Genomic DNA, 72089 nt, shown 5'->3' with positions numbered 1-72089 from the left:
CTTAATAAAATAATAACTTTGAAATATTGTCTGGGCTTATTATTTTATTACAAACACACTAATGCATTGAATCACATTTAATCATTTTTCATAATTCTTGGATGGTTACTTATTTCGACAACCATTTTTCATAATTTTAACCCACATTTTTGCCCTTCCCTCGTTTCTAAATAATAAGGCTGATTATTTCCTTACAAACAAACCAATCAATTAACTAATATTTCATCATTTTTTCGTAATTCTTGGATATGTTACTAATTTCGACAATAATTTTTCATAATTTAACCCCTCCTTATCTTCTTCCCCATTACTTATACAATAACTTTGATATATTGTCTAGGCTGATTATTTTATTATAAACACACCAATCAATTAAATCACATTTCGTCATTTTTCGTAATTCTTGGATAGGTTACTAACTTCGACAATATTTTTTATAATTTAAACCACCCTCGTCGCCCTCTCTTACTAAAAAAATACTTTGATATATTTTCTGGGCTGATTATTTCATAAAAAACATAACTATCAATTAACTCACACTTCATCATTTTTCTTAATTCTTTGATATGTTACACATTTCGACAATAATTTTTAATATTTTAACCCACATTATCAACCACCCACTACAAACATAATAACTTTGATATATTATCTGGGATTATTATTTCATTTCAAACACACCAATCAATTAACTCACAATTCGTCATTTTCCATAATTCTTGGATATGTTACTTATGTCGACAATCATTTTTCATCATTTTACCCCACATCATCGCCCCACTTACTAAAATAATAACTTTGATATATTGTCTGGTTTTATTATTTCATTGCAAACACACTAATGCATTAAATAACATATTATCATTTTTCGTAATTCTTGGATATGTTACTAATTTTGACAATTATTTTTCATAATTTAAACCATCCTTACGCCCTCTCTTACTTGCATAATTACTTTGATATATTTCCTGGGCTGATTATTTTATTATAAACAAACATTCGATTAACTCACATTTAATCTTTGTTCATAATTTTGGATATGTTACTAATTTCGACAATAATTTTTATGATTAAAAACCCACATTATGCCCCTCACTCCTACTTATATAATATATTTGATAGATTGTCTGGACTTATTATATCATTACAAACACACCAATCAAGTAACTCACATTTCATCATTTTTCATAATTCTTGGATATGTTACTAATTTCGACAATAATTTTCATAATTTTAACCCACTATGTCGCTCCCCCCTTACTTAAATAATAGCTTCAATATATTGCCTGGGCTGATTATTTCATTACAAACAAATAAATAAATTCTGGGTATTCTCATAGTATATGTTTCACCTATCTTATCCAATCCCGGGTGACGCCGCATGTTCTGCTAATATATCGTTCACCTATCTCATTCGATCCCGGGCGACGCTGGGTGTTTTGCTACTATATGTTTTCCACCCATCTCATTCAATACTGGGCGATGCTTTCTGATAGTATATATTTGCACATCTCATTCAATCCCTGGACTAACTTCATGTCCGTCATCCCACTGTTGAAAATATACATTAAATAAAGCAATGTTTTAATCGTAAACTATTTCAGCCATTTCCGGGACTGACTTTATATCCCCAACCCACTGATAAAAATATACATGAAATAATGTAATGTGTTAATAGTAAACTGTTTCAGCCATTCCCGGGACCGACTTTATATCCCAAACCCACTGCTAAAAATATACATGAAATAATGTAATGTCTAAATAGTAAAGTGTTTCAGCCATTTCCGGAGCCGACATTATATCCCCAATCCACTGCTAAAAATATACATGAAATAATGTAATGTCCAAATAGTAAACTGTTTCAGTCATTTCCGGGACCGACTTTATATCCCCAACCCACTGTTGAAAATATACATTAAATAAAGTAATGTCCAAGACGTAAATGGTTGCAGCCATTTCCGGAACCAACTTCATATTTCCCACCCCAATGTTAAAAATATACATTAAATAAAGCAATGTGTAATGCGTAAACGGGTTCACCCATTTTCAGGACTGATTTAATATCCCCACCCCACTGCTTAAAATATACTTGTAATAAAGTAATGTTCAAATCATAAACTGTTTCAACAGCTTTTCGAAAGTAATACATAAAAACATTAACACATTTAGGGGTTAGGCAACCATTGCTTCAACATGAATGTCTGAGTGTACTATAAGTTTCAGCATTCCAGTGACTTAAATCCCCCCATTTGGTCTTGGTTAATGGAGGAGAAATCCTTCATTACTGATACAATTTTTATTTTTGTTATTGACCAGAGTGCCCCTTTTGGGGAGCTGGTTTCCCCCTAAATTTATAACCGACCTCATGTCCAATTCCGCCCTTGTGGGGAGGCAAGTAACCCCCCCCCAAAAAAAAAAATCAGAATGGACATTTTCCAGGGCATTTTATAATTAATCAGGAGTAACAATTCCAGAGCATTTTGTAATTAAATCAGAAATAACTTTTTCCAGTTACTTTTTTAATATTAAAACTTTGTTACATTAAACATAGTACCTATTCACAATGCCTCCCCACGGGACAGATTTAGACATCAGGGTCGTTTTTTTAATGTGGAGAAAAATTTTCTGAGTCGTAAAGGATTTCTCTTCCACTGAGCGAGAAGAAATGTAAATGTAGCACCTGAAGAACAAATACTACACTTTGATCTTAGCCAAGCCAAGAAAGACAAATCATTTTTATTAGCTTTGCCTCAACAGCGACACCAATTTTTTTTTTGTAATATTCAATTTCCTTTTCAAGGATGACAATGTCTATTTGGAATATTCCACTTTCCTTTTTTAGGAATGCACAGCATGATAACAGACGGAGCAGCAGTAGCAGCAGCAATATAATATAATATAATAATAATAATAATAATAATAACAATAATAACAATAATAATAATATAATAATATTATTATAATAATAATATAATAATAATAATAATATAATAATAATATAATAATAATATTATAATAATAATAATATAATAATAATATAATAATAATAATATTATTATAATAATATAATAATGATATTATAATAATAATATAATAATAATATAATAATAATATTATTATTATAATATTATTATATAATATAATAATAATATAATAATATAATGATAATAATAATAATATTATAATAATAGTAATAATAATATTATAATAATAATATTATAATAATATAATATTATTATTATTATAATATTATTATAATAATAACAATAATAATATTATAATGATAATAATAATATTATTATAATAATATGATAATAATAATGATATGATAATAATATAATAATAATAATAATAATAATAATGATAATAATAATAATAATAATAATAATAATAATAATAATAATAATAATAATAATAATAATAATAGCAGCAATGTGTATATTAAGATCTTAAGTTACCATCAGCCAATCCCCCCAAATAATAAGATTTTACATTATAGGCGATTTCGATTAAATTATTTTAAAGTGATTACTTTGAAAACTTTAAACAAAATACTTCGACTTATTTTGTTTTTTCGCAAATTTGCAATTATAACATTTTGTTGTGAAAGAAATAAAGTTATCATTAGAATTCTGCAATCTATTAGTAGTAATAGTATATTATTATTATATTATTATTATTATTATAATATTATTATTATTATAATATTATTATAATAATAATAATATTATATTACTATTATATTATTATTATCATTATTATTATTATTACATTATTATCATATCATTATTACCATATCATATATTATTCCACCAGAAAATAAAAATGTGATCCTTCATTTTTCAGGCGATTATGTCTGAAAAAAAAATCAGTTTTGCATATAAAGTTAACGGGAAATGATTGCTGTTTCAGACTAGACAGAGTGGTCAATTTTGTTTGTTCCCGATCCAAATTTAGTATCAAATATGTTATTGCGAATAGTCATACAAAATACGTTTTTTTTTGTAGTACTAACGCTAAGTTTGGGCGGTAAATGGAAAACTAAAACGATTACAAGTGATTTTATGACATAGTCGGCCAGACTTAAGGTAAACATTTTGGTTAACTGCCCTAAAAGTTAGAATAGCCCAGAAAAGAGGGGGAGGGTCATTTTTCGTTAAATTTATACGTGCAACTCAACACACTCTACACAGTAATTATTTGTTTTCTTTTTCAGTGTGTTTACACATAATCGCTTAAAAAAGTAGAATCTCTTCAGGGGATGATTAAAAGAATTTAGGAAAATTCGTTCCCGGAAAACTCGTCTCCGGAAAACTCGTACCCGGAAAACTCGTACCCGGAAAACTCGTACTCGGAAAACTTGTCCCCTTTTGCTAGGTAGGAAAACTGGTCCCTTATTGAATAAATATCGATTGAAAACATTTTATGACAGTTCTTGAAGAAGATATTGTCTTTAAAAGAGAATACACATCCCATAATATTTTTGTAAAAATATTTTTACTTGTTTACTGTTGTTTTAAAAAAAAATTAAATTAATTTTTCTAAGTCTTCGTTTTCTTCCTAGCTTTGAAAGTTTTTGGTCTTTCAACTAATTTTAAAGAGTTTATTTAGTTAAAAAAAGAAAACGTAATGTCTAGTATTACTTATGAACAAAAAATGCCCGACATAAAAGGATCACGTCTTAGGAGGATAATTGCTCAAAAATAGAAAATTAAAGAAAATATTAAGGTAGATATAGTTTTAAAGCGAGCCCCCCACCCCAAAAGAAAATAAATTTGTATATTTTAAGGTAATAATGCACATCCAATAATATTTTAAAAAAATATTTTTACATGTTTATTGCTTAAAAAAGTTTAAATTGATTTTTCTAAGTTTTCGTTTTCTACCTAGCTTTGAAAGTTTTTGGTCTTTCAACTTATTTTAAAGAGTTTATTTAGTTAAAAAAAATAACAAGTAATGTCGAGTGCGATATAATTTTGAACAAAAAATGTCCGAAAATTAAAGAAAATATTGAGGTAGATATAGTTTAAAAACGAGCCTCCCCCATCTCCAAAAGAAAATAAATTTGTATATTTCAAGTACTGCACAAGTGCCCCCGAAATGACTTTTAAACGATAACCTCCCCTCCCCATGTTAAGCATGGCTTTCGAAATAATACCTTTATTATTTCAGCGCGGTACTAAAATTACATAAGACCGTGTTTTCTTTTTTGTTGTTTTGTAATAACACAAGAATTATTTAAACTAAATTAATTCTCCTAAATAAAATAATTGATTTCTTTGATAATACGTGTTTTCTTTCTTTATTTTTGTTTCGCAATGACATAAAAAGTGTTAAAACCAACGTATTTTTTAAATAAATATTTGGTTTCATTTTTCGTATCTTAACTCCGTGATCAAGTTTATTTTTTTTAAGCAAGAGTTAAAAATAATTTCTAAAAATATTATGGGGATGCATCTCCTTCAAGAACGGTAATAAAATGTGTTCTAATCGATATTTATTCAATAAGGGACCAGTTGTCCTACCTAGCCAAAAGAGGAGGGATTTACCGGGTCGAAGGTTGCCGGGTAGGAGTTTTCCGGGTACGGATTTTCCGGAGACGGGTTTTCCCGGGACGAGTTTTCCAGGCACCGATTAATGTACATATTGCTTTAATTTGATAATTTTTAAGGTTCATACTTTTACGTATTTTATACCAACTTTTGATTTACGCATGAAATTTTTATGTGATTTTTACTTGTTTCAAAATAAATAAATGCAATAAAACATAGGATTATTAGAAAGCTGCCCACTCCAGGCAACACGAGGTCAGGTCGGCGCCCCCCAAAATTAAAAATAAAACTTGTAAGGAGCGGCTTATCTCTTTTAATTTAACTGTGAACTCGGAGGGGTAACGTTTTGACTTTTATCAGCTAGGTGCTAAAATAAGTGCGAACATTTCAAAAGGTTTCCTAAGAAAATAAAAGTGAACTCTTGATTATTTACTTTGTTTGCCATAATTTACTAATAAAATAATTAAATTGGATCCAGAAATCCTGGTTCCGTTCCACTCGTGTTATAAAGAAATATTCTGCTGATAAATAAAAAAACATCTGTTTAGTTCTTTATAATTTCTAGGAAAAAAAAACAAACAAACAAAAGTATCGATTTGAAATCAAAAATGAGGTCAAATTTTCCCGATTCCGATGCCCCAAAGAGTTCCGATTTTTCCTATTCCCTGTTCCTGATTAATCGTCCCAACACTAGAAAATACCAGTATGAGATGCGTGCGGTTAGAAACCCCCTAAAAAAACTGGCAAGGAAAATACAAAATAAAAGGTGACAGTTTTAAATAATGTAAGCATAAAATATGACATTTTTAAATAATCTAGATATTAAGTGAAAGTTTCTGGTTCGTAAAAATGTTATTTTAAAAGCAGTTTATTCATCGTAATTTATGTACCCTATTTGACTAGTGAAAGGGATTTTTATGTAACCTTATATGTTTACTTTATATAATACTAGCGGGGGGGGGGTACCCGGCGTTGCCCGAGTGTTTGTAGGTGTGTGTGGTTGTTAATGAAAACCTTAAGCGAAGTAAAAAAAGAAAACATAAAAATGAACGTTAAAACTTAAGCGGGGGGTACCCGGGGGGGGGGGGGTAATCAAAACATCGAAAAAAGAAACACAAAAAAAAACTAACGTAAGGCAAACGAACGATGTTAAATGTAAAAATCGAAAAAACAAAAAAGAAAACAAAAACAAACGTTAAAACTACCCCCCCATAATTAAAAATGACAACTGAAAACGGCTTGAATAAGCCTGTTTAGATATTAAAATTTAAAAAATCGGTGGGTATCCGGGTGTTTTTGGGTGTGTGTGGTCGGTCGGAAGTGGGGGTGTTAATGAAAACCTAAGAATAAGCGAAGTAAAAAAAAAAAACAGAAAAACGAACGTTACCTGAAAAATGACTTAAATAACACTGCTTCAATATTAAAATTTAAAAAATCGAAAAACATTCACACTACGATTCGAACCCAAAACGTTTAGATAATGACCCAACGCTCTAACCAACTTTACTAACACGACGTGCATGAAATTTAGTCAGTTCTTCAACTATTTAAACAAAATCAGGCCATGGCGTCATCTGACGCATGCGTAGAACCGATCTCGTCATGAGAGGACGGTTTTTGTTGACCCCCCCCCGTAGAAAATTGTTGATTTCAGGGTGAAAAAAATTAACGTTTTCGGCCAATTTTTCGATATTTTTCGGGCGAAGGACGGAACTTCAATATGATACCAAGTTTGTCAATTTTTGTTCTGTCTGTTGAAAGTTTTTAGCGGACACAAACACACATACATATATACAAACACACACACATACATAATTACATACATACATACATACACACATTTTCGCTTTTATATATATAGATGACAAGTTATAATGAAAACTAATATTTCCCGAATAGCGCTAAGTTTCATGGTCCATCTGATCATCAGAAGTGTATTAGTAGAAGGCCTAACGCCTGCACGCATCTAAAACAATTTCAATCAAACTTAAAAAGCTGGGTTTTCATACAGAAACATTTAACAATTTATTCGAATACTCAAACTTTATTATTTTTATTTTTTTTCTGTCTTCTTTGTATTATCCTCAAATCTATCTCACATATATCAGCCCCAGCCACAAGATGATATCATCCTCATCTTAAAAGGATTCTATCAATCATCCAATTATCAAATGTTCAGATTTTGTTATTGTTTAATTTGAAGAATTGGATATATGATGCCCGTTCGCAATACCCTTCGAAAAAAAAATTAATGACTTTTTTGAAAAAAAAATGAGAACGAACAAGCCACTATTATTGCTCGAGATGTTGTCCACCTCGTTGACGAAACAAACAAAAAAAATCAATAAGCGATCACCTTTGCGCATAGTTTTGGTTTTACTTGCGCACGCAATACTTGTAATTGTGATGTTCACAATGCCGCATTGAATTCGTCCATCTTGGTTTCGTTGAATTCACGGAGGAAATCAAAACATGTCACTTAAACGCTTGATTGGAACAATTTTCCAAGCCATTTTTATATTTTCTTCATTTCCGGATATCAAATTTTAAATAACAAAAAAGAATGTATTTCGGGTTGAAATTCAGATTCTTCAGTGGATGTAAATCATCATAATGGCGAGTATTTAATAAGCATTTCCATTTTCTATTTAATTTTAATACGCACGAAACAATACAACATCCACGACAGAATTAAAAGATTTCAAATGAAATTCAATATGAGTTTAAATGATTAATGTGCAGAGGTAATTTACGAATTATCGTTTCAGGAATATATTTTATCCTAAAATGAAATTCCTTATGAATATCATGCCCAACGACAATAAATATTTTATTTCACTTCATAACAATGATGTTATTTAATTGATCTTCTTTGGAGATTGACACATTAGATTCTCGCATGAAATAGCTGAAGCTTATCTTAATGAAGCTGAGTTTATGAAACATTGTGGCACTACTAACATCATATACACAGCGTGGTTACACGAATTGAATTCTTTCTAATCGCGTGTGCCTTGCACTACCATGGATTTCTAGAAGAGTCTGTTAACAGGATAAAGTTGATGCATGGAAAACCCAAGCGTTGCTGAAATTTCATTCGATTAAGATTAAACTTTGCCACTTCTATTATTTATTTTGGTTATAGAATGTAATAACTTTAGATCTGAAACAAGAACCAGGTTGACGACCTGTAAAAGACGTTATACAGATAATAAAGATCTCCAATATCAGATACAGATGTGTAGTGATCGCTTTACACAATTTGATATCAACATCAACAAGTCCATTACTGTAAAGGTTCTCCGAAGAAATGTCTTTAAGTATTCTGGTTAAAGAATTGCTACTGATGGAAGTCTGAAGTCATAGCAGGCATGAATGCAGTATGACTGAAGTAGAGAAACAAGTCGAGTGATGTACGATAAGATCAGTTATCGCCGGAAATTTAAAACCCATGGCTTAGTCATCCGGTTAATTGCAATTTTTATGCAAAATTTTATTTCATAACAATAACCATTATATAAAATTTAATTTGATAACAATAACCATTATATAAAATTTTATTTCATAACAATAACAATAACGTAAAATTTCATTTGATTACGATAAACATAAGTAAAATGTTATATGATAACACCAACCATTATGTAACATTTTATATGAAAACAACAACCGTTATGTAAAATTTTATTTAATAACAATAACCATTGTGTAAACTTTTATTTGATAACAACAACCTTTAGGCAACATTTTTTTACCATTATGTAAAATGTTACATGATAACAACAACCATTATGTAAAATTTTATTTGAAAAAAATAACCATTATGTAAAATTTAATATCATAACAACAACCATTATGTAAAATTTTATTTGATAACAACAACCCTTAGGCAACATTTTTTTAACATTATGTAAAATTTATTTGACAACAAAAACTATTATATAAAGTTTTATTTGATAACAACAACCATTATGTAAAATGTTATTTGACAACAACTCCCATTATGTAAAATTTTATTTGATATCAATAACAATTATAAAATATTTTCTTTGATAGCAACAACAATTATGTAAAAAAAAATTTGCTAACAATTACAATTATGCATGGTTTCATTTGATGACATCAACCATTATATAATATTTATTTGATAACAATAACCATGAAGTCAAATTTTATTTTATAACAACAACTATTATGAAAATTTTTATTAAACAACAAAAAGCGTTAGGTATTTTATTTGACAAAAACTACCATTATATAAAGCTTTATTTGATGACAACTATCATTTTGTAAAATTTTATTTGATAACAATAACCATTATGTAAAATTTTATTTGATAACAACAACCATTATGTAAAATTTTATATGATAAGAACAACCATTATTAAAACCATTATGTCAAATTTTATATGATAACAATAACCATTATGTAACATTTTATTTGATAACAATAACTATTATTTAAAATTTTTATTTGATAACAATAACAATTATGCAAAATTTTATTTGGTAACACAACCATTATGAAAAATATTATTTGATAAAAATACAAATTATGCAAAATTTTATTTGATAACAATAACAATTATGCAATGTTTTATTTGATAATAATAAACATTATATAAAATTTTATTTCATAACAATGACCTTTATACAAATTTAATTTAATAACAATAATCATTATGCAAAATTTCATTTGTAGAACAATAAACATTATGCAAAATTTTATTTGATGACAACAACCATTATGTAAAATTTTACAACAACCCTGAGGAAACATTTTTTATACCATTATGTAAAATTTATTTGACAACAAAAACTATTATATAAAGTTTTATTTGATAACAACAACCATTAAGTAAAATTTTATTTGACAACAACTCCCATTATGTAAAATTTTATTTAATAATAATAACGATCATAAAACATTTTCTTTGATAGCAACAACAATTATGTAAAATTTTATTTTATAACAATGACAATTATGCATGATTTTATTTAATGACATCTACAATTACGTAATATTTATTTGATAACAATATCCATTATGTAAAATTTTATTTGATAACAATAACCATTATGTAAAATTTTATTAAACAACAAGAAGCGTTATGTAAAACTTTATTTGACAACAACTACCATTATGTAAAATTTTATGTGATAATGATAACCATTATGTAAAATTTTATTGGATAAGAACAACGATTATGTAACATTTCATATGATAAGAACAACCATTATGAAAAAATTTTATTTGTAGAACAATAAACCTTATGCAAAATTTTATTTGATAACAACCATTATGTAACATTGCATTTGATGACAACAACTATTATGTAAAATTTTATGTGCAAACAACAAGCATTGTATAAATAAAATTTTATTTGACAACAACTATCATGATGTAAAATTTTATTTGACAAAAACTACCATTATGCAAAATGTTATTTGAAAAACATTAACCATTATGTAAAATTAATTTGATAACAAACACCATTATGTAAAATTGTATTTGACAAATTCCTACACTCATGTAACATTTTATTTGATAACAATAACCATTATGCAAAATTTTATTTCATAACAATAACCATTAGTTAAAATTTTATTTTATAACAATAACCATTATATAAAATTTTATTTGATAGCAATAACAATAAGGTAAAATTTTATTTGATGACAATAAATATAAGTTTAATTTTATATGATAACAACAACCATTGTATAAAATTTTATATGAAAATAAAAATCATTATGTAAAATTTTAAATGATAACAATAACCATTATGCAAAATTTTATTTGGGAAACAATAATCATAAGGTAACGTTTTATTTGACAACAACAACCATTATCTGAAATTTTATTTGATAACTATAAGCATTATTTAAAATTTTATATGATAACAATAACCATTATGTAAAATTCTATATGAAAAAAACAACCATTATGTAACATTTTATTTGATAACAACAACCATTATGTAATATTTTATTCGATAACAATAACCATTATGTACAATTTTATTTGATAACAATAACCATTATGTAAAATATTATATGGTAACAATAACCATTATGTAAAATTTTACATGATAACAATAACCGTTACTTAAAATTTTATATGATAACAACAACTATTATGTAAAGTTTTATATGATAACAATAACCATTGTGTAAAAATTTATTTAATGACAATAACCACTATGTGACATTTTATTTGATAACAATAACCATTATTTAACATTTAATTTCCAACAACAACCATTATGTAAAATTTAATTTGATAAGAAAAACTATTATGTAAAGTTTTATTTGATAACAATAACCATTACGTAAAATTTTACTTAGTGACAACAGAAACATTTTATTTGATAACAATAACTATTATGTAAAATTTTTATTGATAACAATAACAATTATGCAAAATTTTATTTGGTAACAGCAACCATTATGTAACATTTCATTTGATAAAAATACAAATTATGTAAAATTTTATTTGATAACAAAAACCATTATGTAATTTTTTTGATAACAACAACTATTATGTAAAATTTTATTTGAGAACAACAAGTATTATGTAAAATTTTATTTGACAAAATTACCATTATGTAAAAATTTATTTGACAACTACCATTATGTAAAATTTTATTTGATAACAACAGCCTTTATGTAAAATTTTATTTCACAACAACTACCCTCATGTAAAATTTTATTTGATAACAATTACCATTATAGAAAATTTTATTTGAAAACAACAACCGCTATGAAAAAATTTTCTTGGCTACCAATAACCATTATGCAAAATTTTCTTGGATAACAATAACAATTTTATAAAATGTTATATGATAAAAACCATTATGTAAAATTTTATTGGATAACAATAACAATTATGTAACATTTTATTTGGTAACAATAACCATTATGACAAAATTTTATTTGATAACAATAAACATTATATAAATTTTTATTGGATAACAATAACCATTATGTAAAATTTTATATGGTAACAATAACCATCATGCAAAATTTTGTTTGATAACAATAAACATTATATAAACCTGTATTTGATAACAACAACCAATTTGTAAAAGTTTATTGGATAACAATAACCATTATGCAAAATTTTATTTGATAACAATAACCATTATGCAAAATTGTATTTGATAACAATAACCATTCAGCAAAGATTAATTTGATAACAATAAACATGCAAATATTTATTTGATAACAATAACTATTATGTAAAATTTTCTTCGATAAGAACAACCATTATTTGAAATTTTACATGATGGCAACAACCATTATATAAAATTTTATTTTATAACAACAACAACAACAATTATGCAACATTTATTTGAAAACAACAACCATTATGTAACATTTTATTTGGTAACAATAACAATTATGTAAAATGTTAGTTTATAACAATAACCATTATGTAAAATTGTTTTTGATATATTCACCAGTATGGAAAATTTTATTTGACAACAACCATTATGTAAAAGTTTATCTGATAACAAAAATAATTATGTACAATTTTATTTGATAACAATCACTATTATGTAAAATTGTATTTGAGAACAACAAGCATCATGTAAAATTTTATTTCACAACAATTACCATTATGTAAAATTTTATTTGACAGCTACTATTATGTAAAATTTTATTTGACAGCTACTATTATGTAAAATTTTATTTGACAGCTACTATTATGTAAAATTTTATTTGACAGCTACTATTATGTAAAATTTTATTTGATAACAACAACCCTTATGTAAATTTTTTTGACAACAACGGTCCTCATGTAAAATTTTATTTGACAACAATGACAATTATGTAAAATTTTATTTAATAATTATAATCATAATGGTAAAATATATTTGATAACGACGACCATTATGAACAAAATTCATTTGATAACAATAACAATTATGCTAAATTTTCTTGGGCAACAATAACCATTATATAAAATATTATATGATAAAAATAACCATTATGTAACATTTTATTTTAGAACTATTACAAATACGTAAAATTTTATCTGATAACAATAACTATTATGAAAACATTTTATTTGATAAAATAATTATTATGTAAAATTTTATATGATAACAATAACCATTATGTAAAATTTTATTTGATAACAACAACCATTATGTAAAATTTTATATGATAACGATAACCATTATGTAAAATTTAATTTGATAACAATAACTATTATGTAAAATTTTTATTGATAACAATAACAATTATGCAAAATTTTATTTGGTAAAAACAACCATTATGAAAAATTTCATTTGATAAAAATACAAATTATGTAAAATTTTATTTGATAACAATAACCATTATGCACAATTTTATTTGATAACAATAAATATTATATCAAATTGGATTTGATAACAACTTCCATTATGTAAAATTTTATTTGATAACAATAACCATCATGCAAAATTTTATATTGTAACTATAACCATTACGTAGAATCTCATTTGATGAAAATAACCATTATGAAAAAAAATTATTTGATAACAATAACCATTATGTAAAATTTTGTATGACAACAATAACAATTATGCAAACTTTTATTCGGAAACAACAACCATTATGTAAAATTTTATATGATAACAATAACCATTATGTAAAATTTTATATGATAACAATAACCATTATGTAAAATTTTATTTTATTACAACAACAATTATGCAAAATGTTATTTGATTACAACAACCATTATGCAAAATTTTATTTGATAAAAATAACCAATATGCTAAATTTTATTTGATAAAAATAACCAATATGCTAAATTTTATTTGATAAAAATAACCATTATGCAAAATTGTATGTGATAACATCATACAATTTGTAAAATTCTATTTGATAACAATAACCATTGTGCAAAATTTTATTTGATAACAATAACCATTATGCAAAATTTTATTTGATAAAAATAACTATTATGTAAAATTTTCTTCGATGAGAACAACCATTATTTGAAATTTTACATTATGACAACAACCATTATTTGAAATTTTACATTATGACAAAAATCATTATATAATATATTATATGATAAAAATAACCATTATGTAAAGTTTTATTTGATAACAATAGACAGTATGTAACATTTTATTCTATAACTATTAACAATACGTAAAATTTTATCTGATAACAATAACCATTATGAAAAAATTTTATTTGATAAAATAATTATTATGTAAAATTTTATATGATAACAATAATCATTATGTAAAATTTTATTTGATAAAAACAACCATTATGTAAAATTTTATATGATAACAATAACCATTTTGTAACATTTTATTTGATAACAATAACTATTATGTAAAATTACTATTGATAACAATAACAATTATGCAAAATTTTATTTGGTAACAACAAACATTATGAAAAATTTCATTTGATAAAAATACGAATTATGTAAAATTTTATTTGATAACAATACCATTATGCACAGTTTTATTTGATAACAATAAACATTATATCAAATTTGATTTGATAGCAACTACTATTATGTAAAATTTAATTTAATAACAATAACCATCATGCAAAATTTTATTTGATTACAATAAACATTATATAAATAATGTTTGATAACAACTACCAATCTGTAAAATATTATTTGATAACAATAACAAATTATGCAAAATTTTATTTGAGAACAATGACTGTTATGCAAACTTTTATTTGATAACAATAACCATTATGCACATTTTTATATGATAACAATAAACATTATATAAAATTTTATTTGATAACTACAATCATTATGTAAAATTTTATTTGATAACAATAACAATTATGTAAAATTTAATTTGATGACAACAACCTTTATCTGAAATTTAATATGATGACAACAACCATTATGTAAAATTTAATTTTACAACAACAACAATTATGCAATATTTTATTTTACAAAAACAACTGTTATGCAAAATTAATTTGCTAACAATAACCATTATGTAAAATTTTATTTGATAATAATACCATTATGTAAAATTTTATTTGATAATAATACCATTATGTAAAATTTTATTTGTTAACAAAAACTTTTATGTAAAATTTTATTTTATAACAATAACCATGCTGTAAAATTTCATTTGATAACAATAACAATTATGTAACATTTAATTTGACAACAATTATGCAAAAATTTATTTTATATTAATCAACAATATATAACATTTATTTGATGACAACAACAATTATGCAACATTTAATTTGACAATAAAAATTATGCAAAATTTTGTTTGATAGAAATAACCGTTATGTAAAAGTTTATTTGATAAATAAATCCACTAAGTAAAATTTTATTTGATAACAATAACCATAATGCAATTATTTTATTTAATTACAATAACTATTATGCAAAATTTGATTTGATAAAATAAGTGTAATGTAAAATTTTATTTGATAACAATAACCGTTATGCAATTATTTTATTAAATTACAATAACCATTATGCAAAATTTTATTTGATAAAAATAAGTGTCATGTAATATCTTATTTGATAACAATAACCATTATGTAAAATTTTATATAATAACAACGACCATTACTTTAAATTCTATTAGATAACAACAACTATTATGTAAAATTTTATTTGACAACAATAAGCATTATGTAAATTTTTATTTGATAACCATAACTATTAAGCAAAATTCTTTTTGATACCAATAAACACTATATGAAATTTTATTTCATAACTACCACCATTCTGTAACATGGTATTTGACAACAGCAACCATTATGTAAAATTTTATTAGATAAGAATGACAATTATGAAAAATTTTATTTGATGACAATAAGCATTATGAAACATTTTATTTGATAACAACAACCATTATGAAAAAGTTTATTTGATAACAACAACCATTATTCAAAATTTGCTTGGAGAACAATAACCATTATATAAAATGTTATATGATAAAAATAACCATTATGTAAAATTTTATATGATAACAATAACTATTATGTAACATTTTATTTTATAACTATAACCATTACGTAGAATCTCATTTGATGAAAATAACCATTATGAAAAAAATTTATTTGCTAACAATAACCATTATGTAAAATTTTATAGGATAACAATAACCATTATGTAAAATTTTATTTAATAACAGCAACAATTATGCAAAATGTTATTTGGTAACAACAACCATTATGCAAAATTTTATTCAATAAAAATAACCAATAGGCTAAATTTTATTTGATAAAAATAACCATTATGCAAAATTTTATTTGATAACAATAAACGTTGTATAAAATTTTATTTGATAACATCAACCTATTTGTAAAATTCTATTTGATAACAATAACCATCATGCAAAATTTTATTTGATAACAATAAATATTATGCAAATTTTTATTTGATAACAATAAACATTATATAAAATTTTATTTGATAAGTACATTTTATTTGACAACAACAACCATTATGTGAAATTTTATTTGATAACAATAACCATTATGTAAAATTTTATTTGATAACAATACGATTATGTAAAATTTTATTTGTTAACAAAAACTTTTATGTAAAATTTTATTTTATTACAATAACAATTATGTAACATTTAATTTGACAACAATTATGCAAAATTTTATTTAATATTAATCAACAATATATAACATTTATTCGATGTCGGGGGTGAAGTCCCACAACTTTCAGGAATAAAATGAAACATATAATCTATACAAATTGCAGTCATCCAAGTCCAGAACCTCGGCAACCTCGTTTAAACACAACTAGTTAAATATAAAAAAAATATAGAAAAATAAAAACGAGATCAGAACCATAGGAGACAAAGAAACATTTTTATTAAAAAAATGAAAATCGATAAATTAACGAAGCGAAAAAGGGTCGGGAAATTTCAAGGAGATTATTTTAGAAACAAAAAAAAAAATTTAAGTCCATTTTGACATTTTCTTGCAGTTCAAGGGTTATTGATTAGGTGATTACTACTCGATTGATTGTATTACAGAGATTTAGAGCGGGGGCAAGAGAGCGAAAAAATGTGGGGGATACAGTGAAAGCGACAGGGATAGACAGGGGGTGGGATAGAGGAGGGGGATGGGATAAAGAAGAGGGATGGGATAGAGAAGAGGGGTGAGATACAGAAGAGGGGTGGGATAGTGAAGAGGAATAGGGAGAGAAGAGAAGGCAACAATGGATAGAATATTCCGCAGAAAAGCGATTGAATTGCAGATATAAAATCGAATAATTGATTGTTGGTTCAGAAAGAGAAAACACTGATATACCAAAAATATTTCCCATATTAGATATTTTTTTGATGGAATGAAAGGAGTTGAAAATTACTAAGATAAATTACAAGTAGTAAATATGAGTGATTTTTTTTATTCCACAACAGAATATTATTACAGCGATTGTTTATTATGTTTTATTAACTTGCAATATATACTTACAAATTCTTTGATCGCGGTATATTTGGAAAAGTCTTCTAATTATATGTAATTTGCAACAGAACACATAATTCTCATTAAGTTTTCTATTGATTTACACCATCTTCTGCAATGATGTTAAATCTTGCCTATTAGCACAGCAGAAAAAACTAATTCGTTCAGTGTAACTTAACTGCTATTTAATTTGCACATCAATTAGACAGCAAAATAATTGTTCACTTCTATATTTTTAATAATAATATAAAAATAGAGATTAATCACCGTAGTATCACACTTTATGAATGATATAAACTATATATATATTCATAATTTATGAATTATATATAATAATATACAATCACAATTTATGAATTATATATAATATATGCATTAACAATTTATGAATTATATATAATATACACATTAACAATCTAGGAATTATATATAATATATATATTAACCATTAATAAATTATATATATAATATATACATTCACAATTTATAAATCATATATAATATATGTTCACCATTTATGAATTATATATGATATATACATTCACACTTTATGAATTATATATAATATATACATTTACAATTTATGAATTATATATAATATATACATTCACAGTTTATGAATTATGTATAACATATACATTCACCATGTATGAATTATATATAATATATATATTCACCATTTATGAATTATATATAATATATACATTCACCATTTATGAATTATATAAAATACATATATTCACAATTTATGAATTATATATAATAATATACAATCACAATTTATGAATTATATATAATATATACATTCACAATTTATGATATATATATACATTGACAATTCATGAAGTATATCTAATATTAATGTCCGGGGTCTCTATTTCATTACAAATACACAAATTAAATTACAAACATTTCATAATTTTTCATAATTCTTGGATATATTACTAATTTCGATTATCGTTCATAGTGATTTAACCGACACAAATCTCTTTCCTCTTGCTAAAATCATAACTTTGAGAGTTTGTCTGTGGTGGTTATTACATTACAAACACACCAATCAAATAACTCACATTTCATCATTTTTCATAATTCTTGGATATGTTACTAATTTCGACAATCCTGTTTCATGAGTTAACCTACATAATCCCCTTCCTCTTACTAAAGTAATACATTTGAGACATTGTCTGGCCTGGTAATTTCACTACAAACACACTAATCACATAACACACATTTCATCCTTTTTCACTTTTCTTGGATATGTTACTAATTTCAACAATCATTTTTAATGATTTAACTCACATAATCGACCCCCTCTTATTAAAATATTAACTTTAAGACTATATCTGGTCTGTTCATTTCATTATAAACACACAAATCCAATAACTTATATTTAATCACTTTTCATAATTTTTGGATATGTTACTAATTTCGGCAATTGTTTTTATAATTTAGCCCACACAATATCACTTACTTTTGCTAAAATAATTACTTTGTGAGATTGTGTGACTGGTTATTTCATTACAAACACACTAATCAAATATCTCATATATAATCATATTTCATAATTCTTGGATATGTTACTAATTTCGACAATCATTTTTCACGATTTAACCCAAATAATCCCTTTTCCTCTTACTAAAATAATAACTTGGAGATATTATCTGGCTAGTTATTTTATTACAAATACACCAATCAAATAACTCACATTTCATCATTATTCATAATTCTTGGATATGTTACTAATTTCGACAGTAATTTTTCGTGATTAAACCCACATAATTGACCCCGTAATACTAAAGAAATAAATCTGAGACTTTTATCTGGGCTGTTTATTTCATTAAAAATGCACAAATAAAATAACTAACATTTACTAACATTTCATAATTCTTGGATATGTTACTTATTTTGACAATCAGGTTTTATGAGTTATCCAGCATTATCGCCACCTCTTACTAAAATAATACATTTGAGACATTGTTTGGGCTGTCTATTTGATTACAAACACACTAATCAAATAACTCACATGTCATAATTTTTCATAATTCTTTGATATTTTACTAATTTCGATAATCATTTTTCTTGATTTAACACTAATTATAGCCCCGTTCTTACTGAAATAATAACTGTGATACATCATTTTGGCATTCTCTTTCATTAAGAACACACCAAAAAAATAACTCAAATATACTAATTTTTCATAATTCTTGGATATGTTTATCATGTTATCATGTAACCCACATAATTGACCCCTCTTACTAAAGTAATCTCTTTCAGACTATATATGGGCTGTTTATTTAATTATAAAAACATATAACTTATATTGAATCACTTATCATATTTCTTGGATATGTTGCTAATTTCGACAATCGTTTTTTCATGATTTAACCCATATAGTCCCCTTTCTCTTACTAAAATAATAACTTTGAGACATTGTCTGGCTGGGTTTTTTTTTCATTACAAACACGCCAATCAAATAACTCACATTTTATCATTTGTAATAATTTTTGGATATGATACTAATTTCGACAATCATTTTTAATTATTTAACCCTAATAATCGCTTTCCTATTACAAAAAATACATTTGAGACATTGTGAGGCTACTTATTTCATTAAAAACACACCAATCAAATAACTCATATTTCATCATTTTTCATAAATCTTTGATGTTATTTATTTGTACAATATTTTTTCATGATTTTTAACGACCAATCACCCCATCTTCCTTTACAGGGTATTCTGTTATCACCAATATCAACCTATCTTACCCGATCCCAGGTATTCTCCTAGGAAACATCCCGCCTATCTCATCCAATGCCAGGCAACGTCGGGTATTTTGCTAGTACAATATATCCACCTTTCTTATACAATCACCGGCAGCGCTGGGTATTCTGCTAGTACAAATATCCAGCTATGAAGCCCCATCAAAGAGAGTTCACTGGCATTTCATATTAATCTAATGGTATTCGACAATAAAGCTACATCCAAGGGAGATCACTTGCATATTATGACAATGATTGTATATTAATCTAATGGTATTCGACAATGAGGCTACATCGAAGGGAATTCACTTATATATTATAACAATGATTTTATATTAATCTAATGGTATTCGACAATGAATCTATATCCAATGGAGGTCACTTACATATAATGAAAATTATTGTATATTAATCACGTGGTATTCGACAAGGAAGCTACACCCAAGGGAGGTTACTTGCATATTATAACAATTATTTTATATTATTCTGATGGTATTCGACAATGAAGCTACATCCGAGGGAGGTCACTCGCATATTATGACAATTATTGTATATTAATCTAATAGTATTTGACAACGAAGCTACACTCAAGGGAGGTCACTCGCATATTACAACAGTAATTATATACTTTTCTAATGGTATTCGAAAATGAAGCTACACTCATATGATGAAAGTAATTGAGGTGTTCGACAGTGAAGCTACATACAAAGGAGGTCACTTGCATATTATAACAATGATTCTATATTAATCTAATGGTATTCGACAATGAAGCTACATTCAAGGGAGGCCACTTACATATTATAACAATGACTGTATGTATTCTAATGGTATTCAACAACAAAGCTACAACATAGGGAGGTCACTTCCATATTATAACATTGATTGTATAACAATCTAATGGTATTTGACAATGAAGCTACATCCAAGGGAGATCACTTACATATCATAACAATGATTGTATATTATTCTAATAGTGTTCGACAACAAACCTACATCCAAGGGAGGTCACTTGCATATGATCACAATGATTGTATATTATTCTAATGGTATTCGACAACGAATCTACATCCAAGGGAGGTCACTTACATATTATAACAATCTAGTGATTAGTGATCTGCATAAATCATTTGGTAATCCCAATTAGTCACCCATCTTAGAATGACCAACCTCATTTTTGCTTAACTTTGGTGATCTATATAAAGCATTTTGTATTCCCAAGTAGTCACCCATCTGATAATGAGCAGACATCGTATTGCTTAACTTTAGTGATCTGCATGAATCATTTGGTAATAACAAATAGTCACCCATCTTAGAATGACCAACCTCATTTTTACTTAACTTTGGTGAGCTACATAAAGCATTTTGTATTCCAAAATGGTAACCAATCTGGTTATAGCCAGACTTCATGTTTCTTAACTTTAGTGATCTGCATAAATCATTTTGTAATCACAAGTAGTCACCCATCCTAGAACGCCCAGGCTACATATTGCTTAACTTATGTGATCTACATAAGTCATTTGGTAATCCCAAATAGTCACCCATCTTAGAATGACTAGACTACATATTGCTTAACTTTAGTGGGCTGCGTAAGTCATTTTGTAATCCTAAGTAGTCACCTATATTAGAATGACCAGACTACATCTTGCTTAACTTTCGTGATCTGAATAAATCATTTTGTACTCCCAAGTAGTAATCATATTAGAAGGACAAGACTACATAGTGCTTATCTTTAGGGGTCTGCATAAGTCATTTGGTAATCCCAAGTAGTCACCCATCTAAGAATGACCAGAGTACATATTACTTAACTTTATTGATCTGCATAAGTCATTTGGTAATTCCAAGTAGTCACCCATCCTAGAATGACCAAACTACATGTTTCTTATCTTTAGTGATCTCCATAAGCTATTTAGTAATCACAAGTAGTCACCTATCTTAGAATAACCAAACTACATATTGCTTAACTTTAGTGATCTGTATAAGTGGGTTGGTAATCCCAAGTAGTCACCATCTTAGAATGAACACACTACATATTGTTTAACTTTAGTGATCTGCATGAATCATTTTGTAATCCCAAGTAGTCACCCATCGTAGAATGACCAGACAACATATTGCTTATCTTTATTTATCTGCAGAAGTCCCAAGTAGTCACCCATCTTAGAATGACCACACTACATGTTGCTTAGCTTTAGTGATCTGCATAAAGCATTTGGTAATCCCAAGTAGTCACCCATCTTAGAATGACAAGACTACATATTGCTTATCTTTAGTGGTCTGCATAAGTCATTTGATAATCCCAAGTAGTCAACCATCCTAGAATGACCAGACTACATGTTGTTTAACTTTAGGGATCCGTATAAGTCATTTGGTAATCCCAAGTGGCCACCTATCTTAGAATGACCAGACTATATATTGCTTACCTTTCGTGATCTGCATAAATCATTTGGTAGTCACAAGTAGTCACCCATCTTAGAATGACCAGACTACATATTGCTTAACTTTTGTGATCTGCAAACATTATTTGATAATCCCAAGTAGTGACCTATCATAGAATGATCAGATGTCATATTGCTTAACTTTAGTGATCTGTATGAATCATTTGGTAATCCCAAGTAGTCAGACATCTTAGAATGACCAGACTACATGTTGCTTAACCTTAGTGATCTGCATAAATCATTTGAGAATTACAAATAGTCACCAATCTTAGTATGACAAGACTACATATAGCTTAACCTTAGTGATCTGCATAAGTCATTTGGTAATCCCATGTAGTCACCCGTCTTACAATGACCAGACTACATATTGCTTAACTTTAGTGACCTGCATAATTCATTTGGTAATCACAAGTAGTCACCGATCTTAGAATGACCAGACTACATATTGCTTAACTTTAGTGATCTGCATGAATCATTTTGTAATCCCAAATAGTCACCCATCCTAGAAGGACCCGACTATATATGGCTTAACTTTATTGTTTAGCTTAACTCATTTGGTAATCCCAAGTAGTCACCCATCCTAGAATGATCAGACTACATATTGCTTAACTTTAGTGTACTGTATAAATCATTTGGTAATCCCAAATAGTCACCCATCTTAGAATGACCAGACTACGTATTACTTAACTTTCATGATCTGCATAAACCATTTGGTAATTCCAAGTAGTCACCCATCCTAGAATGACTAGTCTACATATTGCTTAACTTTAGTGATGTGCATAAATCATTTGGTAATCTCAAGTCGTCACCCATCCTAGAATGACAAGACTACATATTGCTTAACTTTAGTGATCGGCATAAGTCATTTGCTAATCCCAAGTAGTCACCACTTTTAGAATGACCAGACTACATATTGCTTAACTTTAGTGATCTGCATAATCATTTTGTAATCCCAAGAAGTCACCGATCTTAGAATGAACAGATTACATATAGCTTAACTTTAGTGATCTGCATAACCCATTTGGTAATCACAAATAGTCACTCATCTTAGAATCACCAGACTACATATTGCTTAAATTTAGTGATCTGCATTTATCATTTGGTAATACCAAGTAGTCACCTATCTTACAATGACCAGACTACATATTTCTTAACTTTAGTGATCTGCATAAATCATTTTTTATCCCAAATTGTCACCCATCTTAGAATGACCAGATTGCATATTGCTTAACTTTAGTGATCTGCATAAATCATTTGGTAATCACAAGTAGTCACCCATCCTAGAATGACCAGACTACATATGGCTTAACTTTAGTGATCTGCCTAAATCATTTTGTAATCCCAAATAGTCACCCATCCTAAAATGACCCGACTATATATGGCTTAATTTTATTTATCTGCATAAATCATTTGGTAATCCCAAGTAGTCACCTATCTTAAAATGACCAGACTACATATTGCTTAACTTTAGTGAACTTTATAAGTGGTTTGGTAATCCCAAGTAGTCACTCATTTTAGAATGACCACATTACATATTGCTTAACTTTTCACGTATTGTTTGTTTTTGTTTAAACTAATTCACATGTATGTTAAATTGTAAAATCAAGTAGGTACTGAAAAGATATGTGTCATAAAAAACAAACAAATAAAAATGATTATAAAAAGTTGTATTTAATTTCACCTCGCCGGAAAATGTCAAAACAGAGTAAAATAATTCTCGTTTCGTTTCAACACCCTCCCCCCTCTCTCTCTCTCTCTCTCACACACTCTCTCTCGCTCTTTCGCTCTCTCTGTCTCTCTCTCTTTCTCTCTCTCTCCCCCTCTCTCTCTCTCTCTCTCGATGTCTCATAAACAAAGGTGAAAGAAACTGGAAAGAAAATCGCCGTATGTAAAAAACAAATAAAAATCGTCTCAAACCTAATTATTTTTAAGCGAATTTTTTTTTCTGGACTGTTTTGCTCGTAATGTTTAGTTTAACTATCGTATCTAACTATTTTTAACCTTCTAATAACTTTGGTAAATTTTCACAACGTGTAATTTAATATTTTTGTTTGTATAGTACCTTGCATTTTTTTTGCCGATGAGAATCTCTTAATAAATACATTGAATCCAGACATCGCCATTACTTAGTAGTGACGTCACGTCACGTGACATGGCTAAGTATTTTTTTTTATTACGTATAAATATCGTTAAAATGTCACTTTTTGGGACCTCGCTGTAGAAAAATGATCAGCTGACTAACTTAGAGTTGACTTTTGGGGCCAAAAATTCGATATTTGTCGTCGGGAGGGTTGAGCTTTCATATGAGACCAAATTTGTAGCTGACATACAAACACACATACATACATATATACATACATACATTTTCGCTTTTACATATATATAGACTGGCGGGGCTACTCAGCGTTGCTCGGGACCGTATAAACAATGAAAAAATTGAATTTGGTTTTGTAATATATTTGTTATTCTTATGAGAGAGGAATTTTGTATGCTTATGTATCATTTGCTATTTCGAGCAAAAGAATATTTTCACTACATAAGACGCGTATTACACATATAAAATAATTGTATCTTACCAAGGGTAGGTAATTTACAGCATGTATATGCAAGGACAGACAATATGCAACACATTTATCTCATCAAATCCCAAGCGATGCCAGGTATTTTGCTAATATATATTCTCACCTATTTCATTCAATCCCGGGCAACGCTGGGTGTTTTGCTAGTATATATCTCAATCAATCTCATTAAATCCTGTGCGACGCAAGATATTCTGTTAGTATATTTCAATAAATCTAATTCAATCCAAGCCAACGTCAAGTATTCTGCTAGTATATATTTGCATCTATCTCATTACATCCCAGGTGACCATGTATTCTGCTTGCATACATTTGCATGTATCTCATTGAATCCAGGGTGACTCCGGGTAATCTGTAAGTATATATGTGTACCTATCTCGTTGAATCCCATAATTCTTGGATTGTTACACGTTTCGACAATTTAACCCACATTATCGCTCACCTATCTAAAATAATAACTTTAAGACATAGTCTTGGCTTGTTTTTCATCACAAACACATCATCCAAATAACTCACATTTAATCATTTTTCATAATTTTTGGATATGTTACTAATTTCAACAACCATGTCACATGATTTAACTTACATTATCGCCCCCACTCTTATTAAAATAAAAACTTTGATACATAGACTATGGTATGTTACTAATTTCGATTATCATTTTTCATGAGTAAATCCACATTATCGCCCCTTCTATCACTAAAATAATAACTTTTAGACATTGTATGGCTGGTTATTTCATTACAAATACACCAACAAAGTAACTCACATTATATCATTTTTCATAATTCTTGGATATGTTACTAATTTCGACGATTATTTTTAATGAAGTAACCCAAATAATCGCCACTTCTTGCTAAAATAATAACTTTCATAAATTGTCTGGTATGTCTACTTCACTATGAATATACCAATCAAATAACTCACATTTCATCATTTTTCATCATTTTTGGATATGTTGCTAATTTCAACCGTCATTTTTTCTAAGTTCAATCCCACAATCCCTCTCCTCTTACTAAAATAATACCGTTGAGACATTTCTGGGCTGTTTATTTCATTACAAACACATCAATAAAATACCTCACATTTCATCATTTTTCATAATTCTTGGATATGTTATGAAGTTCGACAATCAAATTTAATGAGTGCGCACATATAATCACCCAATTCTTATTAAAATCATAAATTTGCTACATTGACTGGGCTGTTTATTTCATTATAAACACACCAATAAAATAACTAAAACTTCATTTTTCATAATTCTTGGATATGTTACTAATTTCGACAATAATTTTTCAAGAGTTAATCCACACTATCGCCACCTCCTATTACTAAAATAATAACTTTCAGACATTGTATTGCTGTTTTTTTCATTACAAACACACCTATCAAGTTACTCACATTTGACTATTTTTCATAATTCTTGGATATGTTACTAATTTCGAGAATTATTTTTAATAAAGTAACCAAAATAATCGCCCCCTCATTAACCGACATGATCCCCTTCCTCTTACAAAAATAACAACTTTGATATATCTTCTAGCCTGTCTATTTCATTATGAACACACCTATCAAATAACTCACATTTAATCATTTTTTATAATTCTTGGATATGTTACTAATGTCGACGATCATTGTTTAAGATATAACCCGCATAATCGACCCCCTCTTACTAAAATACTAACTTTCAGACAATATCTGGAATGTTTATTTCATTATAAACACATCAAATAACTTACATTTAATAACTTTTCATAATTCTTGGATATGATACTAATTTCGACAATCGGTTTTCATGATTTAACCCACATAATATCCTCTCCTCTAGCTAAAATAAAAACTTTGAGACATTGTCTCTGGTTATTTCATGATAAACACACCAATCAAATAACTCACATTTTATCATTTTTCATAATTCTTAGATATGTTACTAATTTTGACAATCATTTTTATTTATTTCAACAATCATTTTTAATGATGAAATCCACATAATCGACCCACTCTTACTAAAATATTAACTTTAAGACTATATCTGGGCTATTCATTTCATTATAATAACACCAATCCAATAACTTACATTTAATCACCTTTCATAATTCTTGGATATGTTACTAATTTCGACAATCGTTTTTTATAATTTAACCCACATAATATCATTTACTGTTGCTAAAATAATTACTTTGTGAGATTGTCTGACTAGTTATTTCATTATAAACCCACTAATCAAATACCTCACATTTTATCATATTTCATAATTCTTGGATATGTTACTAATTTCGACAATCGGTTTTCATGATTTAATCCACATAATCCCTTTTCCTCTTACTAAAATAATAACTTAGAGATATTATCTGGCTAGTTATTTTATTACAAACACACCAATCAAATAACTCACATTTCATCATTTTTCACAATTCCTGGATATGTTTTTTTATGATTAACCCCACATAATTTACCCCGTCCTTGTAAAGAAATAACTCTGAGGCTTTTTCTCGGCTTTTTATTTCATTATAAAAACAGAAATAAAATAACTTACATTTCATAACTTTTCATAATTCTTGGATATTTTACTTATTTCGACAATCATGTTTCATGAGTTATCCAACATTATCGCCCACTTCTTAATAAAATAATGCATTTGAAACATTGTTTGGGCTGTCTATTTAATTAGAAACACATTAATCAAATAACTCACATGTAATAATTTTTCATAATTCTTTGATATTTTACTAATTTCGATAATCATTTTTGTTGATTTAACACTATAATTAGTGTTAAATCAAGAAAGCCCCGTTCTTACTAAAATAATAACTTTAATACATGATCTTGACTTTCTATTTTATCAAAAACACACCAAACAAATAACTCAAATTTACTCATTTTAATTAATTCTTGGATATGTTACTAATTTTTACGATCATTTTTTATCATGTAACCCACATAATTAACCCCCTCTTACTAAAATAATAACTTTCAGACTATATATGGGCTGTTTATTTCATTATAAAAACATATAGCTTACATTTAATCACTTTTCACATTTCTTGGATATGTTGCTAATTTCGACAATCGTTTTTTCATGATTTAACCCACATAATCCCCTTCCTCTTACTAAAATAATAACTTTGAGACATTGTCTGGCTGTTTTTTTTTCATTACTAAAATACTAACTTTCAGACAATATCTGGGCTATTTATTTCATTACAAACACACCAATCAAATAACTCACAGTTCATCATTTTTCATAATTCTTGGATATGTTACTTATTTGGATAATAATTTTTCATACTTTTACGACATAATCGCCCCATCTTCCTATATAGCGTATTCTGTTATCACAAATAACCACCTATCTCATTCAATCCCAGGCAATGTCGGGTATTTTGCTAGTACATATATCCACGTGTCTTATCCAATCACCGGCAACGCTTGGTATTCTGCTTATACAAATATCCAGCTATGAAGCCACATAAAAGAGAGTTCCTGATTGCATATTAATCTAATGGCATTCGACAATAAAGCTACATCCAAGGGAGGTCACTTGCATATTATAACAATGATTGTATATTAATCTAATGGTATTCGACAATGAAGCTACATCCAAGCGAGGTCACTTGCATAATCTAATGGTAGTCGACAATGAAGTTACATTCAGGGGAGCTCACTCGTATATTATAACAATGATTGTATATTTATGTAATGATATTCGACAATGAAGCTACATCCAAGGGAGGTCACTTGCATATTATAGTAATGATTGCATATTATTCTAATAGTATTCGACAACGAAGTTAGATTCAAGTTACTTGCATATTATAACAATGATTGTATATTATTCTTATAGTATTTGACAATAATATTTAAGTGACCTCCCTTGTATGTATAAGGCAGGTCACTTAAATATTATAACAATTATTGTATATTATTCTAATGGTATTCGACAATGAAGCTACACCCAAGAGAGGTCACTTATATAATATAACAATGATTTCATATTAATCTAATGGTATTTGACAATGAAGCTACATCCAAGGGAGGTCATTTTCATATTATAACAACAATTGTATATTAATCTAATGGAATTCGACAATGAAGCTAAACCCAAGGGAGGTCACTCGCATATTATGACAATAATTGTATACTTTTCTAATCGTTTTTCATGATGTAACCCACATAACCCCCTTTCCTCTTACTAAAATACACACTTTGAGACATTGATACTGGTTATTTCATGAGAAACACACCAATCAAATAACGCACATTTGATCATTATTCATAATGCTTGGATATGTTACTAATTTCGACAATCATTTTCGATGATTTAACACACATAATCGCCCCTCTCTTACTAAAATAACAACCATGCGACATTGTCTAGGGTGTCCATTTCATTACAAATATACACATATAATAAGTAACATTTAACAATTTTTCATAATTCTTGGATATGTTACTAATTTCGACAATGATGTTTCATGAGTTAACCCACATAATCCCCTTCCTCTTACTTAATTAACACATGTGAGACATTGTCTGTGCTGGTAATTTCATTACAAACACACCAATCACATAACTCACATTTCATACTTTTTTCACCTTTCTTGGATATGTTACTAATTTCTACAATCATTTTTAATGAATATCGACCCTCTCTTAAAAAATATTAACTTTAAGACTATATCTGGGCTATTTATTTCATTATAAACGCACCAATCCAATAACTTACATTTAATCATTTTTCATAATTCTTGGATATGTTAATAATTTCGACAATCGTTTTTTATAATTTAACCCACATAATATCATTTCCTTTTGCTGAAATAATTATTTGTGACATAGTCTGGCGTGTTACTTCATTATAAACACAGCAACAAATAACTCGCATTTCATCATTTTTCATAATTCTTGGATATGTTACTAATTTTGACAATAATTTTTTATGATTTTACGACATAATCGCACCATCTTCCTATATTGGCTATTCTGTTAGCACAAATATCCACCCATCTGATCCGATCCCAGGTATTCTCCTAGGAAACATACCACCCATGTCATCCAATGCCAGGCAACGTCGGGTATTTTACTAGTACATATATCCACCTTTCTTATACAACCCCCGGCAACGCTGGGTATTATGCTAGTACAAATATCCAGCTATGAAGCCATATCCAAGAGCGTTCACTAGCATAATATTAGATTGATTGCATTTTAAGCTAATGGTATTCGACAATGAGGCTACACCCAAGGGAGGTCACTTGCATATTATAACAATGATTGTATATTAATCTAATGGTACTCGGCAATGAAACAACATCCAAGGAAGGCCACCTATGTGATCTCAAGGTAGTCGACAATGAAGTTACATCAAAGGGAGGTAACTCGCATATTATAACAATTATTGTATATTAATCTAATGGAATTTGACAACGTAGCTACACCCAAGGGAGGTCACTTGCATATAATAACAATGATTTTATATTAATCTAATGGTATTCGTCAATGAAGCTACATCTAAGGGAGGTCGTTTGCACATTCTAACAATGACTGTATATTAATCTAAATCAATTCGACAATGAAGCTACATCCAAGGGAGGTCACTTGTCTATTATAACAATGATTTTTTATTAATCTTATGGAATTCGACAATGAAGTTACACTCAAGGGAGGTCACTTGCTTATTGTAACCATGATTGTATAATAATTTAATGGAATTCGACAATGAAGCTACACTCAAGGGAGGTCACTTGCATATTATAACAATGATTGTTTATTAATCTAATGGAATCTTATAATTAAGTTACATCCAAGGGAGGTCACTTGCATATTATAACATATATACTGCGCAAGCACCTTCTAAATTTTTCAAATTGGACCTATACTGCACAAGCACGGTCTAATTTTTTCAAATCGGACCTATACTGCACAAGCACCTTCAAAATTGTCAAATCGGACCTATACTGCACAAGCACCTTCAAAATTGTCAAATCGGCCTATAATGCACAAGCATCTTCAAAATTTTCAAATCGGACTTATACTACACAAGCACTTTCACAATTGTCAAATCGCACCTATACTGCACAAGCACCTTCAAAATTGTCGAATCGGACCTATACTTCACCTATGTCATACAATCCTGGGCGACGCATGGTATTCTGCTAGTACACATCGACATATGTCATACAATCCCGGGCGATGCTGGCTGTTCTGCTAGTGCATATACACCTATTTCATCCAATCCTGAGCTATGCCATGTATTTTGCTAGTATAGATATCCACCTTTGTAATCCATCACAGGCGACACTGGGCATTTGGCTAGTACATGTATCACAAAATTTTTTTCCAATCCAGGCAACGGCGAGTGTTCAGCTAGGAAAAATTCCATGAATTTTATCCAATTCCAGGCTATGCCAGGTAATCAGCTAGTATATATGTCATACTAGAGCTATGTCATACAATCCCAGGTGACGCTGGGTATTTTGCTAGTACATATATACCAATTTTATCCAATCTCGGGCTACGCCGGGTATTCTGCTAGTACATATATCAACCAATCTTTCATGATGGCAGGTTTAGTCATTCAGAACTTCTTTAAAGCTTTATCGCCTACTAATTTTTTGACGAAATTTCAAACAATTATTAGTTTGTAGATCACCTCACTTATATTGTAAAAAAGATTAGTATTAGGCTAGTACATATATAAACCAATCTTATCTGATCCCAGGCAATGCTGGGTATTCAGCTAGGAAACATTCAATGTATTTCCGCCTACGTCGGATAATTATATCAACCAATTTTTTCCAATCCCAGGCGATGCCGAGTGTTCTGCTAGGAATAATTCCATGAATTTTATCCAATCCCAGGCCATGCCAGGTAATCAGTTTGTATATATGTCATGCTAGTGCTATGTCATACAATCCCCGGCGATGCTGGGTATTTTGCTTGTACATATACACTAATTTTATCCAATCCCGAGCCATGCCGGGTAATCTGCTAGTACATATGCTGTGTATTCGGCTAGTACATATATCAACCAATCTTATTCGATCCCAGGCAACGCTAGGTATTCTGCTAGGAAACATTCAATGTATTTCCACCTACGTCGGGTAATCTGCTAGTACTTAATACTTTCATATGAATTCCTTAAATCCTTCCTCCTTAACTGAAGATTATATAAAAACATAACCTCCCAATGGCTTTCTGAATAATAATGTTTTTATTTCAGAATTTGGAATCAGCGGTTTAGCGATTTGTGATATTAGGAATATGACATCTTGTCTTAATATGCGAAAAATACACATCTTTTTTTACTTGGTCTTTTGGCTAAGATCAAAGTATAGTATCTGTTCTTAGAATCCAAGCGGTTTCATCTTTCGCCCCCCCCAACCCCCACTAAGAAAATAAGGAGGAGGTCATGCTTTGCATGTCAAGCTTTAGAGAAACAAACGTCACTCGAAAATAAGGATGCCCTTCTAAATAATTATGTTTTTGGTTGAGATGTGATTTTTGGAATATGACATCTTGTCTCAATTTAGTATTCGATAAATAGAATTTTATCCAATCCCAGTCCATGCTGGGTAATCAGCTAGTATATATGTAATGCTAGTGCTATGTCATACAATCCTGGTCGACGCTGGGTATTTTGCTAGTACATATACAATACTTTTATTCAATCCCGGACTATGCCGGAGATTCTGCTAGTACATATATCAACCAATCTTATCTGATCCGAGGCTGGTATTCTTCGAGGAAACATTCAATGTAAAACCACCTCCTCCTTAACTGAAAATAATATAAAAAACATAACCTTCCAATACTAAGAATGGCTTACTGAATAATGTTTTTATTTCAGAATTTGGAATCAGCACTTTAGCGATTTGTGATGTTTGGAATATGACATTTTGTCTTAACTTAATATACGAAAAATATATAATACGCATCGTTACTCGAAAATAAGGAGGATTTATGCCTGGGATGTGATCATTTCGTATATGTAATGTTTACATTTTATGTAATGTTTACATTTTAAAACATAGTAAAACGAATCCTGTTTCTTGTCTAGACATCTCTCTCTCTCTCTCTCTCTCTCTCTCTCTCTCTCTCTCTCTGTGTTTGTGTGAGTGTGTGTGTGTGTGTGTGTGTGTGGCTCTCTTTCCCTCTCTCTCCCTCTCTCTCTCTCTCTTCCTCTCTCTCTTTCTCTCTCTCTCTCTCTTCGTCTTCCTTACTCTAAAGAGAAATACTGTTAATAAAAAAGAAAATGGCGTTTGGCTTTGTTTTTTTTTGTAAAAACATCGATCGTTAATATTTTTTTAAATGTATTTTTTTTTTTACTTCACATTTTTGGCTTGGTAGTTTTCGTTTAACTATCGTCTCTAACTATTTTTAACCTGCTAATAACTTTGGTAACGTTTTCATAAAGTGAAAGTTAATATTTTGATGTGTATGATAGTCGCCTTTTTTTACCGATAACAAAATCTTATTATATTCAATGTTTTCATATACAGACCGCCATTACAGCTTGCTTACGTCAAGGTCACGTGACATGACTCAGTTATTAAATTACGTATAAATATCGTTAAAATGTCATTTTTCTGGCCCCCTCCCTGTAGAAAAAGGGTCAGCTGACTAACTTAGAGTGGACCTTTCGGGCCAAAAATTCGATATTTATCACCCGAATGGGCGGGCTTTCATATGATACCAAATTTGTGAATTTTTGTTCTGTCTGTCGAAAGTTTTCAGTAGATATACCAACACACATACATACATACATACATACATACATACATACACCCATTTTCGCTTATGTACATTTACAATTTATGAATTATAATACATATATTCACAATTTATGAATTATATAATATATATATATATATTCACAATTTATGAATTATATATAATATATACATTCAACATTTTATGAATTATATATAATATATACATTCACAATTTATGAATTATATATGATATATACATTCACTATTTATGAATGTTGTGGGGTACAAATCGCCCCTATTTCAGAACTAAGTTGAATCAACTAGTCCTATCAATACCACTGGTTTCAGAGACAAAAGGGAGGCATTTATACCATGTTTAACAGCATGCTACGAACACGTTCCTCTCATACCAATTTAATGGCCCCTGTATTCTTTATGATAAATACATGCTATATTTTATACATTTTACACTACGTGTGGGTTCTTTCATTCGTGACCTCTAGCACGGGTCTACAACAGATGGCTGACGAGGATGATTCAAGAACTTCCTGGATCAATCTACAATGATTGCTTACAACAACTGAATGACGAATATTCGGGCAAAGAATTCACTCTAAAAGTAAAACAGCCATTTGAAAACAACATTTGACGACCAAAAGGATTCAAGAGAAAAGAACACACGCGCCTATTCGAAATACTTTTTCCTACACTTGGGAGAAATTCGAAACTTCAAAAGTATTTATTTTTCAAAACTTCGGTGAAGAACGGGGAAAACTACTTTCTATGTTAGGAAAAAAAAACATTCGAGCGTAAAAATCCACAAATACAGGATAAAGAACACTTTGAAAAAAGGACAACAATTCTCGCCAAAAAAAGGATTTTACTAAGACGTCGTCAAAAAGCCTTATCTTGCTTTTAAAAAAAAAGCTAATAAACCGTAAACTACGCGCTGAAACAGAACTCATAAGGCGAATTGCGTGGAGAATTATTATTACTGAATTAACGAGACCAAGTTCTCAGTAAAATTATTTGTCGTTCTAAAAAGCATGTCTTTCTAATACGTTTTATGGTTAAAAGGTATTAGTGTTGGAAAACGAAAAAAAACTCCTACAAAAGTAAATGATATATTTTATTTTATTGGCCAAAGCGAGTATTCACACAAATTAAAAAAGACGTCGGATTTTAATCCGATTAAAATAAACTTTTCACTGATCCACGGGACTTCACATTGAAGAAGAAAAAAAAAAACGATTTCGCTAAGCAAGACAAATAAAGTGTTAACGAGAAAAGGGGATTATTTTTCGCACAGAGATCCAAAAGAATAGCCAATAATAAATAAATGCTATAAACTCTCTTTCACAGATAAATAACTTTTTTCTTTTTTCAAGAAAAAGATGAAAAAATGTGTAGGATCAACAAGGAATTGAACCCAGTACCTACACGTTACGAAAATTGAAAAATGACAAACGAGATCTACTGCTTTCTGCAGAGGCCGAATTATTTTCTCAGAAAAATTGCCACACGAGGAAATAAATATATGAAAGAAATATTCGTTAAATAACCAGGTACGAATTTTGTAAAGATTCTTTTCTATAGATTTGGTAATATAGGAAAAGTAAATCAACGAATTGGGTTGTTTTGTCATATGAAGTAATTCCATACCGTCAAAAAAAAAAATCAAAATGGACGAGTTTGCAAAACAAATTTTGGAAATGGTGAAATTCCAACTGTAATGTTTTGACCCTTTTAAGCTGTGATCATAGTGTAGTAGGGGAAGTCGGGGTAAGTTGAGCATAGGGGTAAGTTGAGCCACCCCCTTTTAACCACAATTGACTAAGCCAATCCAAGTTTTATGCAATCTATAAACAACTGATCACGTGACTTTAACCTCCACCATTTTGTTTTGCTGAACCAATATCGGAGGTTGATGCAGTAAAAGAAAATCAGATTTCGTGCCAAAAAAGTAAAATTAAGCGTTACAGAGGTGAGTGCATGTTTCTTGTGTGTAGTAATAGTTTGATTAGATATAATATGTGGTAGTTGTTTGTTCAATTACTTGCCTTCATACCTGTAAAAGATTGTTACATTCACCACACATGAGATGCATGCATTTGAACAGACAATTCAATGAGGTCAGACTGGGGTAAGTTGAGCCAATGCTAATGGGGTAAGTTGTGCCACTGGTTCAACTTGCCCCATATGTCTTTTTCCACGTTTTCAAGAAACAGATGAATGTGCAACCACATCAGTAGGCCTGTTATAGAGTGAATTCAAAATGCATGTTGTATAAGTTACATGCTCTACTTGTATAAGAATTAGATCTATGGGTTACCTAGTAAATGTTTAAGATGTGTAAGCCGTGCTTGGATAGGAATTTGCATGCTGTATAGGCGCTTTGTTATTCTAATAATAATAATTATTTTTATTATTACTATTATTATTATAATTATTTTTATTATTACTATTATTATTTTTAACATTATTATTATTATCATTGTAGAATCAAGAATGCACTTACCTCCCCTCTCCACCATTATGGACTAGCCTACAATTAGTCAGGCATGGTGGGTCATTCCATTTGGAGGCGCCCGATTGGCTAAACATGCCAGGAGAGGCAGGTGCCTCTCTACAAATGCCAGCTGTTCTGGCATTCATTATTCAATGTTCCAGACTTATGCCAGGAACTCCACTGAATCAACTAGTTCACTCTAGTAATATTCTACATCATTATCGGATTTATTGTGTTAACTTCATTTTTCTTTTTTGTGTGTTTCACCAAAAAGCCCACCAGACATGCGCCACTACGTGCGAAAGACAAATCGTGGACAAACTCCTACGTACGTTATGGAACGGGCTGCTGCCGCTGTTACTGGAGGTCAGAGTGTGAGGAGTGCTGCAAAGGACTTTAACATTGATCGAATGACACTGAAGCGGTATATGGACAAACAAGACAGTCAACTAGCAGGGACTGCTTACACACCTGTTTCCTTACGGCAATTGGTTTTTAGTCCTGAAATGGAAAGGGATTTGGCTGACCACGTGAAACAATTGTCAGACATGTTTCATGGTTTGTCATTGAGAAGATGTCGCACACTGGCATATGAGTTTGCTAAAAAAAACTGTCTCAATCTGCCACCAAGTTGGGATTGTGAGAAACAAGCAGGACATGATTGGTGGTTAGGCTTCAAGAAGCGCCGGAACCTGGCAATTATAGTGACAGAAGCAACATCTTTTAGGCGTGCCACAGCCTTCAACCGCCCAGTTGTTGATAAATTTTTCAACAACTTGAGTCAGATAATGGACAAGTACAAGTTCTCACCAAGTGACATTTACAACACTGATGAGACTGGATGCACCACCGTTCAAAACCCTGGAGCCGTTGTCACAGAAAAAGGAGAGAAACAAGTTGGTTCAATCACTTCCGCTGAACGCGGGGAATTGGTAACGGTGGTGTACACTGTGAGTGCAATTGGATCAGTCGTGCCTCCTCTGTTCATCTTTCCCAGAGTCCACTACAGAGATCACTTCATCAGAGGTGGACCAACACAGTGCATAGGGAGGACAACACGAAGTGGCTGGATGAATGAAGAGGTGTTTGTGGAATATTTAAATCACATCATCAAGCACACCAGATGCTCACCAGGAAAGAAAATCCTCTTAATCCTCGACAACCATGACACACATATTTCTTTGAATGTTGTGAACACAGCAAGATCTCATGGCGTTGTCTTACTGACCATTTCACCACACTTCTCATCGTCTCCAACCGCTCGACCGGTTAGTGTATGGACCCTTCAAAACAGCGTACAACAGAGTCATGGATGGGTGGCTACGATCCAATCCAGGGAAAACAGTAACAATATATGAAATCCCAGCTCTAGTGAACCAAGCCCAGATGATTGCCATGACACCATTGAACATTGCTGCTGGATTCCAAGCCTCGGGCATTCATCCATTTAACCGGGACATCTTTAGTGAAATTGACTTTTCCCCTTCTCTTCCAACTGACCGTGAGCAAAATGTGGCTGCAGAAAGCCTTGAGGCAAATTCTACTGTGGAAGATGCAGGACCATCAGGTGAGGTTCCTGGAGCAGTCTTGCCCGTGCACAGTGATGATGTCCGACCACAAAAACAGCAAGAAGATGATCTTATGCAACCATCCGCATCTGGGTCTTGTGTTTCATCTAGCTCACATGATGTCATGCATCGTCCATACATTTCACCATCTGTAATTCAGCCATTTCCGAAAGCAGCACCAAGAAAGGCAAGAAGAGGTGGTCATAAAAAGGGCAGCTCAAAGATTTTGACTGACAGCCCTGAACGACAGAAGCTGATAGCCCTTTCTGAAAATAGAAAGAGGAGCCTATTAACAAAAACAAAGCAGTGTTTGTTCAATGCTGGTGGGAAAAAGTCATGTCCCCCGAGATCTAAAACCCCATGTTCAAGTGACACTGATGATTCAGATTTTGAATTTGATGATGTGTCATCAGATAGTGATGATGATATTGATCTGGATAGCCCAATAATCGAAGGTGACTTTGTGGTTGTCAAATGTGCTGGCAAATCACGAACTGTGAACTATATTGCCCGGGTTGACACTCTCAACGGGGAGGACTGAGTTTGAAGGTGTTTTCCTTCAAAAAGTTGCTGGGAAGGTAGGAACGGACAAGCCTGTGTTTGTTCCAAACCCAAAGGACGAAGCGGGTTTCAATGCAGAAGATGTTGTTTACAAGCTGCCACAACCAAATAGTGTTGGCAGTTCTGTCCGTTGTTCTAGCCAGCTCGTTTTCAGCTGTGACTTGTCACAGTGGCAACTTCATTAACTTACTTTCAGATATATGTTCCAAATTTTGTGCTGGTTCATTCACTGTAATTAACATTTCTACTTCATTATTATAATTTGTTTTATAACCACAGCAACAATTTTGGGCTTGTTCTTTCTTTATTTGCAACACATTTTTGCGTGGCACAACTTACCCCTGTGTGGCACAACTTACCCCAGAGGTTGGATCAACTTGCCCCATGGTCGGGGCAAGTTGAGCCATTTGATATGCATTTTTGTAAAGCACATGGTCGGTTTAGGTGTACTAGCAGAAAACTGCAACTTGTTTCAAAATGTTCCCAAATAAAAGAATTTTATAATAATACACTCATCTTTGCAAAATAATTAGTCGTCTGGGTTCTGAAGAGCCAAAATGGAAAATTGGCTCAACTTACCCCGACTTCCCCTATCTGTGTTAACTGTATCAAGCAGGGCCAAGGGTCAAAATATTATTATTATTATTATTATTATTATTATTATTATTATTATTATTAATTGATTTTTGCGACGGATGCTTGCCACAGTTAACAGATACTACGCTATTATCACAGCCTAAAATGGTCATAACATTACACAACAAAGTCAACAATTAGAACTTGAAAAAAGGTTCAGAGAAGAGCAATTGGCAAGACAGAAACAAAACGAAGAGAAACAGCTAAATTTAATAAAATATCTTGAAGAAAAACGAGGAAGAGAAAAAAAAGAAATGAACGAACAAATATCGGAAAATCAGTTAGATTTAATGAAATTCTTCGAGGAAAAACATGAAAGAGATAGGAAAGAAATGAATGAACAAATATTGGAATTCAAAAAAATACATTTATAGCAACAAAACCAATCAGATAAAAAGAGGATTTGATAACGCAAGTTTTAGTGAATAAGGACAGTGGAGAAGAAACCAGCAAGGCTTTTTCCCAAAATGCGATCTGGTCAACTACTGATACATTTCACTTTGCTCCTGAGGAAGACCTAACTTGTGAGGCATATTTCAGAAGATGTGAAGACCTTTTTAAAATTGATTGCAATGCATGGACGGATCAAAAAAGGTTTGTTCATTGCTACGGAAGTTAGGTACATCCGAACATACATTCGTAGACTATATTTTACCCTCCCCCCCAAAAATAAAACAGCAAATTATTGTTTGACGAGGCAGTCTAACTATTAAGGAAGATATACTGTCCAAAAAGAAGCCTTTTTCATGAAAGATGGAAATGCACGAATCTTACACGTAAGGAGAGTCAGGACTATACGACATTTACGTCTATAGTTAATAAGCACTATGACGATTTACAATTGTCATTAACGGTGGACAATTTCAAATGCTTAATATTCACACAAGGTTTGATAGTCACAAAAGACGCCGAAATAAGACGTCGTGCTTTAAATAAATTGGAATTAGAACCTAATTTGACGCTTCCAAAACTGGCTGAAGATTGTCAGCGATCCGTTGCAATGAAGCAAGAGTCCCGAAACATAGAGGAAACAGGTATTGCGCACATAAAAAATACGCTTCAAAAATAAAGGACACCTGCCCGCCAGCAATTACCAACGAAGAGTCAAAAAGAACCCTTCACAAAATTGTCAGGATAGACAAAATCCTAGAACCCTTGTAGCAAATGTGGAGGACCTCATGGGTACAATTCATGTCAGTACCAAAGGAAAATAACACGTGACCTATGCAAACGAGCAGGGCACAAGACCTCATATTGCAGAGCAAAAGTAGCAAAAAGAGCCACGTAAAAACTGTAAAAATGGACCCTTCACCATCAGAGAACATAAAGAAGTATGTTACAGTGAGAATCAGAAATAAAGAAGTAAAACTGCAGCTCGATTCAGGGTCGGATTTATCAATTATACATTTTCACTCGTGGAAGAGAATAGGAAAACCCATGATGAAAAAGACGAATAAAGTTGCGAGATCGGTAACTGGTGAAAAAATAAATTTCGAAGGTGAGCTAGTTATTAATGGGTCACTAAAAAGAACGACAAAAAAAAACTAAAAGTGTTCGTTCTAAGGAACGCAACGAACTTATGCGGGAACGATTGGATTCAGGAATTTGAATTATGGGACTCGCCAATGAGTGATTTTTGTCACAAAAGTCGAAAACCTAACGGCCGAAGCTGACAAACTAAAAAATTATCTCAAAAAATATTTCCCAAGTGTTTCCTCCGAAAAGCTTTTTTTTTATTTTTATTTTTTTTTATTACATTTTCACCCCAAACAAGGCAAATTGCCACTTTGGTGTAGGGGGCTATTATCAGGGGCAACAAATACTGGGGTACTATGTAGGGATTTGGGCAGCAAGATGTCGGTTCACGTTACACGTCAGTACTGTTGGGGAAGCAGAGACCTGGAATTCTAGCGGTTCTGGGGAAGAAACTATTGGAGTATGAAGATCTTTTACATCTAGGGATCTCTACAGTGTCGGGGTGGGATTTAGCAGCCTGTCGGGTTTGTCGAGGGTGCTCACGTCGTGGGGGCACAAGTGATTGCAGTTCGTCAGAGCATTCACCACTAAAATACTTGTAGAAAAGGCAGAGGGATGCAACATTTCGTCGATGGGACAGAGGCTGAAGCTTAGATGCCAGTTCAGGGCCTATCAGGTTTGCGACTCTCTTTTGAACCTTGTCAAGAAGCGAGAGACTAGTAGCAGACGCACCAGCCCAGATGTGGCAGCAATACTCCATACATGGGCAAATGGTGGCCTTATAGAGGTACAGGATACTTTCGGGTGTTAGTAGTTTTCTAGCACGGTAGAGAGAGCCCACCTTTCTTGCAGCGGCCCTGGCAATGCCTTCAATGTAATTGTTCCAACTCATGTTTCCTGTGAACGTTAGGCCAAGGAGTTTGAAAGATGGACTCTCAGATAAAGAGTCGTTGGCCATTGCTATGGGTGGTAGAGAGGGTTTCTTGTAATTATTGAATGAAACTAGTTTAGTCTTGGCAGCATTGAACGCGACCAACCACTTTTGTCCCCATTCCACTACAGATTGGAGGTCTTCCTCTAGTGTTTCTGCCATTTCTTTAGAAATGTGTTCATTCGTCTTCCTGTCGTGCCTGCCATAGAGTGTAGTGTCATCAGCATATATACCCATCTCAGAGGCAATGTTGTCGGGGAGGTCATTTATGAATATCAGGAACAGCAGAGGTCCAATGATAGAACCCTGGGGAACCCTCGCATTTATATCATATTGCTTAGATGTACGACCGTCGAGGACAACCTGGATTTTTCTCTTATCTAAGAAGGATTTAATTATGTTAAGTATTCTACCAGTGATACCGTATGATCTGATTTTACTGAGGAGACCCTCATGCCATACCCTGTCAAAAGCCTTAGATATATCTAGAGCTACCGCCCTGCCCTCCCCCACGTTGTCCAGTGAATGGTATATGCGTTCAGAGATCACAGTTAGGATATCTACTGTGGAACGGGCTTGTCTAAATCCATATTGTTTGTCAGTCAGTAGTTTAGCATCTGTAAGATGATGGACTAGAGCATGGTTAATTATGATCTCAAATATTTTGGCAAAAAGTGGGAGGAGGCTAATGGGGCGATAATTTGATGGGTCTGTCCTTTCGCCAGAATTCTTGAATACTGGTACAACAGAAGCAGTTTTCCAACAGACCGGAAAGCAAGCTTCATTAAGGCATTTGTTGTAGAGTTTGGAGAGAACTGAAGCTACTTCGGCTGAGCACTTTCTTAATAGCACAGCTGGGATAAGATCGGGTCCACATGCTTTTGAGGTATCAAGGTTTTTTATGATAGCATGCACCTGAGCAGGTCTGGTTTTCAGATCGTCTAGTGTGGCGTCTGTTCGCATAGGAAAGTCAGGTAGGGGGTGGTTGGAAGGGTCCAGTGTGGAGTTTGAGGCAAACCGACTGGCAAGCATGTTAGCCTTGTCGGTTGCTGAGGAGACAACCTCGTGATTGTTGGTTAGTGGGGGAATTGTTGATTGCCCATTATTTACAACACTGTTGTAGATTTTCCAGAAATCTCGAGTTCCTAGTTTTTGTGCTTCGATGCGCTTTTTAGTGGTTTCCGTAAATTCTCTCTTAGCTGTCGCTATTTCTTTCTTAACGTTATTTCTAGCTTCTATATACTTCAGTCTGTTTAGACTGGACTTATGTCGGTTAAACCTACGGTATGCATGCTGCTTTTGAGCAATGGCAGTTGCATAAGTCGACGTAAACCATTGGGGAGAGTGGGGCTTACTATAAAATTTCCGCATGGGAACATGCGCTTCGATTGCAGTTTTGAACCAGTCAGTGGTCTCGTTTGCACATTGTTCAGCAGGGAGAGAGAAAATATTTTTCCATGGAGCATCTGTAATTAGTTCCCTGATGGCTTCCCAGTCAGCCTTATTATAATATATCGTTGTTTTGAGCACTGGCTCTTCAGTTTTGGGTCTAGAGTTTAGGGCGATTTCAACCATTATCACTGCATGATCAGCGTTCCCGAGTGGGCTGTGGGCCTTCGTTATGCAGTCATCGGGAACTGTGGTCAAAAACAGATCTAGAAGTGATGCGTGTTGTTCTTCCTGGTCAGGGAAACGGGTTGGAAACGTAACAATTTGTGATAGGGAGTGAGATATAGCGAAGCTATGGGTTGTGCTGCCCGCTGCATCTGTGTGAGTAGAGAATCCAAGCCAGTTTTTGTGGTGGACATTAAAGTCACCAAACACATGTATTTGTGCGCTAGTGTCGAGGGACAGTGCCGTGTCTATGCTGTCAGATACTTTGTTTATTATGGAGCAGTCCTGAGTCGAGGGAGAGCGGTAGAGAAAATAATAGTAGCTAATATTGTGTTGCATGTTTAGTCTAAAGCACATAAAGGCTTGATCATCTGTTTCTAGGTTTGTTTCTCTAGTCAAGGGAAGGGTATTACGAATGTAAACTCCAAGTCCGTGCATATGTCTGTCAGAGTCCTTACGGCAGAGTGGGAGATATCCAGGCATGTTAAAGTGGTTAGAGGGAATGGAGGAGTGTAGGTTAGTCTCACTTAGTGCTAAGATATCCGGGGTATTTGTTAAGAGAAATGCTTTAACATCAGCTAAGTTAGTTCTAAGCCCACGGATATTTGTGAATGAGAACCTCAAGGGAGGAGGCAAGTTGAATTTGTTTGTCCCTAATCCTGGTTTAAGCTTATTTTTAGATTGTACTGTCGTCATATTTTTTTTTAAGAGTTTCGGTAAGGGGGAGCTAAACAAGAGGTTATGCGGAGCTTCAGACATGCATCACAAGTAGACCATCAGCTGACCTTTCTCCAATTAGGATTGTGGCCTCAGGAAAGCCCACCGGGGATGAGTGCAGGGTCCCTTTACCATGCGCGTCATGGCACTACAAACAACCCGATATTATTCAACTGTTGATGGAGCAGCCGCTCTAAGCGCTACCAAAGAGTTAGGGCTCCTGTACTACCAGTCGGGAACAGCAGCCAGGAACTGTCAATCCGGTACCCTCAACCCTTTAGAAGAAGGTCAACCCAATCTAATCGCTCAGTCATATCTTATACTCCAGCACTCCCAAATGTTCAGTTTTAGGGGTGGGGCGTGCTGGGAATGGGGAAGAACGGCGTTCATTGCCCTAGCCAGGAAACAAGATCTACCGCTGGGTGTTTCTGTCGAATCACTGAGATAGTGTCTCTGCGCTTGACTAATAGGCAAAGAAGGAGTATGGAAGCCGGGCGATAGACAGAGCCTATCTACATAGCTTGGATGCTGTACAAAAATAAATGCGAGATTCGAATTGCTGGACGAAGCAAAACCAATATTCAAAAAGCCACGGAGCGTACCGTTCGCTTCGAGGGGAAAAATTGAAAAAGAATTGGAAATACTAGTTAACACTGGAATTTTAACGCATATTAACTATAGTGAGTGGCAGCCCCCACCGTATATGTGGAAAAAAACTAAAGAGATTAGGATATTCGAGGACTTTTCGACTGGATTGAATGTGGCGCTCAAGGATCATCACTACCCGCTACCAAAGCAAGACGAAATATTCGCTAAATTAAATGGCGGAAAATATTTTTCCAAAATAGACTTAAGCGAATCGTACCTACAAATACAAGTAGAGGAAGATTGAAACTTTTGTGTATCGCAAAGGACTTTATAAATTCAATAGATTAGCATTTGGTATAAAAGTAGCACTTGCAATTTTCCTACAGGTGATTGATACTTTGCTAAGCGGTTTGGATTTCGCAATAAGATATCCGGACAATATTCTTATGCGTAGTCAAAATGTAGAGATCATGTATTTGACAGAATAAAAAAAATACGGCTTCGCATTGAAGGAAGCAAAATGCGAATTGTTTTTGCAACGAATTATATACCTGGGTCATATAATAAAGAAAACCCGATCCAGACAGGTCCACAGCTATTAAACACATGCCAGAACCTCATAATGTAATTACCTTGCAGAGTTTTTTTAAGGCTCGCGAAATATTATCAAACAGTCATTAAGAACATGCATGAATTACGTGCGCCATTAAAAAAGGACAAAAAATGGGACTGGACGCCTGAGTGCCAGGCAGCGTTTAAGAAATTAAAAGATGTATTAACGTCAGATTTATCCCTGACTCATTTCAATCCGAAACAAGAGATTATTGTCGCAACTGACGCCAGTTCTTATGGGATCGGGGCGTGCATTCTACACAAGATGCCTGATGAGTCCACTAAGCCGATCACCCATGCGTCAAGAACTTTACACCTGCCAAGACGAATTACTCCCAAATAAAAAAGGAAACACTGGAAATCATATTCGATGTTACAAAATTCCACCGATTTTTACACGGTCGTAAATTTAAATTACAAACTAACCATAAGCCGCTTATAACCATCTTTGGTTCTAAAAAAGGTCTGTCAACTTATACAGCCTACAGACTACAAAGATGGGGGACCATTCTACTGAATTACGATTTCAGTATGGAATTTCTTACATCTGTGAAGTTAAGTCACGCAGACGGATTGTCGCGATTAATCTCGAAATCAAGGGAACCGCTGGAGGACACAGTAATAGCGTCACTACAAAGTGAAAATGGCTATACACAAATACTATGTAATACGATCAAGGAACTACCATCACTTTGGAAGATATAATAAGGGATACTGAAGAAGATAGTTTCGTCAAAGAAATGAAACAAAAAATTAAATCGGATGAATCGGCGGTGGAAGCTTATTCTATGTGCAATGAGATACTGTTGTACTGAGAAAGAGTAGTAATCCCAGCTATACTACAAAAAAAATATTCTAAAGGATTTTCATACAGGACACCGTGGGGCTACGCAAATGAAAAGCCTCATGAGGTCTTACGTTTACTGGAAGAGTATGGACACTGATATAGAAGGCATGGAAAAGTCGTGTTAGGGATGCCTATTGGCTGCAACCCCCCCTACAATTTAGCCCGTGGCCTAAAGCGGACCACCCATGGCAAAGAATACACGTCAATTACGCAGGCCCACTGGATGGAAACGATTATTTAATTTAATAATATACATTCACAATTTATGAATTATATATAATAATATACATTCACAATTTATGAATTATATATTATACATTCACAATTTATGAATTATATATAATATATACATTCACAATTTATGAATTATATATAATATATGCATTCACAATTCATGAATTATATATAATAATATACATTCACAATTTATGAATTATATATAATATATGCATTCACAATTCATGAATTATATATAATAATATACATTCACAATTTATGAATTATATATAATATATGCATTCACAATTTATGAATTATATATAATATATACATTCACAAATCATGAATTATATGTAATAATAGACATTCACAATTTATGAATTATATATAATAATATACATTCACAATTTTTGAATTATATATAATAATATACATTCACAATTCATGAATTATATGTAATAATATACATTCACAATTTATGAATTATATATAATATACATTCACAATTTTTGAATTATATATAATATATGCATTCACAATTTATGAATTATATATAATATATACATTCACAATTTATGAATTATATATAATATATACATTCAGAATTTATGAATTATATATAATAATATACATTCACAATTTATGAATTATATATAATATATACATTCCCAATTTATGAATTATATATAATAATATACATTCACAACGTTTCTTTTGTAAGAAAGAGAAAGTAAGGAGTACAAAAAGGCATCGCCGATCAGATTTCAACGTTGGTTTTGCACTCTATGAAAGCAGAAAGTGTTAACAGCAGTACTCCATTTGAGAAGGAGTTATTATTTATTTTTATTTACAGAATGATCTTATTTACATTAATACAAGTTAATCTCATACAGGTGCAGAATTGTGAGTTAAATTCCATTCTGGAGTTGAAGCATGGTTAAACCATTTTCCAATTGGAAAGTTCGACAGAAAGTTGAAGAATTTTATATTAATTCTATATGCCTTATTTTTCATTTTGACGGCATTTAAAACGTCGTCAAACTATTTTGTAGAAAACAACTTTTTGTTGAAGTATATTTTATTAACAAATAGTTAATAGAACCGGTATCATTTACCTGAAGGGTTGACCTGGGATTGACTGAATAACTAGAAAAGCTATTCTTGCCAAAGTGTCACTGGATGCAGAGTTATTGGAAAAATAGAGTGAGTAATTTATAAGGATGTGAAATAAGACAGGCATAAAAAAGCTGTGAAATTTTTCTGAGTGATGAGATATATTATAGGCGAACTCCTTAACGTTGTCCAAAGCAGTTTACGAGAAAACAAAATTCTATAAATAGAATTTTGTTTTCCAGAGATAAGACCAAGGTAGGATTGACCCGAGAGCTTCAGTAATTAAAGAAAAGTTAAAAATCCCGGTTTCACAATCGGATGTACTTCTATGTCAGTCTCACGACTCAGTTTTATTCACTTTCTTAAAAAATAAATTAACGTAAAATAATTAAAAAAAAATTCTGAATATAAACATATTTTCCATACATATTTTTTATAATTGTTTTAGTTTACATCAACAGTGCTAACGTTTTAAACGCATTGGTTTCTTCAGAGCCACACGTTTTAATAAGGTTTTTAAAACGCATTTCTTTGTTTCTTAATATTTAGCTTTACTTTTCATTTCTATGCTCTTATTTTACATTCAATATTTAGTTTGAAGTTCATCAATTAAGGTTAGCTTTAAAAAATTAAATTTGAGGATTTTTGGCACTTTTTGATCGCACGATTCTAATTTATTGTGTCAAATATCTTAATACCCTGCATTATTAGAGCCGGTCAATTTTGGAACCCCGGTAAGGCAATGGTGATGATAGTTGGGGCTTCGCATAGAAAAGCCCTACACGAAATATTTTTCTCAAAATCGTTATCTTTGCTTAAGGAAATTACTTTAAAAGTTGAAAAATTGAAGCGATTAAAAGTTTTTCGGTGAACTGTCAAGAACATCCCGTCATCAAAACAATCCGTACTGTTAAGAAAATAGAATCATTATTTAGAATATATTTTAAATAACATTTTTAAATAAAATGAATAAGGATAATGAATTCATAAAATAAATATTACGTGTAAAAGCAAAATTATGTTTTTTAAATAATAACGACCAAAGTTCGCTTTTTCATTTCAGGAACTTTTTTTGGGTTGAAACATTTTAGATTTCACGGTCGCAAAACACCCTCGTTATTGGTATTGAAAATTAACGTTTGTTTATTATTTAATTTGAAAACATTACGATTTAGGCTTAATTATTTCGAAAGGAAAAACGAAATAGACTTGTTTAAAATATATATTATTATATTTCAAGTGTCTTAAAATATGCTTAAATTCACTGCGAATTTAAGCATATTTGTTTTATCTTTTTTAATTTGTTTTTCTATTAGGTTGGCACAAAAACAATGTCATTTTTTGACGTTCAAATGAACTTCAAAAGCATTATTTTTGCACCAACCAAATATTTCACATCAAAATATTATAATACTCCAGTTTTATATCAAAACAAAAACGAAAATAGCCCATACAATTTTATTCTACACGTTCTTTACGGAAAACATAACCACGTAAATTTTCAAGTTTTTCTACTTAATAAAAATACTTTTCAGAAAATTAGTGTCAAATTTTAATTTCTTTTATTTTAGGGAGTAATTGTTTTTAAGCGGTGTTTTTCTTCTAAAATTATAGTTTTAAAATCAAATAACCAACAAAGATTAATACGAGTAAATAAGGAAACTGCTTTAAAGGTTTTTCGTTATTTGTGCATCTATGTTATCGTGCTATTTAGAAAGCCATTCTTAATATGGGAAGGAGGTTGTATTGCACCTATTCTGTACTTCCACCTAAAAATTTAATAAACAAAAATTTCATAAAAATTAAATTTAACTTGAAAATACTATTAAAATAGCATAGTAACACAGATGCGCAAGCACTGGTTTTTCAAACTCTAAACACTAAACACTCGTTTAAAATGGCACAGCTACAGCAAGAATGAATCTCTTTATGGATAAATTCATGTTATTGAAGGAGAAGCTAAAATATGCTAAAAATGTCTAAACTAAACACTACTATGCCTCTGATTTGGTTTTGTCCTCTCTCTTCACATCTAATTCAACTCTACAAAGTTTTTCATTATTTCGTATAACTAGCACTTATTTTTTTACGTATGAAACTGGAAGATAGCCTAATACAGTTTCCTTCAGTTATAATCCATTTATTTATTTTACTCTTCAGATTAGAATGTCAGTAAAAGCACAACGTTCAGTTTTAACCCGTGGTTCACAAAATTTGCTGGTCCACCTTGTCGTTTGGATGAAACAACACCCCAAACTTAACAAAAATCATCCAGTTTAGTTATTGCTTCGAAAACAGTTATCCCACTTAAAAAAATAGTGAGATTTCTTAGTTAATTGCCAAGAAAATAATTAGTATTCGGCAAGCAGTCAATCCACAATTGCCCTTGTTAAGGTAATATTATATAGGACAGAAGGTAAATATATTTTGCTATAAGAGGGCCAAACAGATTGACAGGACATCTCTTGCAGCAATCAAAGTGAAAAAAATGAAGGAATAGCTAGACAGACTGTTTGATACATCTTCTTGTAGCTGTAAACTTTCTGTCTTTAAATGTAATGACTTTGCAGTAAAGTGCAAGACAAATTTTTCAAACAAGGCACATAATCTGCACTTGCCATTCTAACAAGGAGGTAAAATTAGTTCTATAGATTCACCTACAATTATGTTCCTTTTTTTGTAGAAAATAAAATGATATATTGGTATTTATTATGTAATCTGGCTCTATTATCAAACATGCAAATTTTCCAATTTTCAGATTCCACTAGAAGAACTGTTATTTACAGCAATTTTTAAATTAATTGATGGAACAACAAAAAACCTAACAATATTTACTGGTCCTTTGGGGAAACTTTGTATCAATAATTATCAAGATTTGCCTCAAGTAGAATTCTAAAAAATTAGTGTCCCTCCCGATCATCATTATCTGACAGCAGAAGAAACAAATAATTTAAGTGTGAAGACCAGAGGCTACTTTTTGAGTATGCTGTTTGCATTTCTTGTGGAGAAGTTAACTTAGAAAATTGGGCCCTTGAATCAAGGAAGATGGCTAACATAAGCCACAAGATTAATGTGTTTATGGACTATATTTGTCTATCCTCAAACACTATGATAAATTTAACATTTTGGTCAAATTTATCATCCAAGTGTATGCAGTTAGTTGGTTTGAGATCAAAACCAACATTATTTTTTAACCAACAACAGTATATTTTAATATGATTCAGAGAACAAAACAGTTAACTGAAATCCAAATTACTGTTTTAAACAGTTCAAAATATAATGCTTTTGCACTCCTTCCGGAAAATATAATATCAATGATAAACTCAGATTAATTGGATGTGAGAGAAGAGGGAATTCAAACGATTTTGTCCATTAGGTAAATAAATATTTATCCATTAAATTTTATTAGTTTTCTTAATTTATCCAAATAATAGTTAGTTTTATTCATATTACACCGCAAACATATTTAAAAAATAAGTGTTTTCAAATGATTTTGTTTTCCTCTTGTGTTATTTTTTCCAGAAATAGTGAACAACTAAAAAAAAAAATGAAAAAGATTACTCCTATCAATTTTACAGTCACACACTGGTCAAATTTTATTGATTTTTCTCAAAAAGTTGTATATGGGCAGGAAGCAAGACATAGACACATTATTACTTAGTCATCGTGCCAGCAAATTAGACCTTCATTTTCCTCAAAGGAACAATTTAGTTCTATTATAACAGTCTATATTATTGCATTTAATAAAACAATTAAAATACATGGTTCTGTAACTTGTATCAAGTTCTTATATTGTGTAATACATCTCCACATATCTTTTTGAATTGTGAAATTTAAAAAAACTTAGTTGCTAATTAGCTTTTTTACAATTTTTGTTTAATTAATGCAGTAAAGGTTGAGATATTTTGCTAGTTGTGATTCATAATTAAAATTATAATTCATATATTTATTTTTCTTTCAATGTATTTCATAGGAATATATCAATTTTAATTTAAAAAATTTATAAAAATAGTGAAATTTCAAAGTCAGTGTTGTGAAAAATGCTATGAAAAAGAAGTATTTTAGCATTTTTCTACACGATTTTTAAAATTAAATGCTCAATTTTCTGTTCAAGATGGGAATCTAATTTTTGGTATATGTTCTTATTACATCATCACCAGTGCCATGTTGATTTTCTGAAAAAAGTTGCAAATCGACCTGCCCTACTGCATCATTTGTCAGATTTCCCCATGCTATTATTTCATTTCTTCAATTCTTATAAATCTTTCCGTCGTTCAGTCCATCTCGTATATCGATATATCATTCTTAACATCATTACACGTGTTCATGTTCTTTATGAAACGCTCTTGTTCTTAAGTTTAAGATTGTTCAAATAGAAAACATTCGTCAGTTTGAAATATCGGTTTTAAGTTTGCCCTCGTGTCTAAAACATTTCGTCTCTCCATCCGTGTTTTATTAATTTGTCACGTTAAAGATGTATTCACACATCTCTATGTGAGGCTCTGTTCGAATGTCTGTCAAACGCTTCACTGAAAAGAAAAAGTAAAGACGTTTGAATCGTTAAACGAACAAATTGAATAGATGCATATAACGAATAGTCGTGTTTGTTATTTCTGGCCCTACTTATTGTATTCTCATCTTCACATTGAAGCTTTTTAAAATCGTTTAAGAAACGTTTTTTTTATTATTCGCTTGTCCTTTTTCAGAAAATGTCATATAGAAAGTCAACAATTTTGGCAGGAAGATGAGGGCACAAGAAATACAAATTTCAGACTAGCCATCATTTTTATGGGCGAATATCGCACTGCGGCCTCAGAAATAATGACAGGCAAATATTGATATCACATAACGATCTCGAAAAGCTAAATTACTTTATTGACCAAATAAACTAAAGGATAAGTTTCAGTGGTATGCAATGGTCTATTCTCAAGAAGGATAATAGATGAGTGACACGTAACTATGAGAAAAAACGTCAAAGATAACAATTTGAAAACATTAATAGATATAAAATCCGGGGAAAGGAAGTGAAGCCGACACACTAAGCAGGGTTCGCTCGCTGACAGACGCGAAAATTTTGAAAATGGGCAATCAATATAAGCTAAGTAATTTAACAAATCCTAATATTACCAAAATGGCAATTGCTTTTTTTTTTCTCTAAATTTTGACTAATGTATTTTAACTATATGCGCATATATTGTCTTTAACTCTTTGCTTCCATGCGAGTCGTTTCTTATTACTTTATTTTTTATTTATTTATTCACCTTGTTTATTTATTTCTCTTTTTGCTTTTACCAACTGTGTATACCTTCTCTTTAAATGTATTTATTTAATGCATTTTAATTACATATGCGTAAAAATGGTCTCTAACACTTAGTCCCACGCGAGCCGTTTTTAAGGTCAGAAGAACTCTACTCGAAAACGAATAGCCTATGCAAGAATATAGAACAGAGCTAGGACCACCTTTCTTTCTACTATAGAAGGCAGAAGATTAACCTAAATAAAAAAAAAAATAAAAAAAAAAGAATAAAATGAAAAAAATAAAAAAGTAAAATTACCATACACATGTGCGCACTATAAACTATAAATAGATATAAAATCCGGGGAAAGGAAGTGAAGCCGACACACTAAGCAGGGTTCGCTCGCTGACAGACGCGAAAATTTTGAAAATGGGCAATCAATATAAGCTAAGTAATTTAACAAATCCTAATATTACCAAAATGGCAACTGCTTTTTTTTTTTTTTTTTTTTTTTTTTTTCCTCTAAATTTTGACTAATGTATTTTAACTATATGCGCATATATTGTCTTTAACTCTTTGCTTCCATGCGAGTCGTTTCTTATTACTTTATTTTTTATTTATTTATTCACCTTGTTTATTTATTTCTCTTTTTGCTTTTACCAACTGTGTATACCTTCTCTTTAAATGTATTTATTTAATGCATTTTAATTACATATGCGTAAAAATGGTCTCTAACACTTAGTCCCACGCGAGCCGTTTTTAAGGTCAGAAGAACTCTACTCGAAAACGAATAGCCTATGCAAGAATATAGAAGAGCTAGGACCACCTTTCTTTCTACTATAGAAGACAGAAGAACTTTATTTAAGTAGTATACTTAATATATGCAATCACCGTACGCTCGCTTGTATGTAAGTGTCCTCCATGATACCCATACCATACCAAACCACTGCACGTGGCTCATAATTTGACTGGCACTATATTTTTAACTGCAATATACATAATCCCAGCTGTGATACTAGGGCTAATTTTCTGAATAGATGCAACACTCTGCGCCTGACCTTAATGACTACAATTCCAAATCCCATTAATTAGCTGTCCCTATAACTGGGAGGGAAAAACCTAATAGCTAGCTACGAAATCCTATACATTTTACCTCCAAGACGATTGCGTTTGTCTTACCTGCATGCATAAAAAAAAAAAAAAAAAAAATTCCTCCCTTCTTCAGACTAAACCTTACCTTTTTTTTTTTTTTTTTTTTTTTTTTTACAAAGGCATCACCACATTATCAAGGCCCAGAGGCCACTCAAGGATAAGGGTTAAAGAGTGTACAGTAGAAGTTGGTCAATATAGTAATCATTAGTAATGAAAATTTGGTAAATTTAATAACTTATATGGAACGGCTCATCAAGAACTTATTTACTTTAGACTTGAACAAAACCATATTGTAGTCAGCCGGAAAGCAGGAAAACGGAAGACAATTCCACAGGCGTGCAGTTCTAAGAAAGAAGCTTTGTTCATGGAATCTACGTTTAGGTTTAGGCACAGATAAAGAGTGGGGGAAATTATTGATAGTGTTTACAGCTAGACGAGTGTTTCTTGTGAAAGTTTGGCGAGGGGGGACCATAGATTGAAGCTCAGTTGAACACTTTCCATGAAAATAACGATACATCAGAGACAAACTCGCAACATCTCTTCTGTGAGATAGAGGTTGCAAGGAGGAGAAAAGGACATCTCCTACGAGGCTACGAAGTCTATTTTGAACTCTATCAAGGCAGGACAAGTTCTTTCTAGCAGCTCCTGCCCAGATGTGGCAACAGTATTCCATCCTTGGACGTACCTGGCTCTTATATAGATAGAGAATAGCATCAGCAGTGAGATATCTACTGGATCGATAGAAAGATCCCACCATTTTTCCAGCGGCCTTGGCAACAGATTTGATATACGTGTTCCATTTAAGATCAGGAGTAATGGTCAAGCCCAGAAGCTTGTCAAAACTTGAGGCCTCCTGAAGACGAGAGCCATTCATTTCAATTGATGACAAATGTGGATTAGAATGTTGATGATGTAAAGAGAGAAGCTTGGTTTTAGATGCATTAAAAGTAACCAGCCACTCCTTTCCCCATTGTACTACGTGCTCAAGATCAGAGGAGAGAGAATTGGAGAGAACTTGCTCGTTTACTGTCTTAGATGTGGTACCATAAATGGTAGTGTCGTCAGCATAAATGTCTACAAATGATGTAAGGATATGATTTGGAAGATCATTAATGTAGATCAGGAAAAGAGTTGGGCCCAGGATGGATCCCTGAGGGACACCGGCATTAATATTGTGAGCTTCTGATTTTTGCCCCTCAACTACTACTCTTATGAATCTATCAGAAAGAAATGATTTAATAATTGAGAAGACTTTTCCAGCTATACCATAGCTAGCGATCTTATGAAGTAAACCTTTATGCCATACCCTATCAAAGGCTTTAGATATGTCAAGAGCAATTGCCCTAGAAAGATTGCCACCGTCGAGAGATTTGCTAATCCTATGCGATATAACTGTAAGGACATCTGCTGTAGATCTAGCAGAACGGAAACCATATTGAGTGTCACTAAGAAGGTTATTTTTGTTGAGATGTTTGATTACTTCTGTATTTAATACAGATTCTAGCAACTTACTCATGACGCACAGGAGACTTATTGGCCTGTACTGAGAGGGGGATGAGCGATCACCTGAATTCTTAAATACAGGGCATACTGATGAGATTTTCCAGGGAGATGGGAAACTATTCTCCTTAAGACAACGTTTAAACAGTTTTGTAAGTATGGGCGCTAGTTCAGGTTGAAGTTTTTTGAGTACTATAATTGGAATACCATCAGGGCCAGTTGCTTTACTGGAATCAAGGTTTTTGATTAGCTTGGCAACATCACGTACAGATATACGTATATCACATAGCGTGTTTTCTGATACAAGAGGAAATATTGGGGGTTGGCGGTCTTGGTCGCAAAGGGTAGAATTAGCTGCAAAGTTCTTGACAAAGAGTTTGGCTTTGTCTGATGCTGACGAGATTACCTCAGATCCATTGATAATAGTTGGGATGGAGCACACGCTTCTGTTCAGGATTCTGTTTGCTATTTGCCAAAACTGGTGGGAACCAAGCCGCTGCTCAGCTACTTTGGACTTAACAGATTGAGCATACAACTCTCTTGCGTTCCTTATTACTTTCTTACAATGGTTGCTGGCAGTCCTGAAAACGGCTTTAGTTTCCATACATCTATTACGTTTGAAGCAGTGGAAAAAGTGATTTCTGTGCGCAATGGCAGCAGCACATTCTGGAGAGAACCATGGCTGGCTGTTAGGTTTTTGCTGAAACTTTTTAGAGGGTATGAAATGGTCAATACCTACAATTAACCATTCAGTTAGGTCTAATACTATAGAGGACACATCCTTTTTAAACATGGAATGCAGAGGTAGATCAGATATAAATGTACGGAAGCTATCCCAGTCAGCCTTAGTGTATCGATATACTGTACGATGAAGAGGTACGTCTGGGGACTTATTACATTTCATTTTTATCTTAATTGATACAACAGAGTGGTCGGAAGATCCAAGAGGCGACAGAACAGAAACTGAACATAGTTCAGGGCAAGTTGTGAGAAAAAGGTCTAGTAGGCTCGCATACTGGCCGTCATTATCGGGCACACGGGTAGGTTCCTGAACAATCTGAGTGAGGTCATAGGCAATGGAGAAATCATGACAGAACCTCCCCTCATCATCGGTCTTGTTTGAGTTGGTCAACCATTCGACGTTGTGAACATTGAAGTCTCCACATACGTGAATGTTAGCTGAAGGATAAGTAGAAAGGACTTGGTCAATTTTCTCAGATATGCTTTGAAAGATAGTAACTCCGCTGTTGTGGGGGCGATAGAGAGTAAATATAAATGCAGTAGTGTGAGCTAAAGCAACCCGGAAGCACATATAAGGTAAGTTAGGATCTTCCCTGGAGATGTCCCTCCCACATGGAAAGCTATCTTTAATATAGGCACATATTCCATGCCCATGGCGATCTTGGGGGTCAGATTTAGAAGTTAAGTTAGAGTATCCTGAAATTGCAAACTCATCTAGGGAAATAGCCTGTCCAATGCCAGTTTCACTTAAAAATAAAAGGTCTGGTTTAGTCTCCTGTAATTGGGTTTCAACCTCTGGAAGGTTAGAACGTAGACCTCTGATGTTGGAGAAGGAGACATGGTAGTAGGGGTCTACGTTGGAAGTTGGAGAACCGGGTTTAATCGTGTATTTTTTCTTGAAACTTGTCATGATGAAATTTTGGAATTTGTGGACTAGGTCGACAGATTTACTTAGAGCAGGACAGAGAGGGGAAACTAAGAGAGAAAAAGAAACGAAGAATTTTTTTTTTTTTTTTGTACCACATGATAAGGTAAAGCCGTAACAATTACCCACTAGTATGGCATCGAGAGGCCCCACCAGAAGCTACTGCATGGTCCAGATTCCATTCACCAGATGGCAATACAGCAGCCCCAGTACTTTGCACCTGCTGATAGGACAGCCTCCTTAGTGGTTAATCCAAGGTTCGGGTCCCTGACTATCAGGCGGATAACGTCAGCCCAGACAAAACGTTTACCTCCAGCACCCTTACTAGTGACATGGCTACAAGGATAGACATAGAAACAGAAAATTTCAACCAACTCTGCCAACTGTTCGCGCAAAAATACTGCCAACCTAGAAAACAGCTTTTTCTTCTCCCTTTGTCAGAAAAATCACTCATTTAAAAAATGAGGACTAAGGGACAAATAAGAAGAAGCGAGAGTAACAGGAGCTGCCGATAACGCATCCACAATGCGTTTTCTACTCTCCATTAAAAAAAAAAAAAAAATAAATAAATAAATAAATAAAAAATAACTATTAAGTATTGTACTTAATAAAAGTCCAACGGACCTGTTTAAGGGAAAGTATGGTGATAGATTCCCCTCCCACGAACTAAAAATGAGTACAATTAGGTAATCTATTTATGCAATCAACTCGGTAGATAAATAAACATTTATGGACGAGAAAAAAAAAAAAAAAAAAAAAATTAAAGCTAGCATTTAATACAACAGAAATACATAAATTAAATACTGAAATAAAATGTAGTTATTAATATTTGAATCTTAAAATAAAAAGTGCGAATTAATAGAGAAAATCACTTATCACAACAACGCATTCCGTCTCCAAACTAGTGAAGAATTTAACTTTTAATAGCGTTCAGAAGATTTTTTTTTTAAATTAACCGTTAAGAGAAAGCGTGATTTTATTCTGAACTTTAACTAATCACGTTTTAAGCAACTTATGATATAAAACAAAATCGGATGGGGGGGGGTTTCTTCCGAAGTTAGTTGGTGACGTTATAAGTAATGCGAGATAAGATGGGAGCCAGAAATTAGGGGTGGGGAACTGAAAATGATAATATAATGGATTGATTATACAATATTTAAGATCAACTTGGTAGATAAACATTTATGGACGAGAAAAAAAAAAAAAAAAAAAAAAAAAAAATTAAAGCTAGCATTTAATACAACAGAAATACATAAATTAAATACTGAAATAAAATGTAGTTATTAATATTTGAATCTTAAAATAAAAAGTGCGAATTAATAGAGAAAATCACTTATCACAACAACGCATTCCGTCTCCAAACTAGTGAAGAATTTAACTTTTAATAGCGTTCAGAAGATTTTTTTTTTAAATTAACCGTTAAGAGAAAGCGTGATTTTATTCTGAACTTTAACTAATCACGTTTTAAGCAACTTATGATATAAAACAAAATCGGATGGGGGGGGGGTTTCTTCCGAAGTTAGTTGGTGACGTTATAAGTAATGCGAGATAAGATGGGAGCCAGAAATTAGGGGTGGGGAACTGAAAATGATAATATAATGGATTGATTATACAATATTTAAGATCAACTTGGTAGATAAACATTTATGGACGAGAAAAAAAAAAAAAAAAAAAAAAAAAAAATTAAAGCTAGCATTTAATACAACAGAAATACATAAATTAAATACTGAAATAAAATGTAGTTATTAATATTTGAATCTTAAAATAAAAAGTGCGAATTAATAGAGAAAATCACTTATCACAACAACGCATTCCGTCTCCAAACTAGTGAAGAATTTAACTTTTAATAGCGTTCAGAAGATTTTTTTTTTAAATTAACCGTTAAGAGAAAGCGTGATTTTATTCTGAACTTTAACTAATCACGTTTTAAGCAACTTATGATATAAAACAAAATCGGATGGGGGGGGGGGGTTTCTTCCGAAGTTAGTTGGTGACGTTATAAGTAATGCGAGATAAGATGGGAGCCAGAAATTAGGGGTGGGGAACTGAAAATGATAATATAATGGATTGATTATACAATATTTAAGATCAACTTGGTAGATAAACATTTATGGACGAGAAAAAAAAAAAAAAAAAAAAAAAATTAAAGCTAGCATTTAATACAACAGAAATACATAAATTAAATACTGAAATAAAATGTAGTTATTAATATTTGAATCTTAAAATAAAAAGTGCGAATTAATAGAGAAAATCACTTATCACAACAACGCATTCCGTCTCCAAACTAGTGAAGAATTTAACTTTTAATAGCGTTCAGAAGATTTTTTTTTTAAATTAACCGTTAAGAGAAAGCGTGATTTTATTCTGAACTTTAACTAATCACGTTTTAAGCAACTTATGATATAAAACAAAATCGGATGGGGGGGGGTTTCTTCCGAAGTTAGTTGGTGACGTTATAAGTAATGCGAGATAAGATTGGAGCCAGAAATTAGGGGTGGGGAACTGAAAATGATAATATAATGGATTGATTATACAATATTTAAGATCAACTTGGTAGATAAACATTTATGGACGAGAAAAAAAAAAAAAAAAAAAAAAAAAAATTAAAGCTAGCATTTAATACAACAGAAATACATAAATTAAATACTGAAATAAAATGTAGTTATTAATATTTGAATCTTAAAATAAAAAGTGCGAATTAATAGAGAAAATCACTTATCACAACAACGCATTCCGTCTCCAAACTAGTGAAGAATTTAACTTTTAATAGCGTTCAGAAGATTTTTTTTTTAAATTAACCGTTAAGAGAAAGCGTGATTTTATTCTGAACTTTAACTAATCACGTTTTAAGCAACTTATGATATAAAACAAAATCGGATGGGGGGGGGGGTTCTTCCGAAGTTAGTTGGTGACGTTATAAGTAATGCGAGATAAGATGGGAGCCAGAAATTAGGGGTGGGGAACTGAAAATGATAATATAATGGATTGATTATACAATATTTAAGATCAACTTGGTAGATAAACATTTATGGACGAGAAAAAAAAAAAAAAAAAAAAAAAAATTAAAGCTAGCATTTAATACAACAGAAATACATAAATTAAATACTGAAATAAAATGTAGTTATTAATATTTGAATCTTAAAATAAAAAGTGCGAATTAATAGAGAAAATCACTTATCACAACAACGCATTCCGTCTCCAAACTAGTGAAGAATTTAACTTTTAATAGCGTTCAGAAGATTTTTTTTTTAAATTAACCGTTAAGAGAAAGCGTGATTTTATTCTGAACTTTAACTAATCACGTTTTAAGCAACTTATGATATAAAACAAAATCGGATGGGGGGGGGTTTCTTCCGAAGTTAGTTGGTGACGTTATAAGTAATGCGAGATAAGATGGGAGCCAGAAATTAGGGGTGGGGAACTGAAAATGATAATATAATGGATTGATTATACAATATTTAAGATCAACTTGGTAGATAAACATTTATGGACGAGAAAAAAAAAAAAAAAAAAAAAATTAAAGCTAGCATTTAATACAACAGAAATACATAAATTAAATACTGAAATAAAATGTAGTTATTAATATTTGAATCTTAAAATAAAAAGTGCGAATTAATAGAGAAAATCACTTATCACAACAACGCATTCCGTCTCCAAACTAGTGAAGAATTTAACTTTTAATAGCGTTCAGAAGATTTTTTTTTTAAATTAACCGTTAAGAGAAAGCGTGATTTTATTCTGAACTTTAACTAATCACGTTTTAAGCAACTTATGATATAAAACAAAATCGGATGGGGGGGGGGGTTTCTTCCGAAGTTAGTTGGTGACGTTATAAGTAATGCGAGATAAGATGGGAGCCAGAAATTAGGGGTGGGGAACTGAAAATGATAATATAATGGATTGATTATACAATATTTAAGATCAACTTGGTAGATAAACATTTATGGACGAGAAAAAAAAAAAAAAAAAAAAAATTAAAGCTAGCATTTAATACAACAGAAATACATAAATTAAATACTGAAATAAAATGTAGTTATTAATATTTGAATCTTAAAATAAAAAGTGCGAATTAATAGAGAAAATCACTTATCACAACAACGCATTCCGTCTCCAAACTAGTGAAGAATTTAACTTTTAATAGCGTTCAGAAGATTTTTTTTTTAAATTAACCGTTAAGAGAAAGCGTGATTTTATTCTGAACTTTAACTAATCACGTTTTAAGCAACTTATGATATAAAACAAAATCGGATGGGGGGGGGGGTTTCTTCCGAAGTTAGTTGGTGACGTTATAAGTAATGCGAGATAAGATGGGAGCCAGAAATTAGGGGTGGGGAACTGAAAATGATAATATAATGGATTGATTATACAATATTTAAGATCAACTTGGTAGATAAACATTTATGGACGAGAAAAAAAAAAAAAAAAAAAAAAAAAAATTAAAGCTAGCATTTAATACAACAGAAATACATAAATTAAATACTGAAATAAAATGTAGTTATTAATATTTGAATCTTAAAATAAAAAGTGCGAATTAATAGAGAAAATCACTTATCACAACAACGCATTCCGTCTCCAAACTAGTGAAGAATTTAACTTTTAATAGCGTTCAGAAGATTTTTTTTTTAAATTAACCGTTAAGAGAAAGCGTGATTTTATTCTGAACTTTAACTAATCACGTTTTAAGCAACTTATGATATAAAACAAAATCGGATGGGGGGGGGGTTTCTTCCGAAGTTAGTTGGTGACGTTATAAGTAATGCGAGATAAGATGGGAGCCAGAAATTAGGGGTGGGGAACTGAAAATGATAATATAATGGATTGATTATACAATATTTAAGATCATGTAACTCAAAAATCCTAATGGAAATCCATCTGTAAATAAATAACCCCTCTTCTCTTGAACGCTAACAATCTACTCCTTCCAACCTATCCGCCACTAAACTCCCACATTGCTCCGCATCTGTAGTTGAATCGCTAACTTCCAGCCCCTAATCCCTCATATGCAAACTGTTTTAATAACCATCACTAAACATCTATACATTTCTACCTCTAAGGCATGCATTACAGCTCATTCCTATCCAGTAAGGGACTTAACAGCCTATGCACACAAAGGCAGGTACTTAACAGCCAAAGTACCCAGAAACAAAGCGATATGCACTACACAACTGTCTCGAGTTTTGCAACGATTAATTACGTTATTGAAACGACACTCCTTGTTATGCAAAACGCCCCATGACTCTTACTAAAAAATACCTACAACTCCAACTCTATTCGCACCTACTGAAAACCTGCCCATATATATCTATTCACCTAATTACGCATGACTCAATACTTGCTGTCTTATCCATGCTATATTGCACTTACATCTTAACCCTCCTATCATCTAAAATAGCTCGGGCACAACTCGTAGCTCAATTCTTAATACCTACTCATACTGTAACACTATACTAGACCTAAGCTAACATTAATAAAATAAAAAAAAGGGTACGACTAAAATCACATTATCTCCTCCCTAACAAGCCCTCTTACAAACATAGACGCTTACACTGCATGAACTTCACCCACCCCCTTTATCCATTAACAAGTAAATAGCATGTCCCTAAATCACTTTGAGGAGTGTAACTAATCAGTAGATATAATCCCCAACAAACTAACCCAGTAACACTAACAACGCGGGGTCGCAGAAATACCTGGATTAGAACCTAGGCGCGGAGAAAACCCTCTCAGGGCTGACGGACCCAGTAGGTCTTCCCAGATCATCCGTCTAGGAGAAGGAAAACTCTGAAACTAAACCAAAGGGGAGAGAGGCCTCTTCAGTCTTGGATGGCAACCTTCCTAGAGCTGGTGACTCAAACAAATTCACCGGTTTGCAAACCTAAATTGCTTAAGGAGTAGATAGGCTCTGTCTATCGCCCGGCTTCCATACTCCTTCTTTGCCTATTAGTCAAGCGCAGAGACACTATCTCAGTGATTCGACAGAAACACCCAGCGGTAGATCTTGTTTCCTGGCTAGGGCAATGAACGCCGTTCTTCCCCATTCCCAGCATGCCCCACCCCTATAACTGAACATTTGGGAGTGCTTGAGTATAAGATATGCCTGAGCGGTTAGATTGGGTTGACCTTCTTCTGAAGGGTTGAGGGTACCGGATTGACAGTTCCTGGCTGCTGTTCCCGACTGGTAGTACAGGAGCCCTAACTCTTTGGTAGCGCTTAGAGCGGCTGCTCCATCAACAGTTGAATAATATCGGGTTGTTTGCAGTGCCATGACGCGCATGGAAAGGGACCCTGCACTCATCCCCGGTGGGCTTTCCTGAGGCCACAATCCTAATTGGAGAAAGGTCAGCTGATGGTCTACTTGTGATGCATGTCTGAAGCTCCGCATAACCTCTTGTTTAGCTCCCCCTTACCGAAACTCTTAAAAAAAAAATATGACGACAGTACAATCTAAAAATAAGCTTAAACCAGGATTAGGGACAAACAAATTCAACTTGCCTCCTCCCTTGAGGTTCTCATTCACAAATATCCGTGGGCTTAGAACTAACTTAGCTGATGTTGAAGCATTTCTCTTAACAAATACCCCGGATATCTTAGCACTAAGTGAGACTAACCTACACTCCTCCATTCCCTCTAACCACTTTAACATGCCTGGATATCTCCCACTCTGCCGTAAGGACTCTGACAGACATATGCACGGACTTGGAGTTTACATTCGTAATACCCTTCCCTTGACTAGAGAAACAAACCTAGAAACAGATGATCAAGCCTTTATGTGCTTTAGACTAAACGTGCAACACAGTATTAGCTACTATTATTTTCTCTACCGCTCTCCCTCGACTCAGGACTGCTCCATAATAAACAAAGTATCTGACAGCATAGACACGGCACTGTCCCTCGACACTAGCGCACAAATACATGTGTTTGGTGACTTTAATGTCCACCACAAAAACTGGCTTGGATTCTCTACTCACACAGATGCAGCGGGCAGCACAACCCATAGCTTCGCGATATCTCACTCCCTATCACAAATTGTTACGTTTCCAACCCGTTTCCCTGACCAGGAAGAACAACACGCATCACTTCTAGATCTGTTTTTGACCACAGTTCCCGATGACTGCATAGCGAAGGCCCACAGCCCACTCGGGAACGCTGATCATGCAGTGATAATGGTTGAAATCGCCCTAAACTCTAGTCCCAAAACTGAAGAGCCAGTGCTCAAAACAACGAGATATTATAATAAGGCTGACTGGGAAGCCATCAGGGAACTAATTACAGATGCTCCATGGAAAAATATTTTCTCTCTCCCTGCTGAACAGTGTGCAAACGAGACCACTGACTGGTTCAAAACTGCAATCGAAGCGCATGTTCCCATGCGGAAATTTTATAGTAAGCCCCACTCTCCCCAATGGTTTACGTCGACTTGTGCAACTGCCATTACTCAAAAGCAGCATGCATACCGTAGGTTTAACCGACATAAGTCCAGTTCAAACAGACTGAAGTATATAGAAGCTAGAAATAACGTTAAGAAAGAAATAGCGACAGCTAAGAGAGAATTTACGGAAACCACTAAAAAGCGCATCGAAGCACAAAAACTAGGAACTCGAGACTTCTGGAAAATCTACAACAGTGTAGTAAATAATGGGCAATCAACAATTCCCCCACTAACCAACAATCACGAGGTTGTCTCCTCAGCAACCGACAAGGCTAACATGCTTGCCAGTCGGTTTGCCTCAAACTCCACACTGGACCCTTCCAACCACCCCCTACCTGACTTTCCTATGCGGACAGACGCCACACTAGACGATCTGAAAACCACCCCTGCTCAGGTGCATGCTATCATAAAAAACCTTGATACCTCAAAAGCATGTGGACCCGATCTTATCCCAGCTGTGCTATTAAAAAAGTGCTCAGCCGAAGTAGCTCCAGTTCTCTCCAAACTCTACAACAAATGTCTTAATGAAGCTTGCTTTCCGGGCTGTTGGAAAACTGCTTCTGTTGTACCAGTATTCAAGAATTCTGGCGAAAGGACAGACCCATCAAATTATCGCCCCATTAGCCTCCTCCCACTTTTTGCCAAAATATTTGAGACCATAATTAACCATGCTCTAGTCCATCATCTTACAGATGCTAAACTACTGACTGACAAACAATATGGATTTAGACAAGCCCGTTCCACAGCAGACATCCTCACCGTGATCTCTGAACGTATATACCAATCACTGGACAAAGCGGGGGAAGGCAGAGCGGTAGCTCTAGATATATCTAAGGCTTTTGACAGGGTATGGCATGAGGGTCTCCTCAGGAAGATTAGATCTTACGGTATCACTGGTAGAATACTTAACATAATTAAATCCTTCTTAGATAAGAGAAAAATCCAGGTAGTCCTCGACGGTCGCACATCTAAACAATATGATATAAATGCGGGAGTGCCCCAGGGTTCTATCCTTGGACCTCTATTGTTCCTGATATTCATAAATGACCTCCCCGACAACATTGCCTCTGAGATGGGTATATATGCTGATGACACTACACTCTATGGCAGACACGACAGGAAGACGAATGAACACATTTCTAAAGAAATGGCAGAAACACTAGAGGAAGACCTCCAATCTGTAGTGGAATGGGGACAAAAGTGGTTGGTCGCGTTCAATGCTGCCAAGACTAAACTAGTTTCATTCAATAATTACAAGAAACCCTCTCTACCACCAATAGCAATGGCCAACGACCCTTTATCTGAGAGTCCATCTTTCAAACTCCTTGGCCTAACGTTCACAGGAAACATGAGTTGGAACAATTACATTGAAGGCATTGCCAGGGCCGCTGCAAGAAAGGTAGGCTCTCTCTACCGTGCTAGAAAACTACTAACACCCGAAAGTATCCTGTACCTCTATAAGGCCACCATTCGCCCATGTATGGAGTATTGCTGCCACATCTGGGCTGGTGCATCTGCTACTAGTCTCTCGCTCCTTGACAAGGTTCAAAAGAGTCGCAAATCTGATAGGCCCTGAACTGGCATCTAAGCTTCAGCCTCTGTCCCATCGACGAAATGTTGCATCCCTCTGCCTGTTCTACAAGTATTTTAGTGGTGAATGCTCTGATGAACTGCAATCACTTGTGCCCCCACGACGCGAGCACCCTCGACAAACCCGACAGGCTACTAGATCCCACCCCCACACTGTAGAGGTCCCTAGATGTAAAAGATCTTTTTACTCCAATAGTTTCTTCCCCAGAACCGCAAGACTCTGGAATTCCATTCCAGGTCCCTGCTTCCCCAACAGTACTGACGTGCAGAAGTTCAAGTGTAACGTGAACCGACACCTTGCTGCCCAAATCCCTACATAGTACCCCAGTAGTTGTTGCCCCTGATAGTAGCCCCCTACACCAAAGTGGCAATTTGCCTTGTTTGGGGTGAAAATGTAATTAAAAAAAAAAAATAAAAAATAAATAAATTACTTCGTATATCACGCCCGTAAACACGAAGAAACAATTTAACAGAACTATATTAAAGTAATGAATCGGAAACTCATTCGACCCCACAGGCCGGATCGTGTTATGATTATAGATCGTGGGTCGGACGAAGGCCGTCTATTAAGAATCAACAAAAATAGTTTTCCTCAAGGAACATGAAAATGTTTCAAAGTAAAAAAAAAACAAAACAAACCGAAGTGAAATAGATGAAATTATGACGTGTATGTTTGAAACTGTTATTAGAAATTTGTACTACAACCGAACCACACACACACACACACACACACACACACACACACACACACACACACACACACACACACACATATACACATATATATATATACATATATATATACGTATTAAAAATAAACAACGCGACTGGGTAAATAAGTTTCGTGAAAGATAACTGGCAGATAATCTAATACTTTTGTTGCACTAACATTTTATTGAACATAACAAAATATTTCATTTGAAGGTAAATGAAATGTTACATTTCAAGACTCGCCTCTAATCTATGTATAAAAGTTAGCTCTACGTTTTTTCTAATCGTGCGAGTTTATAGTTATTTTTATCGAATCAATCACCTCTATTTCCACTGCACTTTTCGATGACACCGACGCGCATCCAAATACGCGGTGTTTATCAAATAAATGACAACTCCTTGTCCATAAAACCAAACTTTATTTTAACAATTGACGCGTGTAATAGAGAGAGAAAGAGAGAGAGAACCCATTAGTACCAACATAGATAACACCACCATCTCAAAAATCACAAAACTTTGTACAACACACAACAAAATATTAAAGAAAGAAAAGGACTTCCTCACAAATTTCATTACAAAGACCAACAACTTCTACGGACTGCCTAAAATACACAAATCTGGCACAATAAAACTTGCCATCGATACACAAAACTCAGAATATATTAGCGCTCCAAACCCTAGTGACCTTACATTTAGACCCATTGTAGCAGGACCAGCCTGTCCGACAAGCAGACTTAGCAACTTAATAGACATCTTATTACAACCTTTCACAGATCAAGTTAAGAGCTACATAAGGGACGACATTCATTTTCTTACTACCTTACCACATACAGTAGAAAACGGGACACTATTAGTTACATTTGACGTTAGCAGTTTATATAGTAATATACCCCATGAATTAGGAAAAGAAGCAATAATATTTTGGATCAACAGACACGCACAAACACTACATCCCAGATTCACAAAGCAATTCATTATCGATAGTATAGACATAATTCTAAATAATAATTCCTTCGAATTCAACAATACCAACTACATCCAAACACTAGGTACAGGAATGGGAACGAAAATGGCACCGACTTACGCAACCCTTACATTAGCCTACCTAAACGAAACCTTATATAAAAAAATAGAACAAAAATTTGGCCACAGCACTAAAATACTGTTTGTAGAATCATGGAAAAGGTACTTAGATGACTGCTTCATCCTATGGAAACCCACATGGGGGGACATCACAGACTTACACACCATACTTCAGAACCTATACCCAAAAATTAAATTCACCATAGAACAAAGCTCTACAGAATCACCTTTCCTAGACATACTGATAAAGATTAAAGACAATAACATTATCACAGACATTTACCGCAAACCTACAGACACCCAACAATACAAACACTTTAAAAGTCACCACCCTAAAAGTTGCATAAAATCAATTCCCTACACCCTAGCACGTAGAATCTGCACCATAATCACGGACAGTAACCTTCAGAAAATCCGACTCAAGGAACTACGAATAAATTTAAGAAAAAGAAAATACCCATCACAACTTATAGACAAAGGGATCCAACTTGCGACAAATATACCAGTAGAAGATTTGAGAACCCCTAAAGAACGAAACAAAGAACAAATCCTAACATACGTCTCCACACACAACACAAACAACCCAGAGCTTTTCAGAGATAACGAAAAACCTCGTCCTACTTAACCAAAACAGCAAACTAAACAACTTCCTTAAAACAACAAAAATAATAAAAAGCAAACGCCAACCCAAAAACCTAAAACGCATTCTTACCTCATCCAAACTCAATCAAGACGCAACAAAAGGAGTCACAAAATGCAACAAACAACGATGTGGAGTCTGCAACATAATATTAGAGGGAAATACATACACATTTACGAACCCCATACAAACATTCAAAATTAAAAAATAACTAGATTGCACCTCAAAAAACGTGATCTATGTAATAAAATGTCCAGCATGCGATAAATCCTACATAGGCGCTACAAAAAACCTTAGTAATAGAGTAGCCCTACACCGATCCAACATCAAAATCGCGGAAAATAGACACCTACATGTATCACAACATATACACACATGCAGTGGAGGCAGATTCGAGATAATGCCCATCTTCCAAACTGACAACTACTTCTACTTGCTAACACAAGAAAAAAATTTCATAGCAAAGTTTAACCCCGCCTTAAACATCTCTCCATAATTATACACATAAATAGGCAAAACACAAAATACACTTACACGCATGCATGCTTGGGTAGGTGTGCACCCTCACACACGAAACAACAAAAAAAGCACAATAAGGCACACACACTTTCGCAGGTGCGCGCGCCCATACCCAGTACAGTACCATTTCTCTTAACTAAACAAACAACTAGAAATTATACGTATGTGTGTGTGCGTGGGTGTGCACATATGATTGTGTATGCGTGTGTGTATATATATATATATATATATCATCTGTTATCTATGCTACATCTTGTTTGTATGTATACGTGCACTTATGTTTGGGTGACCGAATCCATGTATGCATATGTGCTTGGATTAGAAAGGAAACTTCAACCAATATATCCATAAGGTGGGATGTATGAATATGTATGTGTATGTGTGATTGTGAGTGAATGTGCCCATATATATATATGGGTGGATGAGTGTATACACATCCGTATGTATGTGTGTGTATATATACATATACATATGTATGCACATGTATGAGTGGGTAAATGTGTTCGTGTGGATATGGATATACGCGTATGTGTGAGCCCCTGCATATGTCTGTGTGTGTGTGTGTGCATATGTGCCTACATAGTATGTGGATGTTTGTGAGTGTATGTGCACATACATATATGTGTGTACATATGTGTGTATGTGCGTGTATGTGTGTGTATATATCTTCTACCTATTCTCCATCTTACTTGTGTGTGTGTGGGTGCGTGTACGTATGTCTGAATGATTAAGCGCATATATACATGCGTGTTTTGGTTGGAAAAAAAGGGTATATATATATATATATATATAATAAAAAAATAAAAATAATTGTTAGCGGTGGATGTATGCGAGTACGTGTGTGAGTGTGTAGGTGGGTATGCATATATGTATGCTCCTACATATATTTCTATGTATGTACGTGTGTGTATGTGTGTGTGCCTGCGTACGTGTGCGTGTGCATGTGTACATGTACATGAATGTATATGTATGCGTGTGTGATTGTGTGTGAGTGTATGCTATACATGGGGAAAGAAAGTCTTTAAAAAGAACCCTAAAAACCCATAAAAACCTTCACCATATGGACTAAAAAACACTCTTTGAAAATAACTTTGACCGGACACTTTGAACACTTACAGTTGGAGTCAGAATGTCTGAACACACGCATCACTCTGAAAAACATATTTAATATCAGCGGAGGTAACTCTACAAACTCCTATTTTAAAGAAAAACTTTTTACGAAAACATCTGAAGAGAGCACACCCTAAGCTCGAAACGCGTTATAAAAATATTTAAAATAAAAATATGATGAAAACCTTTAAAAAAAACCCACAGTTGTTGATGGCTACACTCTTTTAAATATATATATATATATATATATATATATATATATATATATATATATATATATATACTAGAAGGACGCCCGACATTGCCCGATTGTAAAATATGCTTAAATATGATATTTGATAATTGCAGATTTCGTATTTATTATTATATTGGACCCAATACATAGTAATGATTTAAAAAGTTTAAAATAAACAAAAATAATTCTTGTGCCACAACCGAGAATGGAAACGAAAACGATGGCGATTTATTTTTCACTCTGCCGTTAATGCCTGAGCTATGAAGACATGTTTGCTGCAAGGCTAAAAATAAAAATATAAACCTACAGCTACCACGTTATGCATAAATATTTCATAATGCCGGCGTTCGACCGTCACCTGGTAGTTTTTTTTTTAATTTTCACAGTTCTCTACTGATTTTCTTGGGCTATAACTCAAATATAAAGTTTCGCATGCGTTCAAATATCCTCTATATGAAGTTTTATGTCTATAGACCAAAAACTGACAGAAAAGTTTGCTAGGCAAATTTTATAAACATATGTACGTATACATAAATGTGTAATATTTGCGTAAAAAAGTTTATAGTAAACACAAAACTCTTTCCATATATATTTATGTTTGCGTATATATGTTTAAAAAATTTGCCTACCAAACTTTTGTCAGATTTTGGTCTATAGACATGAAACTTCATATAGAGGATATTTGAACCTATGCGAAAATTTATATATATGGTGTGCACAGTTACAGATCCTACCGGATTCCAGACCAATAAAGCAAGTTGATAGACCAAGTTCTTTACTAGCCAAGTGAATGGCACCCTCCATCCTAATAGAAAACCACCAAGATGCCTACATCCCGATCTGTTTTTTGTCCCCGATCACCCTAATAAGTGACTTTGTGAAACTTCATATACATCCCCCAACTCCAGTTTCTTTGATCCTGCCTAGAATTCAGCTCTGCTTGTTTTCGGCCCACACCAAGCTGGAAAAAAGTGGGCGGTCTACCACCTAGAGAGAGAGAGAGAGAGAGAGAGAGTCGGAAGGGTCTTCTTAACATTTTGTTATATATATATATATATATATATATTAAATTGTGATTCAATGAATTTCAAAAAATTCTCATTGAAATGAAATGAAGTGGTTGAATTTCATATCAAAGGATTTTTATTATTCTAAGCAAAACAAAGAATGCTTTAGAAAATTAATCTCCTTAACCTATATGGTTTCGATGTCTACCATCTCATCAGAGGATAGAAAATATTAGCAAATACTTATAAAGGTATGCACCCTATTTGCTAAAGTCAGTGAGACATGGAAAGTCAAAGTCAAAATAATAAATTTATCAGAAGTCCTGTAGCAGGAGGATTTGCAGAAA

This window comes from Euprymna scolopes, chromosome 37 (genome assembly GCF_053919585.1).
Source record: "Euprymna scolopes isolate OS-2025 chromosome 37, ASM5391958v1, whole genome shotgun sequence".
NCBI classification, from domain to species: Eukaryota; Metazoa; Mollusca; class Cephalopoda; order Sepiida; family Sepiolidae; genus Euprymna; species Euprymna scolopes.
Note: the sequence above shows the minus strand (reverse complement) of the source record.